The 71,920-nt window shown below is 36.0% G+C and overlaps 6 protein-coding genes, 1 long non-coding RNA gene and 2 other non-coding genes across 10 annotated transcripts in view; 3 read left to right on the forward strand and 6 right to left on the reverse strand.

Moving 5' to 3' along the window:
* Positions 1-811: 811 nt before the first annotated feature.
* On the reverse strand, positions 812-1,351 carry LOC140173257 (uncharacterized). The gene has a single exon (XM_072196066.1). It carries the CDS (start codon positions 1,349-1,351, stop codon positions 812-814), a length of 540 nt encoding a protein of 179 aa, XP_072052167.1.
* Positions 1,352-6,485: 5,134 nt separating this feature from the next.
* Positions 6,486-9,344, reverse strand: LOC112799809 (glutathione gamma-glutamylcysteinyltransferase 1-like). Its single transcript, XM_025841825.3, has 6 exons — positions 9,160-9,344; positions 8,763-8,919; positions 7,437-7,675; positions 7,139-7,302; positions 7,002-7,053; positions 6,486-6,802 (listed from the first exon to the last, which is right to left on the reverse strand). Exons 1-6 carry the CDS (start codon positions 9,229-9,231, stop codon positions 6,788-6,790), a joined length of 699 nt encoding a protein of 232 aa, XP_025697610.1. The 5' UTR covers positions 9,232-9,344; the 3' UTR covers positions 6,486-6,787.
* A 2,662-nt stretch (positions 9,345-12,006) lies between these two features.
* On the forward strand, positions 12,007-13,337 carry LOC140173258 (uncharacterized). The gene is made up of 4 exons (XM_072196067.1): positions 12,007-12,482; positions 12,578-12,852; positions 12,930-13,053; positions 13,142-13,337. The coding sequence occupies exons 1-4, from the start codon at positions 12,007-12,009 to the stop codon at positions 13,335-13,337; spliced, it is 1,071 nt and encodes a 356-aa protein (XP_072052168.1).
* An 8,563-nt stretch (positions 13,338-21,900) lies between these two features.
* LOC112804316 (small nucleolar RNA R71) lies at positions 21,901-22,004 on the forward strand. Its single transcript, XR_003202928.1, has one exon. It is a non-coding gene; the product is annotated as a small nucleolar RNA R71 (small nucleolar RNA).
* Positions 22,005-30,374: 8,370 nt separating this feature from the next.
* TRNAK-CUU (transfer RNA lysine (anticodon CUU)) lies at positions 30,375-30,447 on the forward strand. The gene has a single exon. It is a non-coding gene; the product is annotated as a tRNA-Lys (tRNA).
* A 982-nt stretch (positions 30,448-31,429) lies between these two features.
* Positions 31,430-33,725, reverse strand: LOC112802301 (uncharacterized GPI-anchored protein At4g28100). The gene is made up of 2 exons (XM_025845446.3): positions 32,902-33,725; positions 31,430-31,897 (listed from the first exon to the last, which is right to left on the reverse strand). The coding sequence occupies exons 1-2, from the start codon at positions 33,589-33,591 to the stop codon at positions 31,562-31,564; spliced, it is 1,026 nt and encodes a 341-aa protein (XP_025701231.1). The 5' UTR covers positions 33,592-33,725; the 3' UTR covers positions 31,430-31,561.
* A 5,323-nt stretch (positions 33,726-39,048) lies between these two features.
* LOC112802303 (double-stranded RNA-binding protein 4) lies at positions 39,049-44,423 on the reverse strand. Of its 2 annotated transcripts, XM_025845448.3 has the most exons (7): positions 42,591-44,333; positions 40,705-40,967; positions 40,086-40,296; positions 39,892-39,981; positions 39,748-39,800; positions 39,533-39,596; positions 39,049-39,273 (listed from the first exon to the last, which is right to left on the reverse strand). In XM_025845448.3, the coding sequence occupies exons 2-7, from the start codon at positions 40,948-40,950 to the stop codon at positions 39,221-39,223; spliced, it is 717 nt and encodes a 238-aa protein (XP_025701233.1). In that variant the 5' UTR covers positions 40,951-40,967; positions 42,591-44,333; the 3' UTR covers positions 39,049-39,220. The 2 variants fall into 2 exon arrangements, with proteins under 2 accessions (XP_025701233.1, XP_072093731.1); XM_072237630.1 differs by lacking the exons at positions 39,049-39,273; positions 39,533-39,596; positions 39,748-39,800; positions 39,892-39,981; positions 40,086-40,296 and having other exon boundaries at positions 40,825-40,967; positions 42,591-44,423.
* Positions 44,424-67,042: 22,619 nt separating this feature from the next.
* On the reverse strand, positions 67,043-69,927 carry LOC112802305 (uncharacterized). The gene is made up of 2 exons (XR_003202301.3): positions 69,457-69,927; positions 67,043-68,710 (listed from the first exon to the last, which is right to left on the reverse strand). It is a non-coding gene; the product is annotated as an uncharacterized lncRNA (long non-coding RNA).
* Positions 69,928-71,914: 1,987 nt separating this feature from the next.
* Positions 71,915-71,920, reverse strand: part of LOC112802304 (mitogen-activated protein kinase 9) — a 5,599-nt gene continuing 5,593 nt past the window's right edge. Inside the window, exon 11 of the mRNA XM_025845450.3 lies at positions 71,915-71,920. This exon is cut by the window's right edge and continues 592 nt beyond it. The gene's annotated coding sequence lies outside the window, so the exon portion shown is untranslated.

Here is a 71,920-nt window from a genome sequence, read left to right on the forward strand (position 1 = left end):
GTCTGTCTATGAGCCCTTCTTGTATTCAAGTCGTTTCTTTAGCCTCTTTAACATGACTTTGTTGGCTGCTTCCACCTGTCCATTGCTTTGAGGGTGTTCGACTGAGGATAACTTTTGCTTTATTCCTAATCTTGAGAGGAATTTCTTGAATTTCTTATCAGTGAATTGTGTCCCATTATCCGATATGACAGATTCTGGGATTCCGAATCTTGTGACTACTTGCCTCTACATGAATTTCTGGCAATTTGCTGAAGATATGCTGGCTAGCGATTCTGCTTCTACCCATTTGGTGTAGTAATCTATGGCTACTGTCAAGTATTTTACTTGTCCAGGCCCGGGTGGAAATGGTCCCAAGAGGTCGACTCCCCACTAGGCGAAAGGTCGGGGCGCCATCATCAGGTTAAGTTCTTCAGGTGGAGCTTTGTGGAAGATAGCATTTTCTTGGCATTTTTTGCATTTCCTAACAAACTTCTGGGAGTCCAAGTGGGCCAGTAATATCTTGCTCGGATAATCTTCTTTGCTAGCGACCTTCCTCCTATATGGTGACCACAACACCCCTCATGGACTTCGCTTAAGACGTACTCCATTTGGTCGAGGCGTAGGCACTTGAGCAAGGGTTGGTGGAGCCCTCGTTTGTACAACTGCCCTTGTATGATCACATACTTGGAGGCTTCCCTCCTAGTTACTTGTGCTTCTTTTTCATCTGTGGGCGTTTCGCCGTGTTCCAGGTATCAGAAGATGGGATCTATCCAGGAGGAGGGTTTGGGGTCTGGATTGCACATAGGATGACTGCTGATTCCGTTGCCAACCCTTAGATTAGAGATCTGTTTCCTGTTCCAGGTTTGGTGCTTGCTAGCTTGGAGTGAAGATCTGCTCGGGCGTTCCTTTCCTTGGGGACATGCTGGACTACAACTTCCTCGAAGCTCTTGCATAATTCTTTTACCCTTTCTAGATACTTTTGCAGTAGTGTGTCCCTGGCCTGGTAGTTGCCGTTTATTTGGGATGTGACGATCTGGGAGTCACTACTAACTTCTATTCTTGATGCTCCGACTTCCTTAGCTAGGATTACCCCTCCTATTAGTGCCTCGTATTCTGCTTGGTTATTTGAGATTGGGAAATCGAACCTAATTGACTGCTCGTAAGCTACCCCTGCAGAGCTCTCGAGGATAATCCCGGCCCCTCCGAACATTTGGTTGGATGCTCCATCAACATGGAGCTTCCACCGTGTGTTTGGTATCTCGGGCGCTTCTCCTGCGACTTCTACCAAGAAATCTGCCATTGCCTGGGCTTTGATTGCCTGTCTGGGCTCGTACTGCAAGTCATATTGGGACAGCTCTACTGCCCACGCCATCATTCTCTCCGTGAGGTCGGGTTTTTGAAGGACTTGCCAAATTGCCTGGTCGGTTCTTAGGATTATCTTATGCCCTTGGAAGTATTGTTTGAGCCTTCTCGACGAGGTTATCAGGGCATAGGCCAATTTTTCCAGCTTGGTATATTTTAGTTCTGCTCATTGGAGCACTTTGCTGATGAAGTATACTAGGCGCTGAGTCTTGTCTTCTTCTCGGACAAGGACTTCCGCCATGGCCTGTGTGGTCACTGCTAGGTACAGGTAGAGGGGTTCTCCTTCTTTGGGCTTGCTGAGTACGGGAGGTTTTGAGAGCACTTTTTTGAAATGGTTGAACGCTTCTTCGCATACCGGGGTCCATTCGAAGATGATTCCTTTCTTTATTAGGTTAAAAAATGGGAGGGCCTTCTCAGCCGAGACTCCGAGAAATCGGGATAGAGCCGTGAGCTTCCCGGTTAGTCACTGCACGTCTTTGATGCACCCTGGGCTTGTTATGTTGAGGACAGCTTCGCACTTGTCTGGGTTAGCCTCTACCCCCCTTTGTGTTATCATGAAGCCTAAAAATTTTCCGGCCTCCATGGCAAACGCACACTTCAGTGGGTTGAGCTTCATGTTAAATTTTCTTAGTGATTTGAAGATAGTTTAGAGGTCGTCCATCAGGCTGTTTGGTTTCGCCATTTTTACTAGGACATCGTCGACGTAGACCTATACCATCTTGCTGATGAGGTCATGGTAAACCTTGCTAATCAGTCTTTGGTAGGTGGCCCCTGCGTTCTTTAATCCAAATAGCATTACTTTGTAGCAATAAGTGCCTCTTGGTGTTATAGACGTTGTCTTCTCTTGATCAGGTCGGTGCATCTATGAAGCTGAGGAAGCGATATCCTGCTGCCGAGTCTACCAAGGTGTCGATGTTGGGGAGGGAAAAACAGTCTTTGGGACATGCCTTGTTCAAGTCAGAGTAGTCGACACACATTCTCCATTTTTCACTAGCTTTTTTGACTGGGACAACGTTGGATAGCCATGTCGAGTATTCGAGTTCTCTGATGAACCCTACTTCAAGTAGCCTGGCTGTTTGTTTGGCGACCTCATCGGCCCTTTCCTGGGACATTTTCCTTTGCCGTTGTGCTACTGGTTTTGCGTCTAGTTTGACGGCTAGTCGGTGGGATATGACATGGGATCCAAGCCCAGCATGTCTGACGGCGTCCATGTGAAGAGGTCGCCATTTGCCCTTATAACTTCCATAAGGGGGCCTTTGAGTTCATGGGGCAAATTTTTGTTTACGAAGGTAAACTGTTCTGCCGACTTTCCTATCTGGAACTTCTCCATGTCCCCTTCTGGCTCTAGTCTTGGCTTGTCTTCCACCCTCACATCTAGATCGGCCAAGAACACACTGGCCACCCTCTTGGATTCCTTCCTTAGGGAGAGATTGGCATTGTCGCATGCGACCGCCGCTTCCAAGTCTTCCCTAACAGAGGCAACCGTTTCTTTATCTGTCACGAACTTCATTGTTAGGAATCTGGTGCATATCACTGCTGAACATTCGTTGATGGTTTTTCTTCCTAAAATGATGTTGTAGGCCGTAGAGTCTTTGAGGACTATGAAGTCCGCCATTACCGACCTCCTAGCGTCACCAGCTCCAAGGCAGATTGGAAGTGAGATCATCCCGTCGGACTTTATGTAGTTGTCGCCTAGCCCTATGACACCGTGTTGGTGGGTCTTAAAGTCGGACTCCCTAAGTCCCATGGCATCAAACACGTTCCTGAATAGGATATTGGAGTCAACTCTAGTATCGATGAGAATTCGCCTGACCAACCTGGTCCCAACCATTGCCGTGATCATTATGGGAGGGTTCTGGGCCGAAGGATATCATGGGAGGTCCTCCGTTTGGGGTGGCGGGACCTCTCTTCGAAATAGAGAGGATCCGGGTATCCTTCTTTGCTGCTGACTTAGACTTGGGGGGTATCGCGTCCGATTACAATGTTTACCACAAAGGTCGGGGGGTTGTCAGTGGCCCCTGTGGGTTTTTGTCTCACTTTGACGATCATGCTTCGATCTTCTTCTGAGCGCTCCCGTTCTCGTCTTCTTGGCTCTCGGATAAATCGGGAGAACTCATTCAACTTTCCTTCCCGGATGGCCTGTTCTAAGGTGTCTTTGAGGTCGAAACAGTCTTGAATCTTGTGCCCGAAACTCTTGTGATAGTCGCAGTAAAGGCTTTTGTTGCCTCCCGTTCTCTCTTTCAACGGCCTGGGTCTGGATAAGATTCCCTTATCCGCAATTTGCTGGTAAACTTCCACTATGGGCGCCGTGAGTGGCGTGTAGTTTGTGAACCTTCCCACTCGTGGGGGTTGTTTGTACTGTTTGGTTGGGGTTCCGTCCCTGGGGGCCTCCTTGTATCTATCCACCTGGGGGCCTTCTTGGCTGCTACTACCTGACTGACTTCCTCATCATTGATGTATTCTTTGGCCACGCTTTGAATTTCCTGCATAGTCCACACAGGCTTAGTTGTGAGGTGTTTCCTAAAGTCCTCGTTTAGCAAGCCGTTTGTTAGGCAAAGACTAGCGACCGAGTCCATGAGGCCGTCAATTTCCCAGCATTCGTCATTGAACCCGTCCAGAAACTTTCTGGTCGGTTCTCCGGGTTTCTGGGTGACCCCTAGCAAGTTAATCGGGTGTTTTGCCTTGGCTATGCATGTCGTGAACCGAGCCAGAAAGCTTTGGGAGATGTCCGTGAAGGTCGTAATGGGCACTTGTGGGAGGGCGTTGAACCATCGGATCGCTGGGCCGGCCAGCGTTACAGGGAATGCTCGGTATCTGACCGCATCGCCTACTCCTTTCAAGTTCATTCTTGCTTCAAAAGCTGTTAGATGCTCCTGGGGATCCTTGGTCCTGTCATACCTCATGTCCGTTGGCTTGTCGAAATTCTTCGGAAGCCGGACTTTGAGGATTGAGGGGTGGAAGGGGGTGGCCCCCATGATTATGGGTTCTTGTTGTTTCCTGTCTTTCCCTCTTTGGGATTCCCCGTGGCCCTCGGACTTGCCTTGGTGAGGTCGAGTGGTCGCCTGCGTGTGTGTCTCGTCGCGCTTTGTTGGACTCCTTTCTCGGCTCTCTAGCCTTTGGGAAGGAGAGCGGGTGCGGGTGCGAGATCGGCTGGTGTCGTTGCGGGAGTGGCTGACGTCTCCATGGGATCGGCTCCTCGCTGCCAGCTCCCATTCTAGGTTTTGTACTCTGTGTCTGAGTTCCTGCATGATCTTGGCGCCATCGGCTCCTGTCCCCCCGTTAGGGATGCCTTTCGGGGGTTTTGGTGTAAATCGGTGGTATGAGCCGTCGAACTCGCCCTACTCAGACAAGCCCCTCCTCCTTCGCGAAGCTCCTGCGACGTAGGAAGTCACTCCATGTCCACAGGGTCCCCACAGATGGCGCCAATGTTCGTTACCTGATGATCTCGGGTACTCGACGGGTCGGGTGGTGATGAGTAGGGGAGCGGGTGAGACCCTGAGCTGACGTGGAGTGAAGACAAAGATGCGAGCTGATGACGCCGAAGGCGGTGTGAAGCATGGTGGTAGCCACCTGCAAGGACACTCCAACGATCAAGTCAGCGTCCGTACGATGTGATAGTCGAATTAGGTAAGAGTGTTACGTACCTTGGGGGGAGAGCTGACCTCTCCCCTTTTATACTGTGTGGGGCGGACCCTGAGAATGACCTAGCCCACTGCCCAAGAAGCTTCCACGAGCTATCGTAATCCACGTGGGAAGGGCAGGTCGTTCCGGACCCCGGGTCGGGGTTTCGGGTCATGATCTGAAGGTACCAGCCCGACTGGTGTCCTAGGCCGTACGAATGGTAAGTTGGGTATGCCCTGGGTCGGGCGTTCTAGGGCTCGACCCGTCGGACTCTCTTTTGTGAGGGGTGCTTTGGGCCTGGGTCAGGGGTGGTGCCCCGACCCGACGGCTAGTAGGCTGGACTCAACGTTCCGTAACATAAGTGTATGAATATTTAAGTTAGATGAATAATATAGAAGTCAAACATATTTGGTCAAATATATCAAATTATCTAATAATTTATAATTCTATTTTTATGTGAAGATATTAACAGGGGAGTATCCACCTCTTAAGAAAAATATTCATATGGTGACCATTTTCACATGAAAATAATATTGTAAATCTTTAGATGGTTAGTCAAATATATTAAATCATCTAATAGTCCACAATGCTGTTATCACAAGAGTTTTTCCACCTCTTAAAGAAAATATTCAAGGTGGATACTCCTATAATGACATCTTTATACGAAGATGACATTATAAACTTTTAGATAATTAGTCAAACATATTTGGTCAAACATATCAAATCATCTAATAATCTATAATGCTGTTTTCAATATCATCGGGGTAAGTATCCCCAAATCTTAATAACAAGCCCTGCTTTCTCCTTGTGCTAATACTTCAACCCTGCCGTCTTGTTTTTTCATCTTTGCAATCACTTGATGAATTCCTCAAAATTAGATAGAAGTGGTGTGGCTTAGTGGCGGAGCTTGAAACGAAATTTTGGGGGTGCGCCAGATAGAAGATAATTGTCAAGATGCTTTTGATATGAATCTCATTTAAGATAAGCTCGTCTAACCTCATCTTTCTGATTTGGGTAATATTGTCAAATTTAAAACCATTTTTCAGGGTATCGTTCTAAAGAATTAAGGTCAAACTCATCAGATGTAACTCTTTAAACTTTTGAAGGTTGTATCTTACTTTCTTCGTAATTCATTAAAGTAGAAGAACTATCTACAAATGTTGATATTATAAAAGTTATATGTTTTACTTTTTGAATATTAGCCTTCCTCTTAAAAAATGCATCATCAACTCTTTTTTTATGACTATTTTATATAAAAATTTGAATATATATACAATAAAATATGTAAAAAAGAAATTAGAAGGACAAATATTAAAATTTATAATATTTATTGAATTTTTTTATCAATTTATACACATACAATAATATCAATACTTATTGAATATTCTAATATTTTTTATCATATAAAAAATTAAATTAAATAAACGGTAAAATATAAAATAATATTAAATTACATAAATAAAAAATACCTAATTTTTTATATTTGAACTCAAAGGTAAAGGGAGTGTTGCTTATTGAATAGAGAGCTGCGAAATACAAATACACTCAATTCATTCCAAATCTAATATATTTTGAATGTTTAAAACTAAAAATTATTGTGCAATAAAAACAAGAGATGAAGATTAAACTTTGGTATTTTAAGTCATAATAAAATATTTGAACCAACTGAACTATTTTTTATTTTTTAAAAAAGTATTACTAATTTTTTTAATAAAAGTTTGGGGCCATAGCCATCCCTTGTCTGAACTAAGTTTCACCACACGTGAAACAACCATAATGAATTCTTTCACATCTTCTGATTGTAATAGAAGAGAAACATCATCCGTTAAGAATTTGAATCCTGGTTCCAAAAAAACCAAACAACACAATTAGTAGTTTCATATAAACTGAAAGATGAAAGATTATCACATAAAGGAAAGTATCTGAATTGTATTATCATTGAATATGACGACAAAAAATTATCAAACAATTCTATATCCATATTTTTTATAGGATAAAACAACTTCTTTTGGGTTGATATATGAAGGAAATAACAATACCAGAAAATTAAGCATGTCGAGTTTGGTGTGAGGCCTTGATATAAGCAAGAACCTAAAGAGAACAATTAGAAAAAATTAATAATTAAACCATCTATATAGATATAAAATTTAAAGAATAAATATGAGTGAAGAATTACCCCCTTGTTTGTCCAGTGGATTCAACAATATAGTTCATGCCTTCCCAAAGAAGTGCAAGTGGAACCCAATGGGGAGGATACTTAAACCGCGCAACATCCAAAATAAGTACCATGTCCTTGCCAACATGATAGCCTCCGATAGGAGAATAGTGCCCAGCTCCGGTCTGCAGTGTTCATTACAATAAAATGTATGCACCAACATTGTCTTAGTTGTTCCCCAAAACAGATTCAATCATCAAGCAAACAGGTCCAATTATGATAAAATTTGGAAGGACAATTTCAAAAACCATCAGCATACTTGTTTCAGAGCAGCTCTGTAGTATGATACGATTACATGACATTCATCAGAAGTTGAACATTTGGTGACGTATTTGCGAAAATCATCGATAGTGCTATGGCTTGCACGAAAGGGTTCAGCTTTTGCTCCAGCACAATGAGCTATTGATACTAGTTTCTCAAATGAGATGCCGTTAGCTTTTACCTTTTCCAAAGGTACACAAGAATCTAACATTGATTCATCAAACCATCTCCAAGGTCCTACACAAATAAAATTTTCCAAAGGCAAATATATTGAATAGTAGAAGTGGAAAACCAAGATTGATTAGATTTCATCATTTGAAATCTAACTACAAATCAGAAACGCAGATATTAAAAAGTTTACAATATATACATAGATCAATTTTGATGCATCCACATAGATGGTTCAACATTTTTCATCCAGAAACATGTCTCTGTTTGCGGCATTCAAAGTAGTATAAGTAGTAAAGTAAGTTACATATTTTAGTTGACAGGTATTATATGGATGGTTAGTTGTCTAGTGATTCTTTTTATTCTTTTTCTATTATTTTATTCTTTTGCTTTTAAGCATTATCATTGCATACAAATTAAACTGTAATAGGAGATATTAGGCTACTAAGAGTAGTGGAACTGAGGGCTAGGATTCAGTCTAGTATTGTATTTGGTAGTCAAAAACTGTAATTAATATCTCAATTTCAAAATACAAAATTTTAATTTCTACAATATTATCAGAAAACTTTAATAATATTTATTTTTAAAAGGGTAGTGCTCACCTATACTATTCAGAATAACCATCGGATACCAGGATAAATAAACATCTCATATCATAAAACTACTCATCTAAAAAATTTAAGCTGATTTTAGGGTTCACCAAAGATCGAACTCTTGACCTTTCGGATCTAGAACTCTAATATCATATCATGAAACCACTCATCCCAAAAACGTAACTTAATAGGACAATGTAACACTAATGATTATATCTCTAATACTTCGTAAACCTCAATTGTACACATTATACGCTTAAGTCATTGACTCCCCTATACTTTCCCTTTTTAAAAATATCCTTATCTAACTTTTTATTATCCAACTCTTCCCTCCTTTCCCCTAAAAAGGGGGACAAACCAAAGCTGCGAAACGGCAGGACAGTCGGCGAGAGTATTTTAGTAACTTCATATATTTCAATTTTTATTTTTATTCTAAACTAAATAGAATATTAAAACGTAATTCAGTGCACTCTACATCAAACAATACAAAAGATCTAATTTCTGTCTCTCAGTTTGCCGAATAAAGGAAAGATATATAATTACATTGATGGAGGCAAACTAACCTTTCCATTTCCTTCCAGGGTCGATGGCAAGAGCATTCAAGACCATCGATAGACTAGCGAGACCACAATAAGTAAGCTCACTTTGTGTTTGGAAATAGGAAATCAAACTATTGAAGCCTTGCATAGTTCCATTTTGAAATGCTTCAAGGAAAAGTTTCTATCCTTCAAAAAAGGAAAAATAAAGTAAGATAAATTACATAGAAAGTAATAAGTACAAGAGAGGAAAGTTTCAAAGAAACCATGATTATAACCAGGTATTTGCTATATAAATTATAAAGAAGCTAAATAGTAATTATAATACATATATATACCTATACGCTTATAATTGTACAAGCACATGATGCATCAATAAATTGGCATTAAGAGTGATAGAGAATGGTTTGAAGCAAGTATTGACCTTGCCATTGCTGGAAACGAAATCAACCGCAGAAGGCGAGGGAAGAACTCGTTTGTAAAATCCTTTAACCATTATGTTCTCTGGCGGCAGTGAAGGTGAATGGAGGAAGCTGTTGGAAGAAGAAAATCAGTTTTTCTTTAAAAACAAAAAACGGTTAGAATATGAATATCCATATTTGAAATTATGGCCAGAGGCAGAAAGGCGAAAGCACATCATAAAAATGAGTTGAGTTTTGGGTCATGTCGTTGTTGGGCCATAATAGTCGGAGTTTGAATCCGTAACAAGATTAGAAGATAATTCAAAAACACTCTATAGTAAAACACACTGATTGATTTCCAATTGGGCATATTTATGATTATATTTGTATTTGATTTAGATTTATTGCATAGAGATTTGTCTTGGATTGGGAAGATTATTATTCTATAAGATTTACTATTTAGAATGGATTGATTTGATTTTTTATTCCCCTTTATAGAGGTTTCTCACAAATCATCGCACAATTACACTACAATCCAGACAAATCTAAAACCCAGAGCACATACATTTGCCAGCCTTCAAAGATACTAGACGCTCGTATCCTTCAAAATTCTATCCAGCATTTTTTTTTCTTAAGGCCAATTTTCTTTTGTTTTTTCGGCGGTTATTATTATTATTATTTCTTCGTTGTTATAATTATAAAGGAAAGAGTTTATTTTTGCTAGTTCTCACTTTGTTTTTCAAATATTAGGAAGAATGTCTAAATGATAATTTTATATTATGTTGCGGCTTGGTCCAGCTGACCTCCTAGCCGATCCGGCCTAGCATACGATCTAACCCAATCCAAGCGGACGTTCAGCAGGGCACCACACGCCCGGACCCTGACCTGAACACTTCTCCTCCAGGGAGTCAGCTACCTGACAGCTGGAGTTAGGAAAGTTCTAAGAAGGTGGACCTATCCTCATGGGACCCACCCCACTGACAGGGTATAATGGGGAGGGCCCTACCCCTCCCCAAGGTACATCATCATCACCTTACACTCCATCCACCTAGATACCTTTTGACTTGGGCGTCAGAGTGTCATTGCAGGTGGCACCCCCCTTATCCCTCGAAGAGCTCGGGAAGTCTGCTACGCACGCATCTCGCCCCTCAGATCCAGATCAAGGCTGTTCCCCACCTTCACACCCAGGAGACATCCCCGACCCGTCCGAAATCCGCGTAACCGAACATTGGCGCCGTCTGTGGGGACTGGCCTGAATGGACTTTCTGATGGGTCCTGTGGAGGCAGGCAATAGAGCCGAACGCAGGGGAGAAATGGCGCCCCGAAGCGGTAGGGTAGCCTCTGTGGCTTCCTCCCGTGAACGTACGAGGTCCCCTCTACAGCAACCCGAGCCATCATCGCGCTCCCAGGAGAGACGCCCTTTTGGAGGAACAGGCAATGACAGTGCCAGAATAATGCAGGAACAACGACACAGGGTGCAGAACCTGGAACGCGAGCTGGCAAGCCGGGGGCATCACCAACCCACTCCCGAACAAAATTGCTCCCGAACTCCACAAAAGAGGGGTAGAAGTCCCCGAAGAAGTATTCCAGACGCGCACCGAACTCCCAGTCAGAATCGGACAGTCATAAAGAAGAAAGCGGGGAGATGCCAAGAAGACAGCGAGATCCCGTGATTTACACCCGACCCACGAGGAGACAAGCCGCGGAGGAGAACTGAGAAGACAACAGAGAAAGACCAAGGAGAACACGACGTCCCGTAATCATGGGAGCAACCCCCTTTCATCATTCTATCCTCGAGGTCCGCCTACCGAAGCACTTCGATAAGCCAACAGACATGAGGTATGATGGAATCCAAGACCCATAAGAGCATCTGACGGCCTTCGAGGCCAAGATGAATTTAAAAGGGGTAGGCGACGAAGTGAGATGTCGCACCTTTCCGGTCACCTTGGCAGGGCCTGCAATTCGGTGGTTCAACAACCTCCTGCAAGGCTTTGTGGCGACGTTCTCGGACATCACACGTGCCTTCCTAGCTTAGTTCACTACACGTATTGCAAAAGGCGAAACACCCGATCAACCTCCTTGGGGTGACGCAAAGAGCAGGCGAACCGACCAGAAAATACCTGGATAGGTTCAATGACGAGTGCTTGGAAATTGACGGCCTAACCGACCCGGTGGCCAGCCTATGCCTGACGAATGGGTTATTAAACGAGGATTTCAGGAAGCACCTTACTACCAAGCCCATATGGACTATGCAAGAGATCCAAAACGTGGCTCAGAAGTATATCAATGATGAAGAAGTTAGCCAGGTCGTGGCGGCCAACAAGCGGTAGGCCGCTTATAACCAAGCTCGATAGCCCGGCAGCGGAAAATGGTCAAAGGAGCACTCCAAGGACGGAGCTCCAGCCAAGACCTTCAAGCCGTTTTCCAGGGTAGGGAAGTTTACCAACTACACCCTATTGGCAGCCCCGATTATGGAAGTCTATCAACAAATTGTCGACAAGGGCATCTTATCCAAGCCCTGACAACTCAATGATAGAACAAGAGGGAACAAAAACCTCTACTGTGACTACCATAAGGGCTACGGCCACAAAAACCAAGACTGCTTTAACCTGAAAGATGCCTTAGAGCAGGCGATTCTAGAAGGCAAGCTGGCAGAATTTTCCCATCTCATAAGGGAACCTAGGAGACGGGAGCGTGACTGAACTGGCAATGACAAGAGCCGTGCCGTGAGGCAGAGACAAGAGCCCGAGGAGGACGGTGAACGTGGTCTCACTATCGTGAATGTCGTGGTCGCGAGAGACGCGACTCCTAGATCCAAGTCGACCAGCAGAAAAGATGCCAAGGTTTTAGCCGTGTCCTCGTCCAGTCACATGTCCCCCTCCAAGAGGATACCTTCAATATTATTCGAGCCTGAAAACCAATGGTTTGATGACTTGCCGGAGAACCTTCCCATGGTAATCACGGCTATAGTCGGAGCAGGCCTAGTAAAGCGAATCCTAGTAGACACGGGGGCGGATTCGAACATAATGTTCCGCAATGTGTTCGATGCCTTGGGCCTCCGGGACACCGATCTGAAGACCCACCAACACGGCGTTGTCGGCTTGGGCGACAACTTCATCAAACCTGATGGGGTAGTCTCCTTGCTAGTATCCATAGGAGGAAGACAAGGAAAGAGGTCGGTAATGGCAGAGTTTGTGGTCTTAAGAGACTCTACGGCCTACAACATTATCCTGAGAAGAAAGACTATCAACAAGTTTGGAGCAGTGATCTCTACAAAGCTGCTGATGATGAAGTTTGTTGCTAATGATGGATCAGTTACATCCATAAGGGAGATTTGGAAACGGCGGTCGCATGCGACAACGCCAGTCTCTCCTTGAGAAAGAAGTCCAAATAAGCTTTCGGGGTTTTCTTAGCCGACCTGGACGTGTGAGTCGATGACAGGCCGAGGCCAGAACCTGAGGGAGACCTCGAAAAGTTCAAGATCAGTGACTCGGAAAGTGATTTCACCTTCATGAACAAGAACCTCCCCCACGATTTAAAGGAACCGCTGGTGGATATGATTCGAGCAAACGGTGACCTTTTCGCCTGGACCCCAGCCGACATGCCGGGGATTGATCCCCAAATCATGTCACACCACCTAGGCGTAATGACGAAAGCTAAGCCAGTGGCACAAAGGAGGAGAAAAATGTCCAAGGAAAGGGCCGAGAAAGTGCCAGGCAAATGGCCAACCTCCTAGAAGCAGGTTTCATCCGGAAACTGGATTACTCGATGTGACTGTTGAATGTGGTCCTAGTTATGAAGCCCAATGGGAGGTGGAGAATGTGCGTCGACTACTCTGACCTTAACAAGGTGTGCCCCAAGGATTCTTTCCCCCTTTCCAATATCGATGCTCTTGTTGACACGGCCGCGGGGTACCGGTATCTGTGTTTTATGGACGCATACTCAGGCTACAACCAGATATTGATACACTGGCCAACAAAGAGAAGATGGCATTCATAACGCCAGGGGGAACGTACTGCTACAAGGTGATGCTGTTTGGATTGAAAATGCGGGTGCCACAAACCCAAGGCTCATGAAAAAGATATTTAAGGATCTTATCGGCAAGACGGTGGAGGTTTATGTGGATGACATTCTGGTAAAGACCACCAAGGCTGAAGACCTCATCAGCAATCTGGAGACTGTGTTCGCATCTCTACGGTAGCACGGCATGAGGCTTAACCCGCTCAAATGCGCTTTTGCCGTGGAAGTCGGGAAGTTCTTAAGCTTCATGATAACCTAGAGAGGGGTGGAGGCCAACCTGGAGAAATGCGAGGAAATCCTACAAATGAAAAGCTCGGGATGTGTAAAAGACATCTGGAGGTTGGCGGGAAGGCTCACCGCACTATCCAATTTTCTCAGAGCCTCTGCTGCCAAGGCTCTGCCATTCTTCAACTTAATGAAAAAGGGGATAGCGTTCGAATGGATGCCGGCATGTAAAGAGGCCTTCAAGCACTTCAAGGAGATACTCTCGACACCACCTGTCCTCGGAAAACCTAAGAGTGGAGAAGCGTTGTACCTATACATGGCAATAACTGACGAGGCTTTGGCGGCAGTCCTAGTACGAGAAGAGGGAAAAATCCAGCAACCGATCTACTTTGTAAGTAAGGCATTGCAAGGGGTGGAACTGAGGTACAGTAAGCTGGAGAAGCTAGCGTACGCGCTCCTGACCTCCTCCTGCAGACTGCGACAGTACCTCCAAGGACACTAAGTAATCATCAAGACTGACCAAGCAATTCAGCAAGTACTCCAGAAACCTGACTTGGCGGGCAGGATGATGACCTAAGCAATAGAACTATGTCAGTATAACTTGCAATACGAACCCAGGCATGCAATCAAGGCCCAAGCAATGGCTGACTTCCTGGTCGAAGTAACGGGAAGCCTCCTCGAAGAAACGAGCACACGGTGGAAGCTCCATGTAGATGGAGCCTCCAACCAGACGTTCGGAGGAGCAGGGATCATCCTGGAAAGCCCAACCGGAGTCGTATACGAGTAATCGGTGAAGTTTGAGTTTCCGGTGTCTAACAACCAATCAGAATATGAGGCCTTACTGGCCGGATTAGTCTTGGCAAGAGAGGTCGGGGCAGCCAGAATTGAAGTGTGTAGTGACCCTCAGGTCGTCATATCGCAGATTAATAGGACATACCAAGCCAGAGATTCACTATTGCAGAAATATCTGGAAATGGTCAAGAAGCTGAACGAGGAGTTTTACGAAGTCACGGTGCATCACGTACTAAGAGAGAAGAACACCCGAGCAGACCTCTTATCGAAACTAGCAAGCACTAAGCTGGGAATAGGGAACCAATCTCTAATTCAAGGCTTAGTAAAGGAACCAACGGTGACCCTGCATGTGACGCAGGCAACCGACCCTCCGTCCTGGATGAACCCAATCATTGATTTCTTGGAAAAGGGCAAACTCCCTGAGGACGACAAAACGGCGAAGGCATTAAGAAGAGAGGAAGCCAAGTATATGGTAATACAAGGCCAATTGTTCAAGAAAGTGCTTAGTCAACCCCTATTGAAATGCCTGCGTCCCAACCAAACGGACTATGTGTTAAGAGAAGTCCACGAGGGATGTTGCGGCCACCACATCAGTGGAAAGGCCTTGGCTAGAAAGCTTGTCAGGGCCGGATACTATTGGCCCTCAATGGTAGCGGATTCAAAAGAATTCGTAAAGAAATGTAGAAGATGCCAGGAGAATGCCAACTTTCGTAGGGCGCCAGCAGCCGAGCTAAGCCTGTTGATGGCCTCATGGCCATTCTCGCAATGGGGAGTCGACCTTCTAGGGCCTTTCCCGGTTGGACCTGGGCAAGTCAAGTACCTAATCGTCGCCATAGACTATTACACAAAGTGGGTAAAAATTGAGCCGTTGGCCAGCATATCCTCGGCCAACTATCGGAAGTTTATGTGGAGACAAGTGATAGCCAGATTTGGAATACCTGAAGTCGTCATCTCGGACAACAGGACACAGTTTGCCGATAAAAATTTTGGAGAATTTCTCGTCGGCCAGGGCCTAAAGCAAATGTTCTCGTCTGTAGAGCACCCCTAAACCAACGACCAAGTTGAAGTGGCGAATAAGGTCATCCTACAAGGTCTCAAAAAGCGACTCGATGAGAATAAGGGAGCATGGGCAGATGAGTTAGCCTCAGTCCTCTAGTCCTACCATACGACTTAACAGTCATCTATCGGAGAAACGCCCTTCCGACTCACCTATGGAATAGATGCGATAATACCCGTAGAGATTGGGGAGCCGAGCTCACGACTACTTTTTGGAGGAGTCAAGGAGGCCATATAAAAAGACTTGGTGGATGAAGCTAGAGAGATGGTCCACTTGTTAGAAACGGCGTTAAAACAAAGAATGGCCCTGCGCTACAATGCTAAAGTACTCAAGAGAGAGTTTTAGCAGAACGACCTGGTCCTATAGCGCAACGACATTGTTTTCCCGACACCGGGGGAAGGAAAGCTGGCGGCAAACTGGGAAGGTCCATACAGAGTAAAGGAGGTGCTCGGCAATTGCGCTTACAAGCTACAACGGCTGGATGGCAAGGAAGTTCCGAGAATCTGGAACACGGGCAATTTAAAGAGATTCTATTCCTAGGCGACAAGGAACACCAACCGAGCAGGTGGCCTCCCACTCTAACCAACTTAGTAAGACCATTTTATGTTGAATTATCTGTCCATGTCATATATTTGCTATCACTTTGTGTTTGGACCATTTACCTATACTATTCATCTACTATTCATCACCTCTTTTTCGCATTTAATATTATTAATTAAATTGCTACGATGAGTAACCGACGTCATAACGACACGGTATACTGGGACTAATCACCCCGGGAACCACCAAAGTAACAAACACCACAATGTGCGGCTACTAAAGTGATAAAAGCCACGACCTGGCTTCACTAATTACCAGCGAAAAGGTAAACAAGTAAAAGCAAATAGCTTATTACCAACAAAACGGAAAGAGAACATAAAGTAAAGTGATTACTGACAAAGCGGGAAACAAACACTTTGTTACAAGAGACGCAAAGCTACTTCTTCGGCATGTCAACGATCTTGCCATCCCTGATGGTCTTGAAAACTCCAACGGCCAAGGTATTGAAGTCAGGAGGCAACAGCTTTACTTGAGCTTTGAGGGCCTCCTCGGTCATCAAGATGGCGTTCTTGCCCTGCTTCACGGTTTCTTTATACTTCTTTTTAAACTTAGCAGCTTCAGCCGCTCCTGAAGCGACTCGACTTCAACCTTGTATTTATTATTGACTTGGACAGAGGACTCGAGCCTGTTCTCTAGCGACTGCGTTCCCGCCAGGGCGAATTCCGCTTTCCTCGCTATGGCGGCTCCCCAGAGCAAGGTACGATACATCCACCTCGCCTGCGAAGAAAGATCCCCGCCATGGAAGAAGTCCTCCGTGCCAGGGAGCACTTGCGGTGGCTACTTTCAATCCTCTCGGGAAAATGATCCTATGCGGCTGTCACTCGCATGGCTAATCGTCTGGAGGCATCACCCATGGTTGATGGCTACATCCTATCCTCGCAGTGAAAACTACGCTCACGCGCTCTGTCACAGCACGGCTAATCACTGGTTGGTTCCTGCGCCTACTGGAATAGAACCCCTTGATTCTTTTGCGTCTGTCACTAACGCCCAACACTTGCAAGTTTGAAGCACGTCACAGTCATTCATTACCGGAATCCTACTCGGAATACCACAGACAAGGTGAGACTTTCCGGATTCCCAGGATCCTACTCGGAATACCACAGACAAGGTGAGACTTTCCGGATCCTCATAAATGCCGCCATCTATCTAGCTTATACCACGAAGATTCTGTTGGGGAATCTAAGAGATACACATTCAAGCTCTGTTACATGTAGAACGGAAGTGGTTGTCAATCACGTGCGTTCATAAGTGAGAATGATAATGAGGGTTACTTATCATCACATTCATCATGTTCTTGGGTACGAATGAATATCTTGGAATAAGAATAAGAGAGATTTGAATAAAAGAAAATAGAATTGCATTAATACTTGAGGTACAGCAGAGCTCCACACCCTTAAACTATGGTGTGCAGAAACTCCACCGTTGAAAATACATAAGTAAAAGGTTCAGGCATGGCCGAATGGCCAGCCCCCATGTGGTCACAAGACCGAATGATCAAAGACCTAAAGTGATCAAAGATATCTAATACAATAGATAAATGTTCTATTTATAATAAACTAGCTCCTAGGGTTTACATGAGTAAGTAATTGATGCATAAATCCACTTCCGGGGCCCACTTGGTGTATGTTTGGGCTGAGCTTGATTAATCCACGAGCTGAGGCTTCTCTTGGAGTTGAACTCCGAGTTATGACGTGTTTTGGGCGTTCAACTCCGGATCGTGACGTTTTTCTGGCGTTTAACTCCAGACAGCAGCATGAACTTGGCGTTCAACGCCAAGTTACGTCGTCAATCTCCGAATAAAGTATGGACTATTATATATTGCTGGAAAGCTCTGGATGTCTACTTTTCAACGCCGTTGAGAGCGCGCCATTTGGAGTTCTGTAGCTCCAGAAAATCCATTTCGAGTGCAGGGAGGTCAGATTCCAACAGCATCAGCAGTCCTTTTGTCAGCCTTCTTCAGAGTTTTGCTCAAGTCCCTCAATTTCAGCCAGAATTTACCTGAAATCACAGAAAAACACACAAACTCATAGTAAAGTCCAGAAATGTGAATTTAACATAAAAACTAATGAAAACATCCCTAAAAGTAGCTCAAACTTACTAAAAACTATATAAAAACAGTGCCAAAAAGCGTATAAATTATCCGCTCATCACAACACCAAACTTAAATTGTTGCTTGTCCCCAAGCAACTGAAAATCAAATAGGATAAAAGAAGAGAATATACTATAAATTCCAGAATATCAATGAATATTAATTTAATTAGATGAGCGGGACTTGTAGCTTTTTGCTTCTGAATAGTTTTGGCATCTCACTTTTTCCTTTGAAGTTCAGAGTGATTGGCGTCTCTGGGAACTCAGAATTTCGGATAGTGTTATTGACTTTCCTAGTTAAGCATGTTGATTCTTGAATACAGCTACTTATGAGTCTTGGCCGTGGCCCTAAGCACTTTGTTTTCCAGTATTACCACCGGATACATCAATGCCACAGACACATAACTGGGTGAACCTTTTCAGATTGTGACTCAGCTTTGCTAGAGTCCCCAGTTAGTGGTGTCCAGAGCTCTTAAGCACACTCTTTTGCCTTGGATCACGACTTTAACCACTTAGTCTCAAGCTTTTCACTTGGACCTTCATGACACAAGCACATGGTTAGGGACAGCTTGATTTAGCCGCTTAGGCCTGGATTTTATTTCCTTGGGCCCTCCTATCCATTGATGCTCAAAGCCTTGGATCCTTTTTACCCTTGCCTTTTGGTTTTAAGGGCTATTGGCTTTTTCTACTGCTCCTTCTTTTTCTTTCTATTTTTTTTCGCCACTTTTTTTTTTCCGCAAGCTTCCTTTTTCACTGCTTTTTCTTGCTTCAAGAATCAATTTCATGATTTTTCAGATCATCAATAACATTTCTCTTTGTTCATCATTCTTTCAAGAGCCAACAATTTTAACACTCATAAACAACAAGATCAAAAATATGCACTGTTCAAGCATTCATTCAGAAAACAAAAAGTATTGCCACCACATCAATATAATTAAATTAAATTCAAGGATAAATTCGAAATTCATGTACTTCTTGTTCTTTTGAATTAAAACATTTTTCATTTAAGAGAGGTGAAGGATTAATGGATTTTATTCATAGCTTTAAGGCATGGTTACATACTAATGATCATGAAGTAGAGACACAAAACATAGATAAACACAACATTAAAAACCGAAAACAGAAAGAAATAAAGAACAAGGAATGAATCCACCTGAGTGAGGGTGGCGCCTTCTTGAAGGTCCAATGGTGCTTTTTGAGCTCCTCTATGTCTCTTCCTTGCTTCTGTTGAATGATTCCTAGTAATTTTGGTGTTTCTACCCTTAGTTGCTTCCAATATTTGTGTGGAGGATAACTTATTCCCTGAGGTATCTCAGGGATCTCTTGATTTGCAGCCACATGTTCTACCACTGAGCTATGACGGCTTATAGTCTTTCCATCTCCCAAGACTCAGAGGTGGAAGCTTTTGTCTTCCCTTTGAGGTTTCTCTGGCCTTAGGTGCCATTAATGGTAATGGAAAAGCAAAAAAGCTATGCTTTTACCACACCAAACTTAAAATATTGCTCGTCCTCGAGCAAGAGAAGAAAGAAGAGAGGAAGAAGAAGAAGAAGAAAATGGAGGTGAGTGAGGGGAGATGGATTCGGCTATATGGGTGGGATTGGGTGGGAAAGAGAAGTTGAATTGTAAAGGTAGGTGGGGTGTATGGGGAAGAGTGGATAGATGTAGGTGGTGAATGAAAAATAGAAGGAATGACCATGAATGGAAAGAGAGAGGGCGAGGTAGGTGGGGATCCTGTGAGGTCCACAGATCCTGAGATGATCCTGTGGGGTCCACAGGTCCTGAGGTGTCAAGGAATTCCATCCCTGCACCAAATAGGCATGTAAATTGCCTTGGCACACCATTCTGGCGTTTAAACGCCCATTGGTGCACGTTATGGGCGTTCAACGCCCATGTAAAGCATGTTTCTGGCGTTGAACGCCAGTTTCATGCTTGTTACTGGCGTTCAGCGCCAGTTTTTCCTCTCTGGGCACATTCCTGGCATTCAGCGCCAGGATGTTGCTTGTTTCTGGCGTTCAGCGCCAGAATGGTGCTCTGTTCTGGCGTTGAACGCCGGCCAGATGCACCTTACTGGCGTTGAACGCCAGCCCGTGCGTCCTCCAGGGTGAAAAATGTTTTTCTTCTGTTTTTGACTCTGTTTTTAATTTTTTGATTTTTTCGTGACTCCTCATGATCATGTACCTAATAAAACACAAAATAACAATATAATAAAAATTAGATAAATAAACTTGGGTTGCCTCCCAACAAGCGCTTCTTTAATGTCAATAGCTTGACAGTGGCTCTCATGGAGCCACAAGGTGATCAGGTCAATGTTAGTGTAGTCCCAACACCAAACTTAGAGTTTGGATATGGGGTCTTAACACCAAACTTAGAGTTTGATTGTGGCCTCACAACACCAAACTTAGAGTTTGACTGTGTGGGTTCTTCTTGACTCTGAACTGAGAGAAGTTCTTCATGCTTACTCTCTTTTGTCACAGAGGGATGGCCATGTGCCTTAAACACAAGGTAGTCCCCATTCAATTGAAGGACTAATTCACCTCTGTTGACATCTATCACAGCTCCTGCTGTGGCTAGGAAAGGTCTTCCAAGGATGATGCAATCATCCTTTTCCTTCCTAGTGTCTAAGATTATGAAATCAGCAGGGATGTAAAGGCCTTCAACCTTTACTAGAACGTCCTCTACTATTCCATAAGCTTGTCTCAATGACTTATCTGCCAATTGCAATGAGAACAAGGCAGGTTGTACCTCAATGATCCCTAACTTCTCCATTACAGAGAGTGGCATAAAATTTATCCCTGACCCTAGATCACATAGAGCTTTGAAAAAGCTCATGGTGCCAATGGTACAAGGTATTAAGAACTTGCCAGGATCTTGTTTCTTTTGAGGTAGAGTTTTCTGAATCCAAGTATCTAGTTCACTAATGAGCAAGGGAGGTTCACTTTCCCAAGTCTCATTACCAAACAGCTTGGCATTCAACTTCATGATAGCTCCTAAATATTGAGCAACTTGCTCTCCAGTCACATCTTCATCCTCTTCAGAGGAAGAATAGTCTTCAGAGCTCATGAATGGCAGAAAGAGATTTAATGGAATCTCTATGGTCTCTGTATGGGCCTCAGATTCCCTTGGATCCTTAATGGAAAACTCCTTCTTGCTTGAGGGACGTCCCAGGAGGTCTTCCTCACTAGGATTTTCGTCCTCCTCCTCCCTTGTGCATTCGGCCACATTGATCACATCAATGGCCTTGCACTCTCCTTTTGGATTTTCTTCTGTATTGCTTGGGAGAATACTGGGAGGAGTTTCAATGACTTTCTTACTCAGCTGGCCCACTTGTGCCTCCAAATTTCTGATGGAGGATTTTGTTTCATTCATGAAACTGAAAGTGGCCTTTGACAGATCAGAGACAATATTGGCTAAATTAGAAGTGTTTTGTTCAGAATTCTCTGTCTGTTGCTGAGAAGATGATGGATATGGCTTGCTATTGCTTAGCCTATTGCATCCACCATTGTTAAAGCCTTGTTGAGGCTTTTGTTGATCCTTCCAGGAGAAATTTGGATGATTTCTCCATGATGGATTATAGGTGTTTCCATAAGGTTCACCCATATAATTAACCTCTGCCATGGCAGGGTTCTCAGGATCATAAGCTTCTTCAGAAGCTGCCTCTCTAGTGTTGTTGGATGCATGTTGCAGCCCATTCAGATTTTGAGAGATCATGTTGACCTGTTGAGTCAACACTTTGTTCTGAGCCAATATGGCATTCAGAGCATCAATTTCAAGAACTTCTTTTTTCTGAGGTATTCCATTATTCACGGAATTCCTCTCAGAGGTGTACATGAATTGGTTGTTTGCAACCATGTCAATGAGTTCTTGAGCCTCTTCAGGCGTTTTCTTCAGGTGAATAGATCCACCTGCAGAATGGTCCAATGACATTTTCGAAAATTCAGAGAGACCATAATAGAATATATCTAATAGGGTCCATTCTGAAAACATGTCAGATGGACATCTTTTGGTCAACTGCTTATATCTTTCCCAAGCTTCATAGAGGGATTCACCATCTTTTTGTTTGAAGGTTTGAACATCCACTCTCAGCTTGCTCAGCTTTTGAGGAGGAAAGAATTTATCCAAGAAGGCAGTGACCAGCTTATCCCAAGAGTCCAGGCTATCCTTAGGTTGTGAATCCAACTATATTCTAGCTCTGTCTCTTACAGCAAAAGGGAAAAGCATGAGTCTGTAGACTTCAGGATCAACTCCATTCGTCTTTACAGTCTCACAGATCTGCAAGAACTCAGTTAAAAACTGATAAGGATCTTCAGATGGAAGTCCATAAAACTTGCAGTTTTGTTGCATTAATGCAACTAGTTGAGGCTTAAGCTCAAAGTTATTGGCTCCAATGGCAGGAATGGAGATGCTTCTTCCATCAAACTTGGACGTTGGCTTTGTGAAGTCACCAAGCATTCTCCTTGCATTATTATTATTATTTTCGGCTGCCATGTCCTTCTCTTGTTCGAAAATTTCTGAAAGGTTGTTTCTGGATTGTTGTAATTTAGCTTCTCTTAATTTTCTCTTCAGAGTCCTTTCAGGTTCTGGATCAATTTCAACAAGAGTGCCTTTTTCCCTGTTCCTGCTCATATGAAAGAGAAGAAAACAAGAAAAGAAAGAGGAATCCTCTATGTCACAGTATAGAGATTCCCTTATGTTAGTAGAAGAAGAAAGGGGTTAGAAGAATGGAGATGGGGATTCGGATTTTTGGATGAAGAGAGGTGAAGAGAAGTGTTAGTAATTAAATAATTAAATAGAAGAAGAAAAGAGAAGGAAGATTTCGAAAATAATTTTTGAAAAAGAGGTTAGTAATTTTCGAAAATCAAAGACAAAATATAATTAAAATTAAAATTTAAAACAAAAAGAATTTTTGAAAAAGAGAGGGAGAATTTTCGAAAATTAGAGAGGGAAAAGTAGTTAGGTGGTTTTGAAAAAGATAAGAAACAAACAAAAAGTTAGTTAGTAGATTGAAAAAGATTTGAAATCAAATTTTGAAAAAGATAAGAGGATAAGAAGTTAGATAAGATATTTTGAAATCAAATTTTGAAAAAGATAAAATTTTTGAAAAAGATAAGATAAAAGATAAAAAGATATATTTGAAAAAGATATTTTGAAAAAGATTTAATTTTAAAAATAATTTCACTAACAAGAAACTACAAGATAAGATTCTAGAACTTAAAGATTGAACCTTTCTTAATAAGAAAGTAACAAACTTCAAATTTTTGAACCAATCACATTAATTGTTTAGCTAATTTTCGAAAATATGATATAAAGATAAGAAAAAGATTTTGAAAATATTTTGAAAAAAATAATTTTGAAATTTTCGAAAATTAAAAAAAAATTGAAAAAGATATGATTTTTGAAAAAGATTTTGAAAAGATAAGATTTTTTTAAAATTGAAATTTTGACTTGACTTGTAAGAAACAACTAATTTTGAAAAATTTTTGACTAAGTCAACCCAAAATTTCGAAAATTTGGAGGAAAATAAGGAAAAGATATATTTTTTATTTTTGAATTTTTAATTATGAGAGAGAAAAACAACAAAAATACTCAATGCATGAAATTTTTAGATCAAAACAATGAATGCATGCAAGAATGCTATGAATGTCAAGATGAACACCAAGAACACTTTGAAGATCATGATGAACATCAAGAACATAATTTTGAAAAATTTTTTTATGCAAAGAAAACATGCAAGACACCAAACTTAGAAATTTTTAATGCTTGGAAAATATGAATGCAAAAATGCACATGAAAAACAACAAAAGACACAAAACAAGAAATCATCAAGATCAAACAAGAAGACTTGTCAAGAACAACTTGAAGATCATGAAGAACACTATGAATGCATGAGTTTTTCGAAAAAAATGCAAGAAAAATTTTAAAAGCATGCAATTAACACCAAACTTAAAAATTGACTCAAGACTCAAACAAGAACACAAAATATTTTTGATTTTTATGATTTTCTAATTTTTTTGTATTTTTATTTAATTTTTTTCGAAAAAACATTTTTGGAAAAACGAAAAAGAAAAGAAAATTTTTTGAAAAAGATTTTTGAAAAGAAAATTACCCAATCTGAGCAACAAGATGACCCGTCAGTTGTCCATACTCAAACAATCCCCGGCAACGGCGCCAAAAACTTGGTGGACGGAATTGTGATCACTATTCTTTAAGTTGCACTCATTGTAAAATTATGGAATTTGAAATTGGCACGAGTGGACACAACTCCGTTCAACTAACCAGCAAGTGTACTGGGTCGTCCAAGTAATAAACCTTACGTGAGTAAGGGTCGATCCCACAGAGATTGTTGGTATGAAGCAAGCTATGGTCACCTTGTAAATCTCAGTTAGGCAGATTAAATTGGTTTATGGGTTTTCGAAAATAGAAATAAGAAAATAAATAATAAAAGGGATAGAATACTCATGCAGATTCATTGGTGGGAATTTCAGATAAGCGAATGGAGATACTGTATGGCTCAAGGACGCCTGCTCTCCCACTGCTTCAATTCAATCCTTCTTACTCCTTTCCATGGCAAGCTGTGTATAGGGGTTCACCATCAGCGGTGGCTACTTTCAATCCTCTCGGGAAAATGATCCTATGCGGCTGTCACTCGCATGGCTAATCGTCTGGAGGCATCACCCATGGTTGATGGCTACATCCCATCCTCGCAGTGAAAACTACGCTCACGCGCTCTGTCACAGCACGACTAATCACTGGTTGGTTCCTGCGCCTACTGGAATAGAACCCCTTGATTCTTTTGCGTCTGTCACTAACGCCCAACACTTGCAAGTTTGAAGCACGTCACAGTCATTCATTACCGGAATCCTACTCGGAATACCACAGACAAGGTGAGACTTTCCGGATTCCCAGGATCCTACTCGGAATACCACAGACAAGGTGAGACTTTCCGGATCCTCATAAATGCCGCTATCTATCTAGCTTATACCACGAAGATTCTGTTGGGGAATCTAAGAGATACACATTCAAGCTCTGTTGCATATAGAACGGAAGTGGTTGTCAATCACGTGCGTTCATAAGTGAGAATGATAATGAGGGTTACTTATCATCACATTCATCATGTTCTTGGGTACGAATGAATATCTTGGAATAAGAATAAGAGAGATTTGAATAAAAGAAAATAGAATTGCATTAATACTTGAGGTACAGCAGAGCTCCACACCCTTAAACTATGGTGTGCAGAAACTCCACCGTTGAAAATACATAAGTAAAAGGTTCAGGCATGGCCGAATGGCCAGCCCCCATGTGGTCACAAGACCGAATGATCAAAGACCTAAAGTGATCAAAGATATCTAATACAATAGATAAATGTTCTATTTATAATAAACTAGCTCCTAGGGTTTACATGAGTAAGTAATTGATGCATAAATCCACTTCCGGGCCCACTTGGTGTATGTTTGGGTTGAGCTTGATTAATCCACGAGCTGAGGCTTCACTTGGAGTTGAACTCCGAGTTATGACGTGTTTTGGGCGTTCAACTCCGGATCGTGACATTTTTCTGGCGTTTAACTCCAGACAGCAGCATGAACTTGGCGTTCAACGCCAAGTTACATCATCAATCTCCGAATAAAGTATGAACTATTATATATTGCTGGAAAGCTCTGGATGTCTACTTTCCAACGCCATTGAGAGCGCGCCATTTGAAGTTCTGTAGCTCCAGAAAATCCATTTCGAGTGCAGAGAGGTCAGATTCCAACAGCATCAGCAGTCCTTTTGTCAGCCTTCTTCAGAGTTTTGCTCAAGTCCCTCAATTTCAGCCAGAATTTACCTGAAATCACAGAAAAACACACAAACTCATAGTAAAGTCCAGAAATGTGAATTTAACATAAAAACTAATGAAAACATCCCTAAAAGTAGCTCAAACTTACTAAAAACTATATAAAAACAATGCCAAAAAGCGTATAAATTATCCGCTCATCAGCAACCCTCTTGTTCTTGGGAGACAGCCCTTTGTAAGTCACCTTAACAAAGGCATTGGCTCCCACCCAGAAACTCCAATAGGTCGGGATGCGACATTCCCCCTCCAACGTCAACCAAAAGGGATGCCAACCTTCAACCGGATGAACCTTGAAATATTTGTCCTTGAACCCATGGTATGAATCCTCAAACAAACCAAAGATCCTCCAACCTTGGGTAGACCAAAAAGACATGAAGCCCTTTTTGGCCTTCCCCTCTTTAGAGGGGTTCGTCAGGGTAAAAAGGAAAAGAAACATCTCGACGGAGACCGGTAGCTCTAAATACTTACATACCATCTCAAAACAGCAGATAGAAGTCCAACTGTTCGGATGTAACTGAGACGGCGCCACATCACATCGGTTGAGTAGCGCCATTTGAAAGGGAGAAAAGGGGATATGAACCCCCAATTGGGTGAACATCGCCTTATAAAACCAAATCCAATCGGCAATCCGGGGGGAGTGTAGGTTGAGTTGGTATATCCGCTCATGAATGGCAGGGACGAAAACCTCGTAATTGGCTTCCTCGTCACTCCCACCACACAAGTATTCAACTTGTCGGAACTCGGTAAGTTCCTCTACGTCCATCTGGTTAGGGGAATCCTTCACGTCTGAGGTTACCCAGGCGTACCGGTCATAAGGAGCTCTCGCAACGGGAACCCGTGCAACAGGATGTTGGGCCATACCTACAGTGGGGGCACCACTCACAGTTAGTCTAAGAGATCGGGAGATCGGGGCTAGTCCAGAAACTATAGTTTGCCTATTTAATGGCTACAGTCAAACAAGGGATAAATCTATGGCCAAAGTAAAGCCTAAGAAACCAACATTCTGGAATGGTAACCCCATAATGCATCTACCTAACGCTAACGTCGTTCAACATGAAATCCAATCAGAGGAGCAACACGCATACAGAAGCGAAACAAGAAAGCGAGTGGCATGAACAGCAAAATAAAGCTATACAGATTAAAGAGTGAGGGATAGAACTTACCAAGACAATCGTACTGATCTAAAGAAGCCAAAAAGCGGAAGTAGACTTGAGCAAACCAAGGAATTGCAGTAAGGAATTTGGAATGAAGAAGGAGAATGCGAGTGGAATGCGATGATAGTAAGGAAGTGAAAGGTGAAACTGAAGGGAAAACCGAAAGGGAAACTAACCCAAGAAGCGCGAAAGGCAAGGGTAGAGCGGTCATTTTACGCAGGGTTTTGAATAACCCATTATGAACGTTAAATGCTTAGTGCAAAAAATGAGGCGGGAAACGGCGCACCCCTACAACAAAGAAGCTCACACGCGCAAAAGACGCATCCCAAGCACGAGCTACCGACAAAGCGACAACACACGCAGAGAGAAACTGAACGCGCCAACCACGGTGCTCACGGCCATGGCTGCCACGTTAGGGGCACTGTTGCGGCCCGGCCTAGCTGGCCTCCTAGCCGATCCGGCCCAGCATACGATCTAACTCAATCCGAGTGGACGGTCAGCGGGGCACTACACGCCCGGACCCTGACCCGAACACCTTTACTCCAAGGAGCCAGCTACCTGACAGCTGGAGTTAGAAAAGTTCCAGGAAGGTAGGCCTATCCTCGTAGGACCCACCCCACTGACAGGGTATAAATGAGGAGGGCCCTACCCCTCTCCCAAGGTACGTCATCATCACCTTACACTCCATCCACCTGGATACCTTCTGACTTGAGCGTCGGAGTTTCATTGCAGATGGCACCCCCCTCATCCCTTGAAGAGCTCGGAAAGTCGGCTATGCCCGCATCTCGCCCCTCAGATCCAGATCAAGGCTGTTTCCCACCTTCACACCCAGGAGACATCTCCGACCCATTCAGAACCCGCGTATCCGAACATATTTTATACAATTTGAGGATAGCTTAGTATCTAAATCCGCCTTGAGAGTAGAGTTGAAAGAAAATGACGAAGGTGTAAAATAATTAAGCACGACAATTTAATTGGAAGTTGAAGAGAGTTAAAAAAAACAACAAAATCTATTATAGGATAATTAACTAAAACTTGGTTAAATCACTTGTTTAGGTAGAAATTTTCATCCACAATCTTGCAGAAACTCTTTTTATTACTTAATTTAACAATCGGTTAAGACTTATTGTTAATTTGAATTGGTTTTTTTTAGTTTAAAACGTATTTTTTAAATAAATTATTTTTATTTAATTTTAAAAATTTGTTTGGGTGAGTTTTTAAAAATTTTTTTCTGACTATCTCTTTTATAAAGATTTTATAGAAAAAATAAAAATAATTTTATATTTGAATATTTCATGTAAATTTTTTTTATCTATCAATTATATTTAGATATAATAATATAAAAATATTTTTTTGTTTATTTATTACGTGAAAAATATTTTTTTAAATCTTTTAAAAAAGGATATAAATTGTAACTTTTCACAAAAGATGTTTTTTCTATTATTTTTACTTTTAGTATTAAAAATTTAACAAACACCTTAAAAAATAAAAAAATCTTTTGTTAATGAATTATTTTTTTAATCAATATAATTACTCTCAAACAGGTCATTCTTAAACGCTCCTTGCTAAGTAGGAAGTGCTGCACTCCTTGTTAATTCATCAAATCTCAACTCTTCATTTATTATATTTTATAGGGTATATTTGCTCGTTCCAACCCTTGACCTTTTTCCCGTGAAACATATCGCATCCTAATCATCTTTAAACCTCAACTCGGCCTCCACTCATTAATAAAATTAGACAAATTGACTCCTACAATCGGTTTATTACGTGTCTAAATGGTTACATAGACTAAAAACTCCCTCCTTGCAAACAATAAAAATAAAAATAAAAAATAAAAAATAAAAAAACCTCACCTTCTCTTCTCTTTTTCCCTTTTTCTTCCTCTTCTTCTTCTCCTTTCTCTTCGCTCATCACCATCATCATCGAACTTCACCTTCACAACCATCACTGTGGCACCACCATCACCGAACCAACTTCTCTTTTCTTCTTTCTCTTCCTCTTCCTCTTTTTTTTTCTCTTTTTCTTCCTCCATCGCGCTATCTCCAAAACCACCATCTTCTCTCTTTGTTTTGCAACCAACAGTCACCACAATTATAGTTTCCTATTCCTCCTCTTCTCTTTCCCGCCTTCAACTAACCTTCCTCAATAGCTAATCTCAAATCTTCTCTGCGTCACTAAGATTCTCACCGTCTTCACTATCCTTTGCGCCACCACCACTAACAACTCTCCCTTTCTTGATTGTTACTACGTTCAAAGTCATTTGCCCATGCCTCGTCCTTCACAACCGTTACAAGAGTCCCCATGTGGCATCTGGTGAGGTATTTAATCTCGTCACTGAGGTCTTCTGATTGCTCCCAAATATTGTTAATGATATATGGATTACTAGCTTTATGATTTTATCAAGGTTAATGCAGGAAGCGTTTTAAGGTTGTGGAGATAGACAGTAATGATAATGAATTTGAAAAAGTGGAAAAAGAGGAGGAGGAGAAGGAAGGAAAGGTTGTTTTAGTCCCTGTAATCATTTGGGGTTGATACCTGTCACTTGGCATTGACACATCATATTCCACCTGAAATGTTAGACAGATAACCTGCTGCCAATTGGTCGTAGAGGTCGATTTGTCCAAATTTATTAATAGGTAAGGGTCGGATTGAGGTTTAAGGACAATTAGGATGCAATCGATCTCACGAAAAAAATATCAAGGATAAAAAAAGGTATTTATCTTATTTTATATAAATGATTTGAATTTAAAAAGGTAACTTGATCATATTAACCGTTTTTGTTTGGTAAGTTTTAAATTTTTGTCAAGTATTAAATATTTGGTTGAATTCCAAAACAAAAAAGTATATGAATACTAAAAGTAGAGTGTCTAATTTTTTGTTTTTTTTTTGCGTGCTAACTTGTTCATTCAGGCCATAACAAAAGAAGATAATAAATAACAGAAATATTTGATAATAAAAAAAATTAACCAAAAATAGTCATATTATGCCTTATTTAGCATTCATTAATTGTTGCAACAATTAATCAATGCTAAATAAAATAAGTGCTGGCTTTTTTTTGTTTCCTAATATTACTGAATAAATAAATAAATTCAAATTGTAATCTTTGATAGAATACTAACTTTTAGGAGTTCTGCTCTCCTACTTTTTTTTTAGACTTTTTCCCACTCAAACAAACGCCTAAACCTATTTGAATGCATGTTTTAAAAAATATTTAATTTTTTTAAAAACTAATAATACTTTACTTAAAAAAAAGACATTTTTAATATTTGATTTTTTTTAAAGACCTTTCTAAATATAAAATAATTTTTATTTATTAAAATAAATCTTTTAAAAAACAAACACTTTTTTCAAAAATCAAGCAAAACGGACTGTTAGAGGAGAGTCATTATTCATTTTTTTCTCTAGTTTATTATTTTATTTTTTAATTTACAAAATATAACATTAAAATATTTTGAGCTATATAACAAATAAAAAGCCCGTCTAGCTCAGTTGGTAGAGCGCAAGGCTCTTAACCTTGTGGTCGTGGGTTCGAGCCCCACGGTGGGCGATATATATTTTTAGTGTTACCAATATTAAAACTAGGAAGTAATTAGCTAGAAATATAAAACTATAAAAGGATAGTGAACAACTCATTAATATATAATAAGTAGCAACTTATCTTAGTGTTTCCATACGTTGTATGCCTCATTTGAGTCAAATTGTTGTGTTGTTTCAGTGACTCATTGTTCGCATTTATACATAAAGAGATCAGCATTAATCATTCTTAGTTAGTGTGTTAAGAACTAGTCAAAATCCTGTTTGCACAAAGTAGTAATAGTAATGTTATATTATATATATAAACTTTTAAAAGAAGTATTGAATAATTTACCATTAGAATAATTTCAGCTAGTGAACTTGTGACAAATTCCTACCGTTAGAATAATTTCAGCTATCAACAACCAACTTTCAAGCTTCAATACCGAGTGTGTAGAGACAGAAAGTCATGACAAGGAAATTGACATCACATAACACAAAACTCTCGTGAAACACACAACTGTCTCAAAACAATGCAACATTAAGTGATAGTGGCCTCAGCTCTCAGGTATTGTCGCTTAGTCCTTATTAGACATTAGCACATGGAAATGGTGTCCTACCAAAATATATAACCATTACAATATTTTATATCATGTGCCTTGTTATAATTTAGCATGGGCTAAAAGAGATGTGTTAATTAAACTAACTCTTGAATTGATTGATTAGTCAGTTCACTCGTTCGTTTAAACAAGTGTTAAGAGTTTAAATTTTGCTTTATACATGCAGCAACACATTGGCTAATGACAAACCCTTTAATAGAGCTCTGATCCATGTCAAATTAGACATTGGCATGCCAAGTTGCGGGTTCCATGAGAAACCAAAAAAACTATACCAACTCTTGACTTGTATTGTTATACACTAAATCAATACACACCCTTGTACTGTTACATCAAATGTGGGATCTACACTTGATCCAAGAACACAGAGGTGTGTGTTGAACCATTTACCCGGCAGAATGAGTAACAAAATGTTCTCACTGGTTAATAAACAGAAAAATTACATTCCTAAGCACCAAAACATACAAACATAATCTACAAAATATCATGTTTGAATGTCAATCACTCAATCTTACATGGTTCTGATATGAGCTAGAAGGATAACACATTAAGCTGAACAAATAGAAGAAAACAAAATAATAACAAACAAGAAGAGATGGGTGCTTGGAGTTTGGCTGATGTAGAGTGATCCGAGAGTTCGGACGAATCAACTGCAAGTGGCATTCCATCACTGTTTAGTGTGCATGATTGGGGGTTAGAGCCATCAGGGTTCAACATCAGAGCGCGAAGAACCCCAGAAACCGTGTGAATATAAGTCGTTGTGTTCTTAGCTAGAAGCCATGTCAAGCCCATCAGCTCGCAATCTTTGTCGTGGATCTTGGCCGTCCTGTCTTCTACTTTGCTTGAATTTGAAGCTTTCTTGTTAAGCTGCGTAGAGGTAATGCCACAATTAGGGAGTCTAATACTTTTTATAGATAAATTTAGTCTTTGTCACTGATATCTGAATCCAATTGTTAAAAATTTAACTAACTCTGGCCGTCTATCCTAATAACGGTACCATGCCCAGGACTCAAGAGTGACAGGGGACTGAATGAACTTACCACTGGAGTGTTGGCAAATGAAAACCACAGATGTTATTATAATCAATGGCTCAAAAATGTGTTCAATTGGAAATGTTATTCTAATTAAGGATCAGTTTTACTCCTTTTGCAGACAATTTGCAAGGTAGCATGTGTCAGAATGAAAAGTAATATATTAAACTTACACTTCTATGTTAAGGAACCATCATTTATGAATGTGGAAGGCTAAGAACAAGAACACTCAAATTGGAACATTGTAGCCACGTATTAGAGGGAAAAAAAAAGCATTGTTTATGCTATCTTCTGCATTTAACAAATAACACCACAATTTGTCATAATAAAGAAAGCCAGGTTAAAACTTTCCAGGAACTTATTTTGTAACATCAATTATCAAAAAAGAAAAGAAAGTTAGCAAAAAGACTATAGATAACTCAACTATCATCTTAATATGAAGAATCCAAAGACTTCAAATTTGTTGTTAAATACCATGATAGAGACACTGCATGCAGATAACAATTTCTTGTTTTGTTAAAGAATTTCAAGAACTTTGGCTTCAATGGGTTCTTATGACTTCCGTGAAGCGCACAAGCTCCAAAGGCGCGTGAAGGATGGTGACATTGCAAGATAACTTAGAGAGCAACCAAACTCTCAAACAGAAAGATAAAACAAACACAACTTTACCAAATCACCAAACCATGAAGAAGATGAACATCAATAAAATGAACTCAAATTCATCATATTCAACAAAGATCCATCAAATTCTAAGTCACAATAACGAATCAAACAACCCCAAATCAAAACAAAAAACTTCTTTTTTTTTCTATTTTGGGAAAAGATTAATAGAAAACTGACCCTGTAAAGTGTGTTTAAGCACTTGGAGCAGCCACCAAGACCAGGGAAGCCATTGACATTGTTGGTTCTACTGATGCAATTCTTCTCTAACCTTCTCACAGTTTTATCCCCAACAAGTTCACCATTTTCATTAACTGAAAATGCATCTGGGCAACTCAGAGGGTGAAGCCTTATCCCACAGAAGCAGAACACAAGATCACATGTCTCATTGGGTCTTTTCAGCTGAATCCCTCTCACTTTCAGTGCATTCTCTAAGTCATTCACACATGTTTCTGAGTCATCTGGTAACAATGGCATCTCATATGATGATGATGTGTGGGTATGGCTATGGGTTAATGCAGTGGAAGAATATGCAGAGTATAACCATGATGCAAGAACAGGGCAGCACCGTGTGCGGTGGAGCTCCATGTCAGAACCACCACCACCACCGCCTCCACAAGCATTCTTTACACCGTCAAAGAGTTCATCTGAGAGTGTCAAGGGGCAACCTTTGACATCAGATTGTTCAGGGAATGCAGGGATTGTTGCTGTTGATGGATGAGATGGGCCTGGGCTTGGGCTTGAGTTTGGGAGGATGGGCTTAAGGGTTTGAAGGGTTGTTGTTGATGATGAGTCATTGCACATGCAGCAATGGAAGAAGAAGATGATAATGCAGAAGAGGAAAAGGGTTAGTGGTAGTGGAGCTGACATGGTGTTTGATGAAATGTTTCTGAGAGAAAAAGAAAGAAAGGAAAAAGGATTGGTTTTTGTTTTGTTTTGTTTCTGCTAACTAAAAAAAGTTAGTAAACACCAAGAGAATGTAGGTGTTGGTTATAATAAGGTGGGTGGGAAGCAAAGGGGTAAAATAAAATGGTGGTGGGGTTGGGTACTTGAGTGAGTAAAGTTTGGCAATATGCCATTATTCTAATTTCTAACTAGTTTAATTTAGATCTATAAGACTAGTTTAACTCCATAAAGTTAAGAGTAGGGATTAGTGTGTATTAATGTATTATTATGACCAAATCATTCATGGAATAGAAGGACTCAATTTGACTTACATTGTCTCATTGAAGTCACATTATTTTAATGTTATGTTTTTATATTGCTATTTTGTGTTCTTTAATGGTTTAGGGTGCATGAGTATTAGTAGGTACATGGGTATTTAATACATGGCATTTGTGTCCATGGCTGATGGTTGGAGAGAAGGTTAGTATCTTTCACATGATTGGGAGGGTTCATATTCAATGAGAGTAACAAGACACAGGTGTGAGGTGGCCATGGTTTAATTGTTTCCACCACCACTTGCTGTAACCTTTATTCTTTTCCTACTCCTCCTTTTGAATTACTATATAAGCTTATCCATTTTCTGGTCTTGGTTACGGCTTATTATTGCAATTCTTAAGTCAAATTTTATTGCATTATTAATTATGTTATATGGAATAAAGTATTGTGCAATAAATGGTAAATTTGAACAAAAATTTAACATGATCCACTCGGGATATCTAAATAAATGAATAGTCATAGGTAAATGGAAAGAATAAGTAACAAGGACATGGAGGACGGTGAAATTTCATTTTAAGTAATTTCGGGACACAGAAATAATGATATCCTATCAAAAAGGTAGAAACACAAAGAAACTGAAAAAAAAAAAAAAAAAAAAACTCTAAATGAGAAGGTGGAAAAGACATCTAAGCATAAATGAACTTATTGTGGACATAATAATTAAAGAAAAAATATAGCTCAGTCAATTTTAAATAATTATAATTAATAATCACTAATTTTATATTTTAAAAAAATAAATTTTAAATAATTACTAATTAATAACAATTAATTAATTTAGCAAAATAAGTTATAACTCAAATAATAATATGGCATAATCTCTCCGTACTCACTTAAGAGATTGCGAGTTCGAATCTTCGAATTTCTATTTTTAATAAAAACAAACAATTAATTAATATCGAATACAGTTGAAAAATATTTAGTTAGACCTATTAGTTATCTAACAAGATTGATAATTAATATATAAGAATTATAAATTATACACACATTCACATAATGATATAGATATGATTTGTGAATATATTAATTTTATTTTATTTTTTAAATTTGAGAATATGACGTATATATAAATATAAAATATTTTTTGAATAAGTTATTATAATATCTTAATATTTATTGATATTAAGGTGCAAATTAATTCTTTTAATTTTTTAAATATTTTTTAATTATATAAATTATTTAGGATAATTTTATAAATAAATAATAATATATATTATTTTAAACTTATTTTAAAAATATAGCTTTACAATAAATTAAACAAGTCAATACATAAAGATATTTAAACATGTCACAATTTGTTAGAAAAATTATCTTATGTTTTATTAAGACATAATTAACTATAAATAAAAATGCATATCAAATAGTATGGTGTTGAAAGACTCAACAAAATATTTATGTTATTTAGAGTGAGAGAGCATAATGACATGTTTGATTTATGAGAAAATGATATATAAATCTTTAATATTTTATTTCAAAGATAAATAAGTCATCGACTAATTAAAAATACAAAATTATTTTTCACTTTTTAAAACGTGAGACGTGTAAATTTTTTTGAAAAATCTATTTATCTTTATATATTTTAGACGAAAAAATTTAAATGTCTTATATTTTATATTTTAAAGAATAAAAAATGTTTTTATATTTTTAATTAATTAAAAATTTATATTTCTTTAAATTATAAAATCAAAACTTTATTTGGTTTTTTTCTCTTGATTTATATAGAATAAGACGTGGTTGTTATTTCTCAAAATTTTATCCAATCATAAATATTATAAAGTTAAGTTTTGATAGTCACTTTTGCAAATCTTGTTTCCATAATTATTTTCTCCAAAATTTTTACTCTATTTCAAAGTAGATTGATGAAAAAGGGATTTGCAAAGATGGGCATCAAACTATTAATCCAAAAGCCTAATCAATTGGCTTTTTTCTTATTTAACTTGATTACTTGAGAAATCATGCTTTTGTGTTGTTTCCTTTAATCCTTTATTCCCCCTGGATTGTGCCTTGTAACAAAGTGTTGCTTTCTAAGTTTGTCACGTGACCTCATTGCCCATATGTTCTAATCTTTATTTATGAATCAAATTTCGTAGTGCTTTTTCCAACATGGTTAGCAATTTACATTTTTTTTTTTTTAAATAAGTCAAGGCTGTCACATTGCTCCATCTTTCATTCTCCAATGCCCCAACTTTCTCACTCAAATAATAGTGGGATGCCTCAAATCATGTAATATGTATCGAAAATACAACAAGGATATTCTATTTGAGAGTTTCCATACCTTCCTTTTGGCTTTATTTGATCTATCTCTTAACTTATATGTAACTTATCTCTAGTAAAAAAAATCTTGTTACCTCTTCTTGTAAAGGGTAGACTATTTCACTATTACATAATAAATAATACTCAGGTGGTTTTAAAGCAAGTATAAGGTGTATTTTAAAGATTTAACTACTATATCAAATTTTATAATATCAAATTTTATAATTAAGTTACTGACGTAATAAAAACGTTATATTAATGAAATATTTTATTAAATAAAATAAATATATTTAATATTTAATTAAATATTTTGTATAATTTAATACTTAATAGAATATTTTATTAATTTTAATATTTTTATTATGATAAGAATTTAATTATAAAATTTAATAAAATATAAAGAACTAATTAAAAATATATATAAAAATTTAGTAAAACTGTAAGAATCGATAGAATAATTAAACTTATTCTAAAAATACTAATATAATCGCTTATTTATTTATAGCATATAAAAATTAAATAAAAATAATAAATTATTGTAAATAGTTTTAAAATTAATAAATATAAAAAATTAAAAAAATACGTAAATATTTCCATTGATAGTGGGCTTTGAGTTTCACTAATTACTATAACTAGTAATTAGTAAAGAAGTTGTTGATGACCACCGGCACCTACAAAGTTCAGCAACTCATGTAGTTTGAAAATTTGCAGGATCAAGATTTTTTAAAACGAAAAAGATGATAAAGTAGTAAGAAAATAATCGTTTTTAAATTAAAATAATAGAGATATACATTTTATAAATTTTATAAATTTAATAATAATTAATTTTTCACTCTATTATTTTATCATTTTTTATTTTAGAGAATTTAAATTGAATATTACTGTCGTAACTTTCATAATAGAATCTAATATAAGAACCATATAATTTTTCGAGAAACACATCATTTCGATTATTTTAACTATTAAATGGAAGCAGAAATCTTGAACTTCTACTATCCATGAAAGTATAATATTTAGATTTAATCAATTAGTGGCTTACTGGCTTTGGTGATGATGCAGGTTAATTAATAATTACTTTTAACAATTCTGAAGTTCCAATATAATACAATATTTTATGCTTATATATGTTATGATGGGCTTCTTTTTTTTGTGCTAGTTAAGTCCACATTCCACAGGCTATTTTGCAATTTGTATGATTCACTTCAGTTTTATTATGTACTGAAATTTTTATATTCATTATACATACATTATGCAGTGAGTAATGCTATGGTGAAAACAAAAATTAAGTGAAAAATGAAGATTACATTCTTTACAATAAGAAAAAAAGAAAAAAAATTAAAAATATATGCACAATGCACACTTCTATCAAAGTATAATTATAATCTTTACTTTTCAGCAAACGTCTCTCTTCACCAAAGAAATTTCCCTATTCAGTATCTTCCAAATTGGTTTGTTACATAATTTTACTACCACATCATGTAGGTTTTTATTTAAAATTAAAGGTAGCATTCAAACAAAATTACGAATATTGACATTGTAAAAATGATTAAATTTAGAGAAAATAAGATTATGTGAAAATCAATATGACAAGATTCATTTCCAATTCTAAGAATTTAGGTATAGCTAGTATTTATTGTGCCGAAGTAATTCTTAAGAAAAACTTTTGTCGTAGAGAAATAAAATCTGTTCATTAAATTTTCAATGCACTGGTGTGAAGTGTCCATATATTGTCATCATGCATGTCCCTTTTGCTAAATTATCAATGCATTGGTTTGAAGTGCCCATCTAACTGAAACAAAACATAATGCAAAGTAATAACTTCCATATTTATATTTATATCTATATTAATATTTAGATTTGCTACACATTTAAGTATTATTGTCATTTAAGTTTAATTAAATAGATTTAATACCAACAAAAACTACTCTCACAAAAAGAGGATGATTATACGCGCAAGGTACGTTATTGTCGTCTCCTCCTCCTCCTCCTTCTTCTCTTTTTTCTTAGCATTCCTTCTTCTTTGCGTATTTTCTCCGTATTGTCATTCTTTTGTTGTAGTTGTTGTTGCATTTTTTTCTTTTCTTCCTCATCTCTTTGATGATTTTGCGGCATAACGTGCTTTGAATTGTGTAGAACAAGACCAAATGCATTCTAACCGAAATTACTTAATGATGACAATATACAAACAAACTCGTTTTAAAACAAATACAAACCAAGTCAATTTTGACAAAAATATATCCAAATCAATTTTGGATCAGACAATGTCATCAATATGGTAAAAATTCGATGATGACGATAATAATAACGACAATACATATTAGAAGAAGACAATGACGATAACGATGATGATGATGGAGGAGAAAGATAAAAAGGAAAGAGGATAAAAAATTTCAATAAAAAAAAAAAGAAGGAACAGGAAGAGAAGGAGGAGATATTGTTAATCACGACGGTAACGAAATTGAAAAATAATGAAAAATGAGGAGGAGAAATAGAAGCCATAACATCAAAGAATGTACGGTTAGACTTGGTTGGTTTAATTACTTGAATGTAAAACTTTATTGATATTATATATAATAGAAATTGAAAAAAAATTGGTATACATTTTTTATAAAAATATCTTTTATCATATACAATTTATAAAATAAAAAATGATTAATTCAAGAATTGAATTCATCACCTTTTAATTTTATTATAATGTACTTACCATCCTGATTAATTTAGAATTTATTATCATTATTATTATCATATTTAATTTATAAAAAAGTAAATTAATAAACACATTAATGCATGAGTATATCATAATGTTAGTACTAAGTACTGCTACTAAATAATTTATCACAAGAACCAAACACCAAATTCATATAGAGAAGTTAAATAAAAAGTTAAACAAGCATATTAATTTGTCTAGTCAGCTTTCAAATACTAGTGCAGTAGATAATTAGCCTATGTAACATATTTATATATTTGAAGTATCTGTGCCAAACTGCCAATAGCATTCATCCATTTTTCTTGCCTTTTGTGAGATGCATCATTTTCTTTTGCCACGAGTTTTCTCAAAAGCTACATTCATAACTTGAAAACCTAAAATTATACCAAGAGAAACCATTCTTAGGATAATGCAATGCAAGTGAGAAACCTTTCAAGTTAATATGCTAGTGGATAAAATGCTAGTGGACACAACTTTCCAACATAAAGAATATATGTATCCAAAGAAATAATAAAAACTAACTTAACAGAAATTAGCATCTATCTTAGTTCATTGTTCAATATAAACGTCCATAATATTACTAGTGTACCACTTAACGGAAAACATAGAAAAACTACTAAGAAAGAAACTGACCAGGTTCCCTAGTTTGTTTCTTGCTTTCTAAGTTAATGCTGTCAAGCTTTCGCTTAATTGGACCCTGAAAAGACGATGAAAAATAATAGATAACACGTTTCTTAAGAAAGTGCAATAAAACCATATGATTTTATATGTATGACAATACATCATTTCTCTTTGTAAATTTTTTTTGGGGTATAATTTTCTTGTTACACAAGAAATCAACAACTTACTGGGGTATCAGTCATTTGCTTTGAAGAACCTTCAAGGAACATACTGCTGGTTCCTGATAAAGACCACAAATGATTACCATCATTAAGACATATAGTTAAGGATAATGGAAGCCAAATCTACAATTAGTGAAAAATTACTCTTACTCGGGGCAGATTGCTTGGCATGATGTAGTTTTGTGGGCATTTTGAGCTTGGACTTGATTATTTGATGAAGATCTTGACATGAACTGGAATCTGAAGAAGGATACACGCTATAAGAAGCAAAAATTCTGCGTCTTGCGCAGCCATTTATTCAGATACAAGAATAAATCATAAAGTCCAAATTCTTCAAAGTATACCTAGAAGTGATTGGATAGTTACAAATGCTGCAAGCTGTTCTGCCTCTTTTTTGCTTTTTCCGACTTGACCGGTGTAAATTCTACCATTAAACACCAACGTAGAGATGAAGACCGGATGCAATTCGCTTTTTTGAGTAGTTGTATACTGGGGACTTCCTATGTTCTTTTGGACAGCATATTCATTCAGGATTGATTTGCAGTATATTAGATCCTAGGTCAAAACAAAGTACCTTCAACAGTTAATAGAAATTAACCATAGCTTAGTTTTTTTGAAAATGCACAGCAATGTATAAACAAGATCGGGAGTAGAAAACTATGAATTTCATGAACTTTCCAACACCTATGTTGTGTTATTACTAAAGACTCTGATAAAATACACAATATCTAACCATAAAGCTCTTTTAGAGTGTTCATTCATATGCTATTGATTCAGAACAATGAACAAACTAAACCTCAAAGACTCATACACTCTTCAATAATTAGAAATATTTAGAATTCCTTCGAAGTATATCAGCATTTATATATGTATATACAGAAATGGTGCATTTATATACAAATTCAAACCTAAGTTGATAAATTTGTCCATAAAATTTATGGAACCACCTTAATTGTAACTTACAGGAAGAACAGTACATTCTTCAATATTGTTTGTGTCATGGATAATTATCTTAAGTGCAAGTTCTGCAGCATCCTGCTCTGCTTCTTTTCGATGTGAATATGTGAGCCTCGACTTGAACTCCCTTCCATTCACCACTACTGTCGACCTGAACTTCGGTGCATGCGCAAATCCTTCGTTGTCTGTTCGATAAACAGGCAATGGAAAACCAGATTTCTGAAGATACTCTTGTAATTTGTTTTTGTGCATCACTACTACTTATATGCCTGAAGAAAAATATAAAAAGTTACAAGGGCTAAAGGAATATAACTGAAGTTTCTATGTAGAACTCAGAAACATTACTTATTAGCTTATCAGTTCAAAATAAATCACAAAAAATAAAAAAACGGAAGTGAATACATTTCCATATATTAGTGAGGAATTAGTCAAGTCCTCTCCTTAGCAATTAATGTATAAGAGTTGTCTATGGCTTCGTTCATGAGAACTCATGCATCATGAAATTGGAAATTTTTTCTCAAAACATTGTCCTTTACATCAGAAGTTTGGAACACACTGATGTTAAATTAGAAAAAAATAAATAAAACAAATAAAGAAAAACACAACCTTCTACTGAGTTTATTAACTAGGACTTTTTGTTTCCAGCAGAAGAGTTGTAACATTTCATTGTTTCAAAATATTCAAACTTCCCATACAGGAATATGGATTATAAATATTTATATGAAATTTAATTATATGCACGTTTCTTAAAATTTTTCAAGAAAGGAAAAGAGAAAATGATAAAAAGGATAGTTCACCTTTCTCCCTGAACTCTTGAGTGGTTCAAGCTATGAGTTTCTTTTCAGTTTTCACCCCACACTTTCTTGGCCTTGATTATTATGGTTATTATTATTATTATCACTTACAAGTTATTACAAGAAAACTACTCTTTTCTTATTCACTCTGTTTTTTTTTTTTTTTTGTCTATGACTATGTTGTCTGAACAATCAAACTTTGACCAAACACCACATGTTATGATTAAAGAAGCCAAAGCTGAAGAATGTTTTGCATGATCTGATCGTACCAAAAAAAAATGATGGTCATGATTATGGATAGACCATCCAACGGTTCATTTTTATTTATTATTAAAACATTATTTTCAGCCTACTACAAAAAAACAAACTGAACTTTAAGCACCAAATTAGTGTTAGACACCTGGACGAAAAAAAAGTATCCGATTGTTGAGAGGACACAAGTTTAGATGTACAAACAAGGCAAGAGAAATATTGATGCAAAAATGGATCTGCCTTGAAATACTTAGGTGGCCAAACCACACACTCATTTAAGCAGGTCAAAATCCAGTGTAAAACAAATATTGCCAATCTCCAGAGAGAAGTCATTGTTCAACAAGCAAACTAACAATAAAATTTGAAGATGAGAAACCATAACCGAATTATTAACAAACTCATATTTTAGAACCACATATTTTTCATAATAATGTAATTTTCCTTATACAGAATGCAATGGATTTGCAAATTGTTGTAACACTTTTTTTGTTTTTCTTTGTTTGAAGCTTGATAATAGTTAAGATATATGATCTCATAGGATAACAGTAAAGAACTATTAGTTACTATAAAGAGATCTTAAACACTAAAGCTGTAAGCTACAACTAGGAATAGGAATATCCTCTAAAGAATGAATAAAGCATAGTGGAATTAAAAAGGATGATAGCAATTGCAAAAATAGAAAGTTCAAAATTAATTGAATATAAATGAGATAGTCAAGACATCAGTGGTATCGATGTTATGGCATAGCCAAAGTCCTCTCACCCAACAGATACAGAATTTACAGAACTATGATACATATTCAGCAACAACAGAGATGTGATTTCAATTTGAGTTGATGTAACTTACTTTCTTTCATCCATTCAATAAGCCTCTAGCAATCATTTCCCGAAGAAGTTTCTCCGCCATGTCATTCTCACCTTTTTCAAACAAAGCACGAATAACAATTTCAAAAGTCACAGCATCTGGTAAGCAACCATTGTCTTCCATTTTTGACATCAGGGCCAGTGCTTCTTCAAATAAGCCCTCTTTGCAGAGCCCATTGATCATAATAGTATATGTCCTCACATTTGGACGATAGCTTTTAATGGAAAGATCATGAAAAATCTCTTTTGCATCTGTAAGTCTTCCACCTTTGCATAGGCCATCAATAAGTACATTATACGTGCATGTATTGGGATCAATGCCACTCTTTTTCATTTGATTAAATAATACAAGTGCCTTGTCAACTTGTTTGATATTGAGCATCCCATCCAACAAGGAAGTGTAAGTGATTATATTAGCAGGTTGACCTTTATTATGCATCTCAACAAGAAGCTTTGAAGCACAAGAGATTCTCCTTGATTTTCCCAAGCCATCAATTAGAGTACTGTAAGTTACCGTGTTAGGAACCAAGTTCTTGCGGTGCATCTCTTCAAAGAGATTCAAGGCATCATCCATCAATTTACTTTTGCACAAGCCATTAATAATAATATTGTAACTTTGGATATCAGGAGCCATTCCTGTCTGGGCCATTGTGTCAAATATACATTTTGCCTTGTTTAATTCGTTAACCAAGCAATACCCATCCATTAAACAATTATAAGTAACCACAGTTGGCTTCACAGCATCTTTTGTCATCATAGCCAACACACTCTTAGCATCTTTGATCTTTCCTTCCTTGCATAGCCCATCAATCAAAGTATTATAGGTATAAACATTAGGAGTAATGTTTCTAAGCACCATATCACTTAACAAATCAATGGCTTTCTTATATTGACCCTCAAGACACAATCCAAAAATGAGAGAACTGTATGTGATAACATTGGGAGAAATTCCCTTAGCAAGCATTTCAGAGAATAAATGAAAAGCCTGACTTACAAGTGTATCCTTGCAGAGGCTATCAATAATTGCGCTGTACATGAAGACATCAGGAGCAATCCCATACTGTGGGATCTTTCTCAACACTTGAATAGCAGCTGATGTGTGTCCGGTCTTACAGAGCCCATTGATCAAGGTCCCATAAGTGACTTGGTTGAAGCGAAATCCATGAGCCAGCACTCTGTCATGAAAGTGCAGTGCTTTTTCAACATTACCGCAGAGACAGAGACCTTTAATGAGTGTAGTCAATGTTATGGTATCAGGCTGAAAACCCATCCTGAAAATCTTGGCCAATGTAGAGAAAGCGGGAGTGATCCGACCCATGCCACAGCAACAATTGATTAAAATATTCATCGTAAATATGTCGGGCGCAATTCCCCTGGCTTGCAATTGCTGAAAGAGGGAAATGGCGGTGGGGAAATGGTGCGTCTTGGCAAGAGACCCCAAAATCTTGTTAAATTGGATGATGGATGGAGTGCGACGCATAGAGAGCATGCGAGCGAAGGAATCAACAGCTTCATCAACATGGCGAGGGGATGTGAGCTCAGAAGGAGAGTGAAGGCTTGACATTGAACATGAACAGGAAGGAAAGCGAAAAGGGAAAACATAGGGCACAAGAAAAGAGGGGATACGAAGAGAGAAGCTGAATCTGGAGAATGAGAGTGATGAAAATGATGCTGCACGCAACATGTTTGTGTAAAGTCCGTTCAAACGAGAAGAAGGAGTTGGAATAGAAAACACTCAAAAGAGCGAATTGAATGATGGAAACAATCACTGTCATGGAAACCAAAGTTGGTTGAGACTTGATAGTTGACACCAAAGCAAAGAACCATGATAATGAAATTGGAGTTGATTTCTATTATTTTTCTAACAGCATAGCTGATTATCTAAAAATTAGATAATTGTATAAAAAGGAGTGTAATTACCTCTGTCATGTGTCATGTGTATTCATGTAATAAGATTAAAATTATAATTTTAAATTATTTTTTTAAAAATTATTTTAAATTATAATAATTTGATTAATAAAAAAATAACATATTATGTATTATTTGTTTTTTTTAATTTAGTATTAATTGAATTAATTCTAAAATAGTTATTAATCGATTTTAATAATTATTTTTTTTAATAAATCAGACATATATACTAAATATAATCATAAATAATATAATAATAGTTAAATCCACCAATAAATATATTGGTTATTATTACATTATAAAACAAATTAAATATAAAGCCTATTAGCACTTATAAATCTATAAAATCACACTATCTTTGATTTGTGCAAGGGTTTATTTATCAAATAAACTTAAAATATAAACAAAAAATATTTATAAAATGGATATAACATCACTTGAAAGAATCATGGAAAATAATTAACTTACATTATTATTCATGAGAACTATTTCTATGTCGTCTTATTCTTGTCAAATTAGATGAGACTTTCCATAACCTTATATATTAATTGTGTTAAATAATTATATATATTACGATAGTTTTCTTAATATATATACATATACATAAATAATTCTATACATATACATAAATAAATAAATATATAAATTATATTTCGTTAAACTCTATGTTACTGGTTATTAAAAACATTTAAATCACATGCATTCATTATTTTTTGTTATAATTATTTCGTTCTATATATATGAGTATTTTTTATTTTAAAATCATGTAATAATTTTTTAATTTTTATATCCATATATATTCTTCAATTTCGGCCTCATTCATATGCATATTAACAGTTTTTTTACTAACAGTAATGTTTTAATCTTTTATTTTCCTTTTTCTACGTATCTTTCTTTTTTTAAATAGTGATGTTTTATTTTTTTAATATATTTTTCTTAATAATTACATTACTAATCTGAAATATAAAATGAAAAAAAAGTAATACATATATCCAAGAAAAAAAATAAACTTAAAAATAAGAAAAACAAAAATTTATATTAAAAAATATAAAAATAATATATTCAAAAAGAATAGTCGTAATATATAAATTGAGTCAACAATTTAAATTTCTCTAAAACCAATTTAATCAAATACCAATATTAGAAATAAATTACTTAAATAATATTTAATCTATTCTAGTCCTTAGACACGTATAGATTATAGTCATTCTCGTAACGACAACCAACTGAAACAACATCGTAAGTTCGAACATTTAGAATTCGTGTAAATTCAGGCCATTCCCTTGTTATTTGAAAACTTTCTGTATCTCTCGTAGAGTTGAATCGCAATTCTTTTTATGAAAAAAAATTACGGATGTGGCTTTGATGTGTTGTAGACCAAAATCCGGAAGTCACTATTTATATTTGAGTGTGATACTCATTAAACCCGAAAGGCCAAATAAAATAGTATCTCTGGTATTATTCTCATTTAATTTTAAATTAAAAGTAATAATAACTTATTTAATTCAGTATTTATGATAATAAATAGGGTTAAGTATGGTTTTGGTCCCAAAAGTTTTGCGCCAGAATCGAAATCGTCCCTCGTCTAATTTTTTACTTAGAATCGCACTTAACGTTTTTTTTTCGTATTAAAATCGTCATTTTTAATAAAAACTTTTTACATTATTCCTAAACTACCCCTATTTTAATAAAAAAAAATTATAAAATTTAAAAAAAAAGTAACAAAAAAACGCGTGGGGGTAGGGGAAAGAAAACGCGTCCTGGGGGGAAGGGTATACGAAGGAGAGGGGAAAGGAGAAGGGGGAGGGGGACGGCGCCGGGAGACCTCGGGAGACCACGCCGCTGCCGTTGGGGGGAGGGGGAAAGAAAACGCGTCGGGAAATGGGAAGGGCCGGAGGGGGACAATGCCGGGAGACCTCGGGAGACCACGCAGCTGCCGTTGGGGGAGGGGGAAAGAAAACGCGTCGGAGGGAGGAGAAAGGGTATACGAAGGGGGAGGGGAGGGGAAGGGAGAAGGGGGAAGGGGGAGGGGGACGACGCCGGGAGACCACGCCACTGCCGTCGTCGCATATTCGACAACGCCGTTGTTCCGGTGGTTCTACTTCTTCTTCTTCATCTGCTTCTTGTGGGATAAATTTGGTGTTTTAATTTGTTATTTTCTGATTTTATTGTTGTTATGTGTTAATTTAGTGGTTGAATTTGTGTTGATTTATTGAATTTGGGTTGATTTCATTGATGATGTTATTGTTAGTGGTGGATGTGCTGGTGCTGTTGGTGGAGGAAGTGCTCGTGGGGGTGGTGGTGGTGGTGCTGGTTGTGTTGGTGGTGGTGGTGGTAGTGGTGGTGGTGTTGGTGTTGGTGTTAAAAAAACGTTAAGGACCATTTTAAATCAAAAATTAAATGAGGGACGGATTCGATTCTGGCGAAAAACTTTAAGGACCAAAACCATACTTACCCCTAATAAATAAGATGACCATTATATAAGTCAATTAATGTAAAATAACTTAATTTGCGATTATAATTAATATATGTATTGCTCATAAATAGATTAGAAAATAATAATTTCGTAACAAAATAATCATTCAATTTGAATTACAAATAATTAATTGCTATAAATTATATTAAATTGTATGATATTTAAATAATTAACCAAATCAATTAGTTGATATAATTAATTTATTATAATAAATTGAATTTAACGAGTTAAAAGAAATAAATAAATAAAATACCACCAAAAACATGCCAGTGTGCCGTGATAGTTTTATCATTAAGTGCAAAAATTTAATTTTTATATAATATAATAGATAATAGATATTTACAGATTATTATATTAAACACAGACAAAAAAACACACTAAACAAAATAAAAGCATCAATGGTAAAATATAACCTAAAAAACCACTTAAATTCAAAAAGAACCTTGATGAATTATAATAAATCTATATATGAGAAGTAAAAATAAACTAAACAATTAAAAATAAAGTAAAAAGAGCAATTAAAAAAATAAAAGAAGATAGAAAAGATAATGTGAGGAGTAGATAAAAAATATATTGCAATAGAAGATTAATATAATTAATTAATACAAAGGATGAAAGAGAAAAATTAAAATACGATCTTATTAAAAAAATTTCAAAAATAATATTTAAAAAAACCTATTAATCAAATATTATAAAAATATTACAAAAAATTTAAATTATCTTTAAATAAAATAATAATATCTTTAAGAATTATTAATCAAAATAAATAAAAAATTAATATAAAATAAAATCATAGAAAAATATTAGCAAAATTAAGATAAAAAAATAAAAAATTACAAATACTTTACTTGAAGTACAAAATAGAGAGAGAAAAGGGATATATAAAATAATAAGATAATAAATTGAATTAATTGAATTCATTTATTTCATTGTTTTACATATTATTTATTAAATAATTTAATATTTATCTCAATCAAATTAAATAATAAATTAGTTATAATTAATTTGATTTAATGAATCAAACAAAATTTAACATAATTTGATATTTACTCTAATTAAATTAAATATTTGAAGTTATGATTAATGTAATTTAATGAATTAAATAAAATATTAAATGATGAAATATTTATCCTAATCAAATCAAATTACATAATTGATTAGTTATAAGTAATACAATTGAATGAATCAAATACATTAAATTGAAAAATAATTTAGTTAATTTGTGTCTTAAGGACACATTTTAAAAATATTTATTTTTCATCAACTTTTATAAAAGATTTTTTATAATATTTTTAACCTATAGTCTAAAAATACAATTATAATAACCCATTAAAAAATACTTAATTAGTTAATATAAATAATTAGTATAATTAATTTTGTTCAATAAATTAAAAGAAATAAATCTGAAAGAAAAAGATAAAGAAAAAGTAAAATTATAAAAACGTATAGTCATTAAAAAGTAATAAAAAAAGTCTCTTTTAATTTTTATTATTTATTAAATATTAATTTATTATAATTCATTTCACAATATTTATTATACGTTATTTATCTTATAAATTAATACAATCAATTAATTGATATCAATTATCGATTATTAATTATAATTGATATAACTCATTTCGCTATACCATTTAAATAAATAATTAAAAATGCACGTCTCAATTTTTTATTAAAGTAGAATAAAATAAAATACATAAATTGAGTAGATATAAATCTAAAAATTATAAAATTTTATTAATAACTCAAATAAATTAGTACCATAAAACTAAATTTAATGTCTATTTTAAAAATAACAAGTGTAATGACCCGTGCTATACACGTGATAAGATTGAAATTATACTTTTAAATTGTTCTATCAAAATTAATTTGAATTGTAATATTTCAATTAATAAATAAGTAATATGATGTGTATTGTTCATTTTTTTTTTAAATATGGTATTAAGTGTATTAACTCAAATGTAGCTATTAAGTGTATAAAAATTATGTTTGAAATGAATTCTCTAAATGAAATTATTCCATTTAGAATATTTAAATTATGATTTCAATCATAAATTACGATTATGATTTAAAAAAAAAGTTGATATGATATTACATTTTTTCTCTACTTCATTATTAATATATTGATATTGCAAGTCTACTTACAGTAAAATACTGAATCTTGATTGAAAAAAAATAGTTACGTATTTTTCTCATTCAATTTCTTTAATACACCATGTGCTAACACTAACGATATTTTAAAAAAAAATATATATTGATAAAATAGATATAATATGATTACAAATATAACATAAATAAATAAAATATATAAATAAATGCTAAACCAATATGCTTATCAATGTCTTTGTTAAATTTTATAAATTAGAGAATAATTATGTATTGGGTTGTTTAGTGATCACATAGATGATCAAGTAATTAGATTGTAAATTAATATCACAGTGTATATCTTATTTTTTTTCTCATTTCTGAATGAAAGCGATAATTAAGAGAAATAAGTAGTAATATATAAAGAAAAAAAGATTTTACACAACACATAATTATTATCAAAAGAAATATTCACATTAAAATATTAAAATTTTACATACTGTAAATCATGAAGATCAATCACAATATATTGGTCACTTCTCTTTATTTTTGACCATGATATAAATTTTTCTTTTTCAGTCAATAGTCTAATAATATCTAATTGAACAAAAAAATTAAATTAAAAGTACTAAATTAAGAACAAATGAGTGAATAATATAAGAAATTATAAGAACAAATGAGTGAATAATATAAGAAATTAAATTCTGCTTGGATTCCTCAATCTCAAAATTTGAGAAGACATAGACCTTCCTTTCTACCAATTCATTCTCAAATCTTTTTTGTCAAATAATTCTTGATTGAACAATGAATTTTATCGTACTACAAAACAAATTAAATATAAAAGCTATTAAAATGAATTGTCTTTGACTTGTGGAATGGTGTACCTATAAAATTAACTTAAAATACAAACTACAAATATTTTTAAGAATTTAATTTTGATGCACTGACAATGTAAAGTAGTTTTACACGTGTATCCAATTATATAATGACACATCAGTAAAAATAACTACATTTCATATTGACTACGTGAATGGTCATCCAAAATAACGGATGTGAATGCACGACTGTGTAAAATATTTTACATTGTCAGGGTATCAAAATTAAACTTTATTAATAAACTGAACTTAGCATTACTTGAAAAAATTTAGTAAAATAAACTCATCTTCTGCCTGACATGTTGCTCCCTTATTTGCACTTGACATATGTCTCTCGATGGACCCCCCTTCGGTAATGTCTAAGTTGACAACAAGTGATTTGGGTTTAAACTATTGCAGGAGCATACAATCCTCTTTCTTAGAGAACAATCTTCCTTAGAGAACCGCCACCACTATTTAAACCGTAAAGCTGTATTACGGACCACCGCATCACCCACCCCCAATCTTCCTAGCTTTTTTGGTGCCTGGATTAGCACCCACTTCACAAGGGTCATACCAGGTCGACCATCATCCTTTCCCCAAAAGAACCTCCTTTGCAAGGAGATAATTCTTCGTGCAACCGCATTGGGCATCTTGTATAAACTCAGGTAATAAATAGGTAGGTTGTTAATTACCGACTTACTAAGAACCAGCTTACCAGCCTTACTAAGGATCTTTACTTTCCATAAGTTGAGTTTCTCTTCTACCTTATCTATCACCGGCTTTCAAGATTTTACCAACCGCAAATTTGCTCCTAGGCTAATGCCAAGGTATCTCACTGGTAGAGCTGCCTCTTGACAACCTAGTAGCTGGCACATCTGGTTAACCCACTCCTAGTTGCAGTTCACCAGTATGAAGTTAGACTTCTCAAAGTTAATGCTCAAGCCAAACATCATTTTAAAGCACCTCAGAAGCCTCTTAGGCTGCGTTTGTTTACAGAGATAAGACACTGAGACAGAGACACGAAGACACAAAATCGTGTTTGACAGAGGAGAGATGGACAGAGACAATGTGTCCAAAGATACTGAATTAGTGTATTTTGTGTCCATCCTGACAGGAAGGACACGGAGACACTAACAAGGGACACAACTTATTTTTTATTTTTTCTATCATTATTCTTGTTAATTTTTCATAATTATATTTTTTATTATTATATTTTTATCTCAAATTTTTTGAATGAAAAAAATGAGAATAAATTAGATTTTCATAATTTGTTCTAATTCATCATCAAACAGAATACAAAAACACAAAATTTTGTGTCTCTGTCCATCAATGTCTTGTCCTGTTCTGTTCTTAGTGTCTTGTGATGTTCTGTTCTTAGAAACAAACGCAACCTTATAGTTTTTCAGTGTCTCCTCTTCCGGCGGACAGAATAATATAATGTCATAAGCAAATTGTAAGTGTGATAACTCTATATTATCTCTACTGACTAAGAGTGGAGATATCCGACCATTTCTAACTACCTCCCCGATCATCCTGTTAAGCACATCCACCACCAGAACAAACAAAAACGGCGATAATGGGTCACCTTGACGTAATCCTCTCTCCATTTTGAATGGTTTTGATGGTGACCCATTAACCAGAATAGAGATAGATGCCGATATAACACACTCTCTCACCCACGTCCTCCATGTTCTTCCGAAACCCATCTTCTCCAGCATGGTATCAACAAAGCACCATTTAACTCTGTCATAGGCTTTTTGGAAGTCCAGTTTAACAATCACTGATGCCTTCTTCTTCAGTTTCAACCATTGCACAGTTTCACATGCAATTAAAACTCCATCATGTATCTTTCTCCCTTTAACAAAGGCACTCTGTGATTCTCCAACTAAGCATGGCATAACACTCCTCATTCTTCGTGTCAACAATTTAGAATTAACCTTATAGACACACCCAACTATACTGATAGGTCTGAGATCTTTTATATCCGTAGCCCAATGAATTTCGGAGCCAACGCTACACATGTGACATTCGCGTTTGTTGGTAATCTTGTTGTCTCGATGAAATATATCACAGCTGTAGTGAATTCCATTCCAATCTCATTCCATCACTTTTTTTATAAAATTCATGTTGTATCCGTCACTCCCTGGAGCCTTAGAAGATTCACAATCCCAAATTGCCTCCTTCATTTCCTCTACTGATGGTAGCGCCTCTAACGTTTCCAATTCCTCCCTCTCTAAACGATTAACTAATCCATCCCTAAAGCTCACCCTTGGGGTTGCTTCTTGGTGGTACAGGCGTTAGTAAAAGTCCCGAACTGCAAGCTTGATTCTTGCTTGATTCCTCACTAGCCTCCCATTAATCACCAACGACTCAATCCGGTTATTCCTTCTTCTTGCCGAAGCTATACTATGGAAGTACCTTGTGTTTTGATCCATCTCATTGGCATGCCGAGATCTTGACATTTGCTTCCAATGCACATCCTGCCTTAAATACCACTTTTCGCAGCACCTCACTAATGCCCTTCTCCTTGCCTCTATTGTACCGTCATACTGTCCGCTACTAACCATAACATCCACCTTCCTGATTTATTCCTCAAACTTCTTAATCCGCTCAGCTATATTCCCAAAATGATGCTTATGCCATCTACGTAGTGGTTCTGACAGTGCTTTCATCTTCTGTAAGAATTGTACGTCACCCAGTTCCCTTCATTCTTCCTTCACCATTCGCAAGAATCCTTCATGCGTGAACCACGAGTCCAAGCTAAGGAATAGTCTTGGACCCTCAAATCTTCTGCTGTCATCCATAACCAAAGGGCAGTGATCCAATAAACCTCTCGAGCTACTCCTTAGATGCGTCTCCGGGTACACATCAAGCCACCCCAAGGAGACTAGGGTCCTATCGATACGACTGCACGAATGTCCCCTAAACCATGTATACTTTTGATCATTCAGTGCCAAATCAAAAAACTCCATATCATTTATCCATGTTCTAAAATCTTCCACAGACGCTGATTTTGCAATCGCTCCTTTCCTTTCCTCCAAATGCAAGATTTCATTAAAATTCCCAAAAAACAGAACGGCACCTGACACAATCCTGCAATATAACTCAATTCTTCCCACATGGAGATCCTCTCAGCTCTCTTATGCGGTCCATACACTAAGCAAATAGCACGATGAAAGTTATCTTTTACCACGACTCCTTCTATATACATCCATCTATCCCCTTTATAGCAATTTCTATCACTTCCCCAGATACGCACAACATCAAATGTAGTTATTAATTCCTTTTTTGTTTCTATCAGGCCCAACATATCCAACCTAAACTTATTTTTGAAAGACTTTAGCATACTAACTTTTGCAGCACCTCCCAACCCCTGTATATTCTAAGAACTAAAAATCATTTAACCAAATTATTACACACCTGTTTACGATTTTTTGGCCGGCTTCTTTGGACTTTTTCTTTTTGCTTAGCCTGTCGCCGTTTCATAGCAATACCTTCATTCTACTCTTGCAAAATAGCCATAATATTCTCCTCATCACTTCACTAAGCACCTGACTCTTTAGCTAGTTTCCAAGCCTCTTTGTTTTCAGCCATCTCCTCTTCCTAACTTGACCTCTATTCCTCAGGGTCTAGTTCCTACCATCATCCAATCGATCCCCATCTCTGAACCTAATTCTGCACCATTCTCACTTTCTTTCTCATATCCGTTACCATTCTGAGCCAATACATCCAACAAGATCTCCCCCTCTTCCAATCCCAACCCAGACTTGCCTCGAAGTTGCTGGTCTACTTCTGGTGCATTGTAGTTTCTGATTATGCCATCAACATTACCCTGCCCCATAGCTCCTACAATCTGCGTCCTCCTCGAATTGTCCAAGTTACAGGAGGTCCGTTGAGCATGTTTAAGTTTGGTGTTCAAGGCCGTTTCCTTCCTTATATGCCTCGTTCACTCTTGTCGATGGTGGCTTCCATTGCAGAGGTCAACCTTTCATCAAGCCTGCTAGCGACTGCCTCTGGTGCACTCTCCTCCATCACGCGTTGCTGTCCACAGCCATCCTCTAATCGGTTTCACGACTCACTCCCTGCACCGTTCAAGCGTCCAGGCTCCTTCCTTGCCGGGTTGGCACGGCGGAAGACACCCTTACCTCCGACGCGGGGTGTCCAGGATCCTGCTCCCCCTTGTGCCACGTCCCATCGTCTTCGTTACCAGATCTTAGAGGTGTCGTGTTCAAAGAAACCTGATTCAGGGGAATCATATCCTGCCGGGTCAAAGATGGAACCGGGTCAGACCAATCTCGATTTGGAAGACCAACGGTAGGCCTAGTCCAACAGGCCTTGTCCCTCACCCAACAACCTTGTTACCTTGTTCCATCATATATTTGGCAATCAAATCCTTCTTCATAATTATTAGAAACCGTTTTCTATGAATCAATCTCCTTATTTATTTCATATGATCCCAAAGAATCTTCCTTGTCCATTAATGCCACATAATTATCGTTCCTGTCAGACGAATTTGAATTTTTGTGATTCCATTTAATCAAATCAAGACATTAAATTACCATCATGTCCTTATCTTGTTTATTGTTTCTATGGTCTACCATCATCAGCACCGCTGCCTGATCCCAATCTACCACCCTCTGTTTAGCTCCATGACTCAATATGCAGCTAGAACCTCCATGTTGTGTCTCCTCTATATTTATCATGTGCCTGTCTCCTACCTCCTCCTTACTCTTTTGAAAACATTCCTCACGATACACCTCTCCACCCACTTCTCTCACAAGGACGTCAAACCCACTTGCCCCTATTGTAACGTGAATCCATTCGTTAATCATATCGAAAACACATGTATCAATTAGAACTTTACCCACACTAAATGAATTACACGATTCTATTAGTTTATCGCATTCCACCACTTCGCCCCATTGCTCCCCTATTCTGCAGAAGGTATTCTTTGACCATGCATGTAATGGAACTCCATAACACTCCAACCACACTCTTCTAGACTTGCTTTTCTTAGTCTCATTCCATCTCCATACCATATAAAACAATTTTAATAAATCGTTCATTCTAAAAGTGTAAGCTTCTTCAGCACTAAGTACCGTGTCAAACGTTATCATTGCTTTATATGCCCCCAACTCCCTTACTTGTGTTACACATGGCCAGTCCCTATTGATCTTTTGCTGCAATGAACGAAAATCAATTGCCGATTCCGTACCTCCGACAATGCTTCTTTGTATCGAAACAACATTCCCACTTGCTATCGGTACTATTAACTTCTTAGTCCATCCATTACTATTTGGATCTTTGATGGGTGCATCTGACGGCCGCCTCACCACTTTCTCTTCAGTTGCTCCTACACTCTTGGACTGTGGCTGGCTTTCTCCAGCATCGTGCCTGGTGATCACTGTCACTCCTTTACTCTTCGTATTTTGCATCATAGCTCCTCTTCTATATTTGGGTTTTTTGACGAACACTCTTTTACCTCTCAACACCACACCGTTCATATCTGCAACAGCCTTCAAAGCTCCTTCCTTTGTAGTGTACCGTACAAAAGCAAATAGATATATTTGACCATTTTTATTCTTTCGCGACAAATATATGTCGATAATTCTACCTACCCATTTGAACATATTAAAAAGTTATCTTTTTGATATATCTTCGCCAAATTTTTGACAAAAATGAAAAAAAAAATCATACTCCAATTGTTGATACTCTTCTTTGTTCCAAATTTTAAGATCTTTACTATGTTTATCATATGTATTTATCCTCCTCGCATGTGTTTCCTCACCTCACACACTCTGGATCCTCTCTCGCACCCCATGTCTCACTTTCTAATTCATAAAAAAGATTGAAACACTAATAAAAACAGAAAATATTGTCCACTCAAAAGTGTTTAGAAATGTATAACAAAACCTTTAACATTAGGTATTTCTTAATTATTATCTCATATATAGATACATTCACTTTGGCTTATAAAAAACTTATGTTTTTTCAATTCACATTCGTCCGACTTATTAATCACGGTGTCACATTTCACCAATATTCTTTTCTTATAGCAAATTTGTATCATAATGTATAATCATAGTGTATAATTTTTTTATATTTTTCTCAATGTTACATATCCAACAGCAGCTTTCAGATCTTCAATATTAATGCTTCGCATGTTGCCATATAAGATATTTTACTATAAAAAAGGATTAATAGTTATAATGTTTATTTCAGTAATTTCACTCCAACGATTTATTCATTTCCGTATTAGATCAAACTTATGTCCTTTTCACATGTATACAATGTAAAAATTCCATTTCAATTGTTAATATCTATTAGTTATTATTTCGTAACTATTATTTCAAAACTTAAACCATCATTTCTTCGGTTAAAATCATTCTTCAATATTCATATTTAATACAAATCAAACCTTAATGAATCTCAATAATGACAATAAATGGCAAATATTTTAAACTATCATAGTATAATTCATATCTTCACAGTAATATTTATAAAGAACAAAATAACATAATATTCCCTGCCTATTCCTTTTTCTTAATAGAAATTCTTTCTATTTGTTTAAAAATTTACATATAATTCTCCAAAAAATAACGATGTTTCTTTATTTTCTAAATCAAATAATATCCCAAATATACTTTACATACACATTATTATAGTCTTTATTTGTCCTCTTCGCACATTGTGCAAATATCTTGCTAATTCTTAAGAAAAACTTTTGTCTTAGAGAAATAAAATCTGTTAATTAAATTTTCAATGCACTGGTGTCAAGTGTAACTAAATCCCCATAATAGTTTTCCAAATTCAGCCCGTACACCGATTTAGGCATTTAGTCTATGAAATTTCAATTGAACTATTTATGTCTTCCAGATTGCAATCCGGACACCATAATGATCTTTCGGTGAATTTTCGGTGTGACTCAGCGACGGCCTTGTTTATGTGGCACAGCCACTGCCACATTGGACATTCGAAACGACGTTGTTTCATGGGGCAAACGTTTGAAAGCCCAAACGTCGCTGTTTTGATAACAGTGAGTGTAATAGTTACTTGGGTAAAAGGTTTGGCATTCGTTACGTCTTCTCTATATTTTCTCACCTCTCTTAACGCTTGGTCTCCTCCTCCATAATCTGAACAGTAGCGTAAGGCAAGGGTACTGCTGTCTGCTCCCTGGTTTCTTAACATTTTGGAACTGAACTTGGGGGAAGGTTCGTGGTTCACCATTGGACTGTAGACTGAAGAACCGTTTAATCTAGTTTCAAGGTGCAAATTTTATTTTAATTTCTGGATCATTTTTCATTCCTAATATGGCCGATTGTTAAAGTTACTTGAACATGATGCATCTAGTTTGTGTTAGAATCCATATGTTGTTAGGGTTTTAGTCTTTTCCTTCTTCAAACCAGTAATGGATGCTCTGTTTCTTTTCAATAAAACAGGGTGTAATCTGTGACTGCGTATAATGTGCGTGTTATTTGTTGTTTTTATGTTGCATGCGTGTTAAATTTATTTTTTCCTCTGTTATGTTGCATATGGACGCCCCAAATGTTAGACATAATGTTTCATCATGGGAGAAATTTTTAGAGGGGTAAGGATGGGAGATGGACATACACACCTGACAATAAGCACTATTTGGGTGATCTGGATGTGGACAGGTTGGATGTATTCTACCTGAAAAATTACTTCAAAGAGCTAGGCTATGAGACGATGAAGGAGGTTTGGTGGCAGGTCCTAGGGATGAGCCTGGAAGTAGGTTTGAGGCATTTAGACTCTGATAACGAGTTGAGAGAGATGTGTTGTCATGGTGGAAAGAACAATGGGGTAGTAGATGTCTACATTGAACATGGTATTTCAGAACCTGAAATAGTAAAAGGACAAGATGTTGTTGTGCATGTTGATGACCAGGTGAGGGATCTTGGAGAGCAAGCCAAGTCGAATTCCAGGATGGTGAAAGACCCCCTGTCAAACCTACCACCGAGAAGGACCCTCCGATGAGTTTAAGCATGGTAACATACAAGCCCCAAGCTAAAGAGGCATTACCGAAGAAGACCAACATGAATTCTAATTTGGAGCCCCAGCCTAAGCCTAAGTCAAAGCCTAAGCATAAGACAGTTCCCAAACCCAAACACATGCCCAGACAGAACAATGTAACTAGGACTAGGAGATACTGTCTAAGGTCTTTAGGGAAAGGTTTTTCAAAAGCAAAGGAAAATGCTGGTGACCATGTTGTTTTATCCTCTAACTCAAACTCTCATGACAGCTACGAGAGTGCTGAGGACAAGGCGTATAAGCCACAAGAGTCAGATGATAGCTCGGATGAATCGGGCATTGGATATACTATTCCTTCACACAAGAAGAAAGTCAACAAACCCAATGCAAGGAAGAAGGTCCAGGCAGAGAGTGGAAAGGAAAAGGGAAAGGCCAAGGTCTGTGTTGATGATGATGGATTTGTGGAAGACGTTTCTGATGAAGATGTGGACATCGGATTTGTGGGGGGAGGGAGAAAGGGGATTAACCATGACGCTTTTGATTTGGGGTCAAAATCGGATGGTGCCAATTCGTGGCACTCTTTGGAGATGAAAACACCACCTAATTCAGGGGATGAGCTTATTGGAAAAGAAAGTTCGGAGGAGGTATTCCAGTGTTTAGACAGGGTGCTAGGTTCCGGAAATTGCATTTAAAAGTCAGGATGAAGTTCAATACTAAGTGGGAGTTCAAGGAGACAGTGAGGGAGTTCACTATACAAGAAGGGAGAAGGATGAAGTTCAATACTAAGTGGGAGTTCAAGGAGGCAGTGACTATGGTGAAACACTGTTGAAACCCAACCTGGGATCCACTGGTCAGATTTGCACAAAGTCACAGCCTAGTGGTGAGGTCATATTTGAGCGGATGTATGTATGCTTGAGTGGGTGCAAGTCAGGTTTCAAGGCTGGGTGTCGTACGTTAATTGGACTTGATGGAGCTTTTCTAAAAACTGTTTTCGGGGGCAAATTTTATCAGCTGTTGGACAAGATGCTAATCATCATATATACGTTATTGCCTAGGCAGTTGTGGAAGTGGAGAACTTTGAGAATTGGAAGTGGTTTCTAGAATTGCTACATGAAGACCTTGGAAACTATAAGACTCATGGGTGGAACTTCATCTCTGATATGCAAAAGGTAATCTCCTAGTATAACCTTAATCTCACATAAGTTGTAATGTATAAAACTGTGTTAACTTAGTTTAGTACATAAAGTGCAGTAAACTTCTGTGAGTGATGATACCTCTGTTATTATTGATTGATTAGGTACTATACTTCTGTGGTATGCTGTTTGTTATAACTTAGATAGGTATTGAATGGTGCAATTCAGGGATTATAATGATGAACGATTATGAATGATAGGAACTATTATGGTGAACGAGTTTCAAAATTAGAGACTATTATGGTGATCGATGATCAAAGTTAGGGACTATTATGGTGAACCATTATCACTCGTAGGGATTATTTTGGTAATCAGGGATTATTGCATGCCATGAAAGCGGTGATGCCTGATGTGGGCCACTATTTCTGTGTCTGGCACTTGTGACGAAATTTCAACAAGCAGTAGAAGGACCTAGAGCTGTGGGGACTGTTATGGGAGTGTGCTAGAGCAACAACATTTCAAGAGTTTAAGGTATATAAGGACAATATCTTTGTTTTGGAGGTAGCTTACATGGACTTTTTTCACTATTGTTAATTCTTGCCATTCAGGATTATATGGATAGGATAAAGAGGCTGAACGAGGACGCATGGAAGTATCTTGACAAGTGGCTGAGGGAGGCATAGACGAGGTCACAGTTCTGACACAACCCAAAATTGGACTCCATTTACAACAACGCTTGTGAGATTTTCAATTCAAATATAAAGAAGCAAGGGAAAACCCTATACTTACTCTTTTAGAAGATATGAAGATGTTTGTCATGAGGACTATGGCTAAGAACAAGGTGAAGTTGGACAATCACCTGGGGCTGTTACCACCCGTAATCAAAAGTAGGCTAGAAAAGGTGAGGAAGAAGTCCAGACATTAGCATGCTATATGGTCTGGAGATACTGTGTATGAAAATTTTGAGGTCCATGGGCGTCCTACAAACCATGTGGTGGATTTGGAGAAAAGATTATGTACCTGCCAGTTTTGGATGTTAACAGGTTATTTTTTTACCATCCACTTACCTTTGCTCATTGACTTTTACACTTGTCTTATAAATGATTTTGTTTTAACCTAAGCTAGATGTAAATTGGACTTGTAGGGATTCCATGCATTCATGCTTGTACTGCACTAGCCAGAGTGAACAAGCACCCGGAGGATTTCTGCTACAAGTTAATAACCATGGAGTCTTACAAGGAAACATACAAGTACCACATCAATCCTATACCTGGCCAAGCCTTCTGGAAACAAAGTCAGTATAACAGGCCATTGGCACCACCAATCAAGAAGAAGCCAGGGAATCTTCAAACAAAGAGGAGGAAGGACTCCGATGAAAACACAAGTTTTAGCAAGAAATCTAAGCCATGTACAGCCATGAAAAGACAGCTTCGGCCTTTCACCTGCAAGTACTGCTTGCAAAAAGGTCACACCAAGAGAGGATGTGAAAGAAAAGAGCAGTTGATGCTGCGACTGTGCAAAGGGTGCAGAGGTTGCTAAAGACCCTAAAAATGCTACTGCTCAAGCAACTGCAACTACCCATGCCACTGCAACTGACACTGCAACTGCCACTGCCACTGCAACTGCTACTAGTACAGCTATGGCTACTGCTGATATTACAATCAATTATGCTCCTATTGGTCAAGCTTTAGAGATTGATCTATCACAGCCAATTTGTTCTGAACCAAAAGATTCTCAAAAGGTACAATAGTAATTCTATAATAAACCTTTTTAATTCATGGACTAATAACTCTGAAAAAGGTTTAGTGGGTGACAAACTTTGCTTTTCATTTGTGGTTTGAAATTTGTGTAGTTCACTAAAGTAAAAGGAGAACCAGCCACAAGACCTGCCAAACTGCCTGCTAGAAGAAGGTCACCACCGACAACCCTTTCTACAACACTGGACCCAATGAAGGGTGCGAGTTCTGTCACTGCCTTACGATTCACAAATTTTCTGAAGTTTGTGCCGACCCCTGGATTTAAGCACCCCTGAAAGAAGTGAACTTTAATATTAGGACATTGCACTTGTCAAGTGTTTGTTTTTTATTGAAAGAAATAGTGACTCTGCTCACTCTAAACAATGGTTTATTTTGTTGATTAATAATCAAGTATGTCATGCTACTTGTTCAATTACTTATGGCTGTAATGTATTAAAACTATGAATGGTTTGCCATATTTTGGTATAGATCAATTATATTATCCATGGTTTGGATCAATCTTTCTATTACTTATTTACATGTACTTTTACTTCATCGAACAGGATATTATATTATAGTAAACTAAGATCAGTTACAGAAACCTTGTGATGTTACCACATAACACTTTCATTCATTACTTTGGGAACTACATTACATTGACATGTTCTCAACCCTTTAATAGCACTATTCCTACAAAAATAACAACTACTAAGAACCCAAACTCAAGAACATGAGTAATGAATTTTAGATTCCTAATGTCTATCTCTATCTTCCCCATCCGCCATGCAAAGTTCATCTTCCTGTCACCATCGTCATCTCCTGAAACAGCTCTTTCAGACAACTCCTCTTGCACACCATCAGTCCAGATGAATAACTCACACCATGTTTTTCCACTTGTCTGCAAACAACCAAAAAAATTAACCAAAAAAAATTTTAATCAGCTACAAATTATCTACCTTTACTCACATTATAGTTGGGGCAACCAAAGAAGGGCTTGTTAGGATGCGTTTCCGTCCCTGACCACCTTAGCATCGGGCGACAGCCACAGCCGCACCAGTCCGGAACCCACCCCTGCCTGCTTCGCGTTGTGCTTTTCCCCCAGTTCTCTGTCGACAATGACCGGTTGAAACTTCCTGGAACATGGCTCCCAATTCCTCTCATGGGGGACAGTTATTGGTGTACACAACAGATGCAGAAGGAGACGTTGATGGAGAGAACCACATTGAGGGGAGGCCAACGAAGTTTTAGGGTTTAAACATGAAGACAAGGACTACATTGAAAAATTTTACAACACAATCCACGTCATCTGTACACTCTGACGTCCAACATGGCAATGACTGTGCCACATAAGCAAAGCCGTCGCTGAGTCACGCCGAAAATTCACCGAAGGACCATTATGTTGCCCGGATCGCAATCTGGAAGACATAATAGAGCAATTAGAATCTCAGGGACTAAATCGGTGCATAGACTGAATATGGAAAACCATTATGGAAATTTAGTCTGTCAAGTGTCCATATATTGTCACCATGCATGTCCCTTTCGCTAAATTATCAATGCATTGCTTTGAAGTGCACATCTAACTGAAAAGCAAAACATAATGCAAAGCAATAACTTCCATATTTATATTTATATCGAAGGACGGATTCAAGGGGCAAGTAGTGGGCTTGTCCCCAATAAATTTTAAAAATTCATATACTATTATAATAAATATATTATATAAAATAAAATTTAATAATGTAATGATAATAAAAAAAGTTATTATTCTTGATGTGTTAGGATTTAAATTTCTCTACATATATTTATATTATTTATATTTTTTATTTAATTTAGAGTTTTTGCTTTACATTTTTTTTAAGATTAATTTTAATATTTTTTTTGGTGACTTGATTAATTTTAATATTTAATATCATATAAAAATACTTTAATATTATTTATAATATTTTTTTCTAATTTTATTTAGTTATTTTTTAATTATTTTTAATTATTTTTTATCCTAATTATTATATAAAAATACTTTAATATATTTTAAATTCACATAACAAAATTGTTAATGCAGTTAACTTATATTATTTTATGTCATAATTTTTAATGATGTAAAACATAAAAATATAACTTAGTCTCACATAAATATTTAATAAAATAAATTAATTAACAAAATATTTAAAAATAGATAATTTCATATTTCATTAGATGTATAATTATAAAAAATTATGAAAAAATTATAAAAATTGAGATAATTCTTTTATTTTAACAAGTATTTATTAATTTTTTAATTAAAAACTAATTATAATTATATCTATTATCAAGTATATAACATTATATTTAATTATACAAGATTTTAATTTTTGACCCCTCCACTCTTAGATTTTTGGATTCGTCTCTATTTATATCTATATTATATATAATAAAAATTGAAAAAAAGTATACATTTTTTATAAAAATATCTTTTATCACATATAATTTATAAAATAAAAGAATGGTTAACTCAAGAATTGAATTTATGGCCTTTTAATTTTATTATGATGTACTTAATTTAGAATTGATTATCATTATTATTATCATATTTAATTTATAGAAAAGTAAATTAATAAACACGTTAATGTCTATTTAATACATGAGTATATCATAATGCTGTTAGTACTGAGTACTGCTACCAAATAATTTATGACAAGAACCAAAACACCAAATTCACATAGAGAAGTTAAATAAAAAGTTAAACATACATATTAATTTGTCTAGTCAGCTTTCAAATACTAGTGCAGTAGATAATTAGCCTATGTAGCATATATAAATTTTAAATTATAAATTGTAATCCTAACTCTTACAAAAATAGAAAATTTTAGAATTAAAAAAATTAATTAATATTAAATAATTAAAAATTAATTCTTTATATTCCTTTTCGTTAATCGTGGAAGGTTTTCACATGTATTATAATATTTTTTTGGTACATTAATATTCTATCTTTTTTAGCATTAAAATATATAATAAAATAATTAGAAGGATAAGATTGAATAAAAATATATTGAGTGATTTGTTATTTTGGAGAGTACTATAAAAATGAGACAAGTTGTTCTCTTAGCCCACAGAAAAAATGAAAAAATTGTGTCGTGTATTTGTGTTGTTTCCTTTTGATACATTTTTACTTCTCTTTTTTTTTTCTTTAACCAATTTTCATCGATTATTTTATCTTTCTATTATTGTTTTTCCTTCCTTTTTGTTTCTCCAAAACAGATGGTTTTCTTTGACATAATGTACTTTATTTGTCTATTTATTTTATAGGAATATTATTATTATTATATGAGATAATACTATTTTGTAATTTAATTTTTTTTCTCTTGTACATATACAGTACTTACTTATTAATCCAATTTTTTATTATATTAGAAACATGTTATTTTACTAAATGTTATCATATTTGCAAATATTAAATTTAATAATTTGTCATGTATCATGTATAAGATAAGATTAAAGTTTATAATTTTAATTTTTTTCAATTAAAATCAATGTGCCAATTATATAAATCATAACTTCTCAAATTAAAAAAATATATAAAATAAATACATAATTATTTAATCATTATAAAATAATATGATATATATATTTTTTTGGAATATAAAAAAGTGTTATTCTTTTAATAAATTTGTTATTTTTATACGTTTATTTCAAACTACTACAAATAATTTTATTTTTAAGCATCTTCTAAATAAAATTCTTTTCTTATGAGACTTTACAAACAATATAATTTTAATAAATAAAAAAATAAATTTTCTACACATGACTGTGCAGCAATGCAGATTTCTTCAAACTACGTGTTATCTTTCTGTTTTTTTTTTCTCTTAGGATTTTTGTCATTATACGATGGTTTAATTATTCTGTTTTTTTTTTAATTTTTAATGAAGTTCATGTATTTTTTTATTTTTAATTGAGTTTTTGTATTAACTTTTTTTTAATTGGGTTCTTATATTTTTTCTATTTATTTGGATTCTTGTACTAATTTTTTTTAGTTGAGTCCCTATAAAATTCAACCAATTACTGCTAAAAAGGATTTAATTAAAAAAAGATAGTACATAAATCCAATTAAAAGAAAAAAAGGTATAAAAGCTTAATTAAAAATTTTACAAAATTATAAAGACCAATAAAATACAGAATAAAAAATTAACTTACAACTTAATCTCATATAGAACATTAAAATTCCAATAAAATAAGTGGAACACCTAAAAATTTTTCGGTAAATATATATGTCTAGTCAGCTTTCAAATACTAGTGCAGTAGACAACTAGCCTATGTAGAATATATATATTTGAATTTTGAAGTATCTGTGCCAATAGCATTCATCCATTTTTCTTGCTTTTTGTGAGATGCATCATTGTCTTTTGCCACGAGTTTTCTCAAAAGGTACATTCATAACTTGAAAACCTAAAATTATACCAACAGAAACCATTCTTAGGATAATGCAATACAACCGAGGAAGTGAGGAACCTTTCAAGTTAATATGCTAGTGGATAAAATTACCAACAACGTTCATAACTAACAAAAGTTTTTATTTTATTTTTTTTTGTTAATATTTAATAGTCACTAAAATTTTTTTTTTAAACTTTAAATTTTGAATTATTCAATAGTATAAATATAAAATATTAACTCAAAATATTATTTAACAAGTCACCAAAAAAAATATTATCTAACATTGATAAAAGGTATTAATTTTCTAATATTTTTCTAAAATTATTGATGAATTCATCTTTTTGACATGGCCAAAAAGCAAATAATTTATAGTAAGTTAATTTATCGGTTAAATACGACTTTATTTTCTAAGGTGTAGGTCGAATTTTTTTTCGTTTTCTATTTTTTTGCATAAAAAATCGTTTCTAAAATTTAACTTAATTTTAAAATCGTCATTTTTACTTAAATTTTAAATTTTATTACCAAATTATTTCTAACTAAAAAAAATTATAAAATAAAATAAAAAGAAGAAAAAGAGTAGGGATGAGAGGGAGAAAAGGAATCACGCAAGGGGAAAGGAAGAATAAGAGAAAGAAAGGAAGATGGGGAAAGGGAGAACAACGCCGGCGAGGCTCGGAGCCGCCGTCACCATCGGAAATCAAAGCCAGAGGGAGAGAGAGCTCGCAAGGGAGAGAGGAGATGCAACTGCGCTGAACTCGCCAAGAAGGTCTAGCTCCTCTACTACAACCTCCACTCCGTCATCCGCGCCGCCACTGCCCAGCCCCTTAATGAGCGCCCCATCCGCCGCATCGTCGCCGAAGTCTCCAAGACCCTCGACCGCACTCTCGCCCTCCTACGCCGCTGTCGCTGCAACGGCTGCATCCTCCACCAAGTCTTATCCAGGTCTTATCCATCACCATCACCGCCGATTTTCGCAAGGTCTGAAACCTTTTAGAGTCTTCTAACGAAGACTTGCTCTGGCTCCTCAGCATCTTCTGTTCCAAAGGTACCAACCTCTCTCTCCCTCCAATTGCAAGCAATGATGCTATTCTCACTTGGGTTTGGACCTACCCCTATACCCTCCAGTTAGGAACCCTAAAGGACCATGCTGAAGCTGCAATGAAACTTGGTTAATCAGATTGGAAGACATATCCTCGCTAGAGTTCCAATTATGCTTCTATTTCTAATTTTATTAATTAGATTGTTAATCATTCTGATTTTGTTAATCACATTGTTTTTTATTCTGATTTTGTTAGTCCACCAATTCTAATTCTAATTTTATTAATCTATGTTAACCACATTGTTTTCAATTCTAATTCTTTTTCTTATTTTGTTAATCCATTGTTCTTCTATTTCTATTCTGATTTTGCTTCTAATCTTTATGTTTCTAATTCTGCTTATGTTTTTGTTTCTATTTATGTTTTTAATTTTACTTATACTTCTGTTTCTTTTGCTTCTGATTCAGTTTCTATTTCTATTTCTATTTTTATTTGTGTTTATTACATTGTTTTTGCTTCATTATTATTACTGAAGAAGAAGAAAAAAAAGATGCTGCTGTAATGAAAAAGAAAAATAGAAACTAAGTATTTTGGTGAAAAAAGAGAAGGATATTTTGGTCCAAATGACAATTTTAAAACCAATTTAAACCTTTCGGACGATTTCGTATGCAAAAAAAAGTTGTGAACGAAAAAAATGTTCAACCTATACCTTAAAGCCAAAATCATACTCAACTATCAATTTATCATAATAGAATTATTCATTTCAGATCCACACATTAGAAATGAGGCAGACGCCATCAAATGAGACGTTCAGGGTCAGGGAAACCAAGGAAACTTTTTTTCTTTTTCTTTTTCTTTTTTTGGTCCTCTAGTTTTCAGAGTGAAAGAAAGGGACTGTCTAGCTTTAAGAATACACAAATAGAATCAGCCCCAAACTACTAAGCATTTTACCTAAAAATGTTACAAGACACTTTATGGGACACAACTTTCTAACATAAAGAATATATGTATCCAAAGAAATAATAAAGACTAAATTAACAGAAATTAGCATCTAACTATCTTAGTTCCTTGTTCAGTATAAACGTCCATAATATTACTACTGTGTACCACTTAACGGAAAACACAAAAACTATCAAGAAAGAAACTTACCAGGTTCTCTAGCTTATTTCTTGCTTTCTAAGTTAATACAGTCAAGCTTTCGCTTAATTGGACCCTGAATAGATAACACGTTTCTTAAGAAAGTGCATCAAAACCATACGATTTTATATGTAATAGGATACGATTTTAAGGTCTGGTTTTCTTGTTATACAAGAAATCAAACTTAGTGGAGTATCATTTGCTTTGAAGAACCTTCAAGGAACATATTGCTAGTTCATGAGGAAGACCACAAATAGTTACCATCATTAAGACGTATAGTTAAGGATAACGGAAGTCGAATCTACAATTAGTAAGAAATTACTCTTACTTGGGGCAGATTGCTTGGCATGACGTAGTTTCCTAGGCATGTTGAGCTTGGACTTGATTATTTGACGAAGATCTTGACATGAACTGGATTTTGTCAAAGGATACACGCCATAAAAAGTAAAAATCCTGCGGCTTGAGCAGCTATTTATTTAGGCACAAGGATTCATCATAAGTCCATTTTCTTCAAAGTATAACTAGAAGTGATTGGATAGTAACAAATGCTGCAAACTGTTCACCTCTTTTTTGCTTTTTCCGACTTGACCGATGTAAATTCTACCACTAAACACCAACGTAGAGATGATGACCAGATGCAATTCACCTTCTTGAGTTTGTACCTTGAGGACTTTCTATGTTCTTTTTGATAGCATATTCATTCCTACGTTTCGCAAAGATGGCTTATTTGAAATCATTATTCGTGCTTTGTTTGAAAAAGATGATAATAACATGTCAGAGAAACTTCTTCGAAAAATGATTGCTAGAGGCTTATTGAATGGATAAAAGACAACAGCTTGCAACATTTATTACTATCCAATCACTTCTAGGTATACTTGGAAGAATACGGACTTATGATGAATCTTTGTGTCTGAATAAATGGCTGCCCAAGTCGTAGAATCTTTGATGCTTATGGTGTGTATCCTTTCATAGAATCCAGTTCATGTCAAGATCTTCATCAAATAATCAAATCCAAGCTCAACATGCCCATGAAACTACATCATGCCAAGTAATATACCCCAAGTAAGAGTAATTACTCATTGATTGTAGAGTTAGCTTCCATTATCCTTAACTATATGTCTTAATGATGGTAATTATTCAGGAACTAGCAATATGTTCCTTGAAGGTTCTTCAAAGCAAATGACTGATACTCGGGTAAGTTGATTTCTTGTGTAACAGCAACTGTGGCACCATCAATAGTAGGAGCAGCAACATTGTCACTTGTCAGGTTCTATATCCATTGGTTTGTTTTCCTCACTGCTTTGTGGAGGAATACAATTAAGTTCTTCTCCTCCCATTAGTCTTTATCTAATCAAACAAAAATAAGGAGAAATCAGATGGTAATCAGGAACAAATCGCCAATAACTAAGCATTGACATATTTTAATTAAAATCGGAACAAATCAACAATAATCAAAACATGTTTTAATTAGAATCATAACAAATCAGAACACAATAAGGAACACAAATCAGAATATGTTTTAATTAAAATCAGAATAAATTAGAACAAAGGACTGGGGTTATCCTTTTTAATTTTGTCCATGTAGATACATCAACTAATTCTTTATAGATTTTACTACGAATTCAAACTCAGTGTATGCCTCTTATCAAGCAGAGCATTTTTAATCTTCACGGGGCAAAAGTTCCCCAAGTATGCCAATATCAAGTCAAGCGCTACATAGATCTAATCGAAATTGATTGTAGAACCACTAGTGATATTTCAAGTCCAAATACATTGATAATTAGAAACATATCAGGAAGTGTAAATTCATAATGGAAACTTCACCAAGCAACCTGAATCAATTTCTCCTTCGGGAAAATATATAAAAAAAAAAAAGGCATCAGAACCAAAATTAACGAGAGTAATTTTGCAAGAGCATCAGAACAAATCAACAATAACCAAAAAAAATCAACAATAGTCATAAGTTCAGAACAATAAATCAACCTTACAAATTATAATAACAAGTTCAGAACAAATCAAGCATTATAAATTATAATAACAAGATCAGACCTTAATCCTATTTTAGAAAAAAAAAAGAATTTCAGAAGCATTACTCGAAATGAGCTTTAACAGGGGAAGGGAGCGGCTGAGCAGGGGATTTTGACCTTTCTCACGAGAAGAGCACCAGCGCCGAGAAGGAGAGGAACAAGAGAAGAAGAGCAGTGCCGAGAAGAAGAGGAGCAGAGCAGTGACCTTCACACTTCGCAGCCACTGTTGGTGGCGCCTTGACTAAGGTTCTCTGGCGAGCAGCGAGGCACGGAGAAGCTGTGCAGCATGGAAGCAGAGCAGCCGGTTCCGAGAAGCAGTCGAGCAGAAGCAGAGCAACGCGGTTCCGAGAGGAAGAACACCGTGAGGCCAGTGACGGTGGACGGGGACCGGTGGGTGTCTGAACGAGGTTTCAGAGAGGGCCTGAGAATGGGAGATTGGGAGCTTCAATTCGTGCCCTAATTGAGAGAAAACGAGCTGGAGAGAAGATTGTGTGTGTGCCTGATAGGGGTGTCCAAGACCCGTCCCCGCCTAGAAATTTGGTCTGGTGCTGAGATATATTTTGTCGGTTTGGATTTTTATTTTGAGTAATTATTTAAATTAATTTTCAAAAATTTTAAAAACGACATTTTAATTATTCTCCTAGAAAATGAATTAGAGATTGATTTATTAAAATTTTGGGAATTAATTTATGTATTAATTTGTTTAAAGACTAAAATATCCATTTTTAAAATTTTTAGGAACTGATCTGGATAATTACTTTTCTATTTTTTTTCGGTATTATTTTTAAATCGAGTCTGAATTTTGCTTCGAGCCACCTGGACGGATTCAAAGTTATTTTTTACAATAAAAAATATATATATTTGAGTTAATTAATAATGTTATATTATATTTTTATAATTTAATTAATAATTTTTATATTATACGGTATTATTTTTGTTTTGAAATAATTTATTTTGATATAAATATGATATAATATTTATTAAATTTATTTTTTAAAAATAAAATTTTATTATTTTAATATATAAAATTTACAAATTTGTATATGCTAATGTTTTATTGGGTCGACCAAATTTAACTCGATTATTTTTTGGGTCACTTCGGATAGAGACAAAGTAGACCTGCTGCCTTTTAGGATTGGGTCAAAGTGTATTTAAACTCGACTCGGGCCCAGCCCAACCCGGTCCATAAACACCTCTAGTGTGTGGTCTGTAACACCTTATCACACAAAGCTTTACGTTTAAGCCGTAAAACAGAAGTAGTGTGGTATTACGACTTCTAAAATATATATATATATATATATATATATATATATATATATATATATAATAGTTGAAAGAGTATAATATTTAAATGATGGTTTGATAAAAAAAAATGTGAAATTAAAAACGCAACACTTGGAAATAATGTTACTTGTGAATCAAAGAAACATAGATACATATGTATACATAAAAGTAGAGAGTCAATGATACAAAATATTCAAGTTACGAACTTAACTCGCGAAGCTAAAATTGACCAGAGGATAAGTAGTACATACAGACATATAATCCCATGATAACTAAAATACTCAAAATATCCTATTTCTCCAAAACCCTCTACGAGGTTCAAGAAATTAGACAAAAGAAGGAGAAAGCTACATATATATATATATATATATCATAATAAATCTAAAAGGTAAAGTCTCAACTCTGCGGTGACCAAAATTCCAGATGCCTAATGATGTGTCTCTCGTCCTGCATCTAAATACTCAAAATACCCTATTTCATTTTATACATATAATAATTTATTGATAAAATTAAATTTTTAAACAAAACTTAAATTCATAATAAATTAATTTTTAATTTATCAAATTAAATAATGTTATAATATCACCCTTCACATAAATTTTTTACATTATCTTATATATAAATTTGTAAAAAAATAACATTATCAAAATAAAAAGACATTATCATTTTCGTACAATATAATATATAAGTACATTTTTTTTTTGTGGCTATAATATATAAGCACATAAATAGATAGATAAATTCAAATAACATTGTTTAATACAAAAGGATCGGTAATAATTTATAAAAAGATGTGTTATCTATGCATGTAAAATTGAGGGTAAAAAAAAAAAAACATGATTAGGATAAAGATTCATAAAAAATTATTGTAAAGGAAATGTTACTCGATGATCAAAGACTTAGTATGCCAAAAACATTTTTACATTTATAAATAAAGCTAGTGCATTGTATCTATGTTTTCAGAATATTGCAAATAGAACATTTTAATAAAAAATATAAATTAAAAATAATTCTTATTCTTTTTAAGTCCTTTATGCATTGGATGTATTAAAAAATAATCAAAATGCTCTACTTTTATTCTTTTAACTGTTATCCTTAAGCCTTAAAGCACCCTTTAATTAAATCTACCATTTAAATATCTCAAATTGAAGTTTATCGTTTAAAAACATGTTTTGGCACGCTCAACAAGTACCAATCTACCAATTATCCCTATTTTTCTTTACCATATGTGCCATTATTATTCTGA

Source organism: Arachis hypogaea, chromosome 5 (genome assembly GCF_003086295.3).
Source record: "Arachis hypogaea cultivar Tifrunner chromosome 5, arahy.Tifrunner.gnm2.J5K5, whole genome shotgun sequence".
Lineage (NCBI taxonomy): Eukaryota > Viridiplantae > Streptophyta > Magnoliopsida > Fabales > Fabaceae > Arachis > Arachis hypogaea.

Bases quoted from the DNA above. Each gene is read 5' to 3' on its own strand.
- LOC112799809 (XM_025841825.3), bottom strand. From the start codon at position 9,231: ATGGTTAAAGGATTTTACAAACGAGTTCTTCCCTCGCCTTCTGCGGTT. The intron at 7,676-8,762 runs GTTAGTTTGCCT...TTATTTGTGTAG, and splicing joins CCCTGGAAGGAAATGGAAAG to GACCTTGGAGATGGTTTGAT. The intron at 7,054-7,138 runs GTAATTCTTCAC...TGTTCTCTTTAG, and splicing joins TCCACTGGACAAACAAGGGG to GTTCTTGCTTATATCAAGGC.
- LOC140173258 (XM_072196067.1), top strand. From the start codon at position 12,007: ATGTCCCCCTCCAAGAGGATACCTTCAATATTATTCGAGCCTGAAAAC. The intron at 12,483-12,577 runs GTCGCATGCGAC...AGTCGATGACAG, and splicing joins AGGGAGATTTGGAAACGGCG to GCCGAGGCCAGAACCTGAGG. The intron at 12,853-12,929 runs GCAAATGGCCAA...ATGTGGTCCTAG, and splicing joins AAGGGCCGAGAAAGTGCCAG to TTATGAAGCCCAATGGGAGG.
- LOC112802303 (XM_072237630.1), bottom strand. From the start codon at position 44,291: ATGTTGCGTGCAGCATCATTTTCATCACTCTCATTCTCCAGATTCAGC.
- LOC140173257 (XM_072196066.1), bottom strand. From the start codon at position 1,351: ATGGCGTGGGCAGTAGAGCTGTCCCAATATGACTTGCAGTACGAGCCC.
- LOC112802301 (XM_025845446.3), bottom strand. From the start codon at position 33,591: ATGTCAGCTCCACTACCACTAACCCTTTTCCTCTTCTGCATTATCATC. The intron at 31,898-32,901 runs GTCAGTTTTCTA...ACCTCTACGCAG, and splicing joins GCTTAAACACACTTTACAGG to CTTAACAAGAAAGCTTCAAA.